The sequence below is a fragment of the Microtus pennsylvanicus genome, chromosome 12 (assembly GCF_037038515.1).
Source record: "Microtus pennsylvanicus isolate mMicPen1 chromosome 12, mMicPen1.hap1, whole genome shotgun sequence".
Lineage (NCBI taxonomy): Eukaryota > Metazoa > Chordata > Mammalia > Rodentia > Cricetidae > Microtus > Microtus pennsylvanicus.
Window position 1 is genome coordinate 14,531,219 of NC_134590.1, and position 71,558 is coordinate 14,602,776.

The 71,558-nt window shown below is 40.4% G+C and overlaps 4 protein-coding genes across 4 annotated transcripts; all 4 read right to left on the bottom strand.

Moving 5' to 3' along the window:
• Positions 1-22,606: 22,606 nt before the first annotated feature.
• On the bottom strand, positions 22,607-23,106 carry LOC142832985 (C-X-C motif chemokine 3-like). The gene is made up of 3 exons (XM_075943887.1): positions 23,028-23,106; positions 22,818-22,941; positions 22,607-22,700 (listed from the first exon to the last, which is right to left on the bottom strand). Exons 1-3 carry the CDS (start codon positions 23,104-23,106, stop codon positions 22,607-22,609), a joined length of 297 nt encoding a protein of 98 aa, XP_075800002.1.
• Positions 23,107-35,106: 12,000 nt separating this feature from the next.
• On the bottom strand, positions 35,107-36,130 carry LOC142832536 (platelet factor 4-like). The gene is made up of 3 exons (XM_075943056.1): positions 35,921-36,130; positions 35,536-35,668; positions 35,107-35,421 (listed from the first exon to the last, which is right to left on the bottom strand). Exons 1-3 carry the CDS (start codon positions 36,015-36,017, stop codon positions 35,334-35,336), a joined length of 318 nt encoding a protein of 105 aa, XP_075799171.1. The 5' UTR covers positions 36,018-36,130; the 3' UTR covers positions 35,107-35,333.
• Positions 36,131-38,446: 2,316 nt separating this feature from the next.
• On the bottom strand, positions 38,447-39,982 carry LOC142832527 (platelet basic protein-like). Its single transcript, XM_075943041.1, has 3 exons — positions 39,784-39,982; positions 39,322-39,451; positions 38,447-39,185 (listed from the first exon to the last, which is right to left on the bottom strand). Exons 1-3 carry the CDS (start codon positions 39,902-39,904, stop codon positions 39,095-39,097), a joined length of 342 nt encoding a protein of 113 aa, XP_075799156.1. The 5' UTR covers positions 39,905-39,982; the 3' UTR covers positions 38,447-39,094.
• A 7,622-nt stretch (positions 39,983-47,604) lies between these two features.
• LOC142832469 (alveolar macrophage chemotactic factor-like) lies at positions 47,605-49,736 on the bottom strand. The gene is made up of 4 exons (XM_075942908.1): positions 49,528-49,736; positions 49,268-49,406; positions 49,032-49,115; positions 47,605-48,748 (listed from the first exon to the last, which is right to left on the bottom strand). The coding sequence occupies exons 1-4, from the start codon at positions 49,634-49,636 to the stop codon at positions 48,691-48,693; spliced, it is 390 nt and encodes a 129-aa protein (XP_075799023.1). The 5' UTR covers positions 49,637-49,736; the 3' UTR covers positions 47,605-48,690.
• Between the last annotated feature and the right edge of the window lie 21,822 nt (positions 49,737-71,558).

Here is a 71,558-nt window from a genome sequence, read left to right on the forward strand (position 1 = left end):
ATGAGGCAATCAAAAACTGACCAAAGCCCCCAGGTTGGTATTCCCCCAAAGAACACATGAGAATAACATCTCGGATATGAGCAAAGTCTCGGTGTAACCGTGTAGTGAGAAAGAGAATGAGAGAAGGGACAAACCAGTAGTTACCAACGAGGATACTAATTTCTTAGACTTCTAGCAAATTATCCTGAAATGCAAGAAAATACTCAAAGCAAAGGAGTATGGACAATACACATCTATTATTTCTAAGAAATACATAGAAGATAAGACACAGTGAGAAAAAGAAATGTGTTTTTGAATCCAACATCACAGCTGGATAAACAGACCTAGAAGCCTTCAGGGATGCTGGCAGGTGGGCCCACTTGAAGCAGAAGAGATAAAGGATGCTCAAACAAGAGTCTGGGCTTCCGTGGGGTTCCTTCTCCCTGCTATCAGGTGGCTCCTGTGGAGAAACAAACAGCTCTGTTAGGTACTCCTGGCTTCTTGTCATGAACGAGGCCCTCTGAGCAGAATACAGGTATGTGCTTCCTCTCTTACTCACGTCTGACTCCAGGCCTGCATGAGCCCAGGACAGCACAAAGCCATAAACCTCAAAATGGTGATAGTCTTTGTGATTTTTTTTAAAAAAACATAGGTTAATTATGAGTTCTGTTTGTGAACATGAACTCTGTAGGTGACAAAGTCATGAGGCAAGGTTTGAAAGACTGAACATACATGTAAACTGAGATGTTTTCCTATCGGCCCTAAATTTTAACCTTGTTTTGTAAGTTTAACTTCAGCCAAAGTCAAGATCATGCCTACTGGCAAAGCACACAGAGACCTATTCAAGAATGAAGAAGATTAAGTATGCTCACAGTCACCAATATCAAATGATAGTGTGCTGGAGAATGACCAGCTTCATCCTGGGAAGAGAAGCAGATGGGCTAGAAAAGCTGGAGGCAAAAGCAAAGGTGCTTATGAGTTACAGATGTCACTGTTACATAACCAGACCGAACAACAGTCAGGTCGATTGCCGTCTGACAGCGTGTGAGCATCCAGTCAGTTGGTGGGTTTCGAGTTAGCATGCATGAACCAAGAGCTGCAACTGCATGGAAAGAAGTCCAACCTTTCTCACAAAGAAGACAGGCTCAGTGAGCTCACAGTTGTCCATTAGCAGCCTGGCAGAACTGTAGGTTAGATGCACGTTCCATCACAAGCGTGCCTGGCAACAGGCATTTTTATAGGCCAATAGAGGGAGGGTTAGCTAGGACAGGCTCTTTGGAAATGGTTGGGAAATCTTTACCAAAATCTAAAGCTCTCCTGGATTCACTGACTGGAAACTCCTGCTTGTGAAGTTAACTTATAGATACAGTTGCATATGTGTACAAATAAATTAGTGTATAAATATTCATCAAAGTCTGGAACCTCCCAAATGTCTACAGTAGTGGGGCAGCTAAGGCACAAAATGTAAAATACTGTGTCCCTATGTACCTTGCTAAGAAAATGAATGAATAAGTAAATAAAAAAAGCTGAGAAGAGCTCCCACGTATTACAGAATTTACTAGTGCACGCAAAGAACAAAAGTCATCCCCAGGGATGGGAATCTAACAGTTGAGGGCATATGGGTTGGAGAAATTTTATATTATCTTTTTAAAAAAATATGTATGGTTTAGGTCTAAAACAGACTTGTGTTTTGAATGCTTGTCACCTGACTGGTGGAGCGATTAGGGGAGGCTCAGAGCCTTCAGGACATGGGGACTTACTGGGCAAGTAGAACCCTACGTGTGGGCCTTTGAAGGCTATGGCTTGGGTCCTGGTTCTGGACCAGCCCTTCTCTTCTGGTCTGTCGCAGTGAGAATGCTTTTGCCACACACTGCTGTCTTCGCAGGCTGAACACTCTGCCCTGCCTTCCCTCCATAGTGTACCAACAGCATCTGAAACAGAAGCAGAAGACGGAGTTCCTCCCACAAGTGATTGCTTCCAACTGTTTTCATCACCAAACAATGCAAAAGAGCATAAACTCTGAAGGGAGATTTGGCTACGTTAATAATACATTTCTTTCACTGGCACTAGAAGGCCATGTGTCAGTCTGAAAGTATATTACCTGGCCTTTGTCTGCAGGAGACTGGTGAGGAGCAACAGCCGAGATGTCTCAGCCAACATGGGGATGAATGACTGGGTCACCTAGAAGAAATACACCTCACTCAGGCACACAGAGGGTCTCTTTCTGCAGGTTTTATGTCTTTGTGTCTCACAGAGGGTAGGTGTAACCAGGATCAGGCTTGCCTTGTTCACTGAAAAGGAAATAGAGCGGTACTCACAGATAAAATCAGAATCTCTGGCTCTGTGCCTTGGTTCTCTACTAGCTTCTGGGTTTATAATCTTTGGCAAGAGATTGAGACGCTGTTGATATAAAAGTTTTCTTTACACAATGAGGTTAAATATGAGGCAACTGAACTTCTCAGTTTACGTAAATGAAGTGCAGATACCTCGGACTTGAGGGGTATGGGAACGCATTCTGGAGTTGACTCACAAACTTGAGAGTCATTAAATGCAAGACAGGGGATGGGCAAAGACTCGGGGCATGGGGAAGAGATCGGAGAAGAGGTTACGGTGTGGAACGGGAAGCAAGCTTTTAGAGAGACTAAGAAAACTGATGACTTACGGAGAAAGATTTGGTGAACATTTCCTTCTGTCATAATTTCATTAACCTTCAACAAGTAGATTCTAAGGATGGCAGTTTACAGAAATCTGGGACTTGGAAGTGACCAGCCTGAAATCACTTTAAAGCTACTAGGGCTAGAACTTAGCTCTTTCAAGCCATTTTCAGTAATTATTATTCTTTTTACCATTTCTTACCATTAACTCATTAGGATCAGTTTAGTGGGTAAAATGATAAGAAAGATGGGTTTTCCTCAACATGTTCAGCAGGTTACTGCTTGGGGAAAGAAAGGAGTCTGAATCTTGAGAGGAAAAAGTCCCATAAAATGTGTCATTCTGTTCAGGGTCCACACTAAAGGTACAGGGGCCGGGATGGTTGCTCAGTGAGTGAGTTGCTTGGAGTGTATAAGTTTGACCTCCATCACCAATGTGAGAAGCTGGGTGTGCTGGCATTTGTCTATAACCGCAGTGCTGGGGTCGGGGGAGCCAGACCCCCAGAGCTTGCTGGCCTTATCGGGGTGAAGTGGTAAGATGCAGGCTGAGGGAGAGCTTCTACCTTTTAATGGTAAGGTGCAGGACAACAGATGGAGACAGACAGAGGTGACCCTTGACCTTCACAAAGACACACATGGAACACATGTAGAGATGTTTAATCCTTCTGGGGTCTTTTCCTGGGTGGTTGTTCATGACCTTGTAGTGGGGTATAAATTTAATTTTTATATTGTTCCAAATCTACTCTCACTTTGCAAGCTAAAGACCTGAGTTCAGTCCTCAGAACCCACACTATAAAGAGCTTGTCTAGGAGCAACTTCAACACAGGGAAATGCCAGCCAGGCAGATGGATCTCTGGGTTTTCCATGCCTACCAATCTAACCACTACTTGGTGAGTTCTAGAACAATGAAAGACTCTGTCCCCATCCCCCAAAAAGACAGTACTGATTAAGAAACAAGACTGACCCCTGGTTCCATATGTACCTGCACCCAGACACATGCACAACCACACACATGTCTACATCCACATATAAACAATATAATAACGTTTCTTCTGAGGAAGTATATTTTTTCTTCCTATTAATATTTGTCTTTGATATTTTCCCCTTATATATGGTGCAGACCACAATGAAAATACCCTGTGTCGTTAGAATCTGAAGACCATTTCTTTGCTCTGCAAATGAGACCACAAATGGCTTCATTTGAACCATGGGACCACAGGCGCTAGGCCACAGGTAGTTGGATGGATGCAAACACACGAGCCAACAAATTATGTCTTCTAAGAATTGAAAATGGAATTTTAGAGAAAGTAAGTGAGTCACTGTGCATGGATTTCCACTCAAAATAGAAAAAAAAACCAGAAAGACTGTAGAGGAAAAGAAGAGGCTTCAAGTTGGCAGACAAGGGCAAACATCAAGAGTTGTGGAGACCTCTCTTGACACAGTGTTCCTGCTTTGGCTCCAAGATAATGTCATTCATCTGTTAACACACTCCTTCATCCAAAAGGCAAGCAGAAAGTGGATGTTTGTTTGTTTAATATTTATTAGTATTAAATGCACAGAATTTCTACCAGGAAGAAGTTAAGTGGTCAGGGCACAGCTATAGCTGTTTCCCAGCCCTCGTTTGTCTCCTGTGGCATTCTTGTCATCTTAAGTGTGGCAAGTCTGTCATTTCCTACTGTTGTTCCTCCTCACAGGGCTCGAATTTAGTTTGCCTCTCGTCTTCCCCAACGTTATCTAGAAGGTTTGCTTAAGTTAAAAACAAATTCTTGGTGTGGGCAGGTGACTCAGTGAGCCATTGCGCTTGTCATTCAGGCATGAAGACCTCAGCTTGGGCTCCCAGAATCCACATGACACTAAACATCTGTAGCTCCAGAACTCCCTGGGTGCCAGATCAATCGCTGGGACGTCATGGGCCAGCTAGCCTGGCATCCACAGTGGAAAACAACAGAGACTCTTCCTCAAACAAGACGGAAATCTAGGACTGACACCTAAGGTTTTTGCACCCATATTCACACACACCAACAGACACACACATAGAAAAACTAAAAATTTAAAAGTAATTTTTTTAATTTTAGAATATTTATATTATATAGTTAAAGCTGCTTTGTTACCTTCCCACGTGTGTGTGTTTGTGTGTGTGTGTATGTGTGTGTGTGTGTGTGTGTGTGTGTGTGTGTGTGTGTGTGTGAGAGAGAGAGAGAGAGAGAGAGAGAGAGAGAGAGAGAGAGAGAGAGAGAGAAAGTCTTCCTAGAAACCAGGCTAGTCATGAATTCATGATCTTCTTACCTTAACTTCCCAAGTGCTGATATTGCATGCATGTCCCACCAAGCCTGACTTAACACATATTTTTATTTCAGATTTTTCTGGTGAATGAAAATCTTTGAAAGAAGAAGTGTTTGAATCTGGGTCACTGGAGACGAAGAGCCATGCTTTACCCTGGTTTGCAGCGTGGTGGCATCCTAGACTAGAGGGAAATAAGCCTTTGGAGCACAAAAGGTTCAGCAATATGTGGATAGTTTGTCAGTCAACATAAAGGGCATCTGGTGCCATTAGATGGAATGTCAAAATGTGTGGAGGGAAGAAAAACAGTCAGCTGTGAGCTTCCCCCAGAAAATCATGTAAACTGAAAGACAGAGTGGCCAGCAGTAGAAGAGGCAGAATCTAGAAAGGTACTGAGCCTGACAGAGAAACGACCCACACACTATGTGAGACTCAAGGTTTATTTTTTCTACATAATCATCACTCTTTTCATAAGCAAGTCAGAAAAGCAGGAAGAGGCCCCAGAATGAATGGAAAGAGGACTTCATTCCAGGCCTCAACCCACACAATGTGTGTGAACTTCAAGAAAAATTTAGGTAATGTGCATTCTCAAAATGATGGTGTAGAACGAACTTGTTCCTCAGTAGATATTCAGTCTCTTGTGCGGGCCTTAGATGTGGGCTGAAATCAAAGCAAAGCACATGTAACTACACAGCTACACAGTATTATCCACTCCTGCCTAGAAAACACACATTAAAAAATAAAAAAAGCTAAAAAAATAAAATAAAACCCGTTTGGTTGGTCAGTTGAAAGTTAACAACAGTCATAATTAACTATTTTACATGCATACTTATGCCTCCCTGATAGATCCAATTAGGGACAAACTAAAGCATTCTGATGCTAACTGAATTATCCAGAACACCTCAAGGGACAGCTGGCAAATCTAGACCACCAAACCACACTTTCACAGCTGAATCTGGTCTCCCCTCCAGCAGGCTTGTGGCTAGCAAGGTGGCCATGTTGGATAGTTTCTGTCAGCTTGACTCAAACTGAGTCACCTAGGAAGAGAGAGCCTCGCTTGAGGACTTGCCTCCATCAGTCTGTTCTGTGGGCATGTGTGCAGGGATGCTTTCTTGGTTAACAATGGATCTGGAAGGACCCAGTTTACTGGGGACTGTGCCATTCCTGGGCAGTGGCCCTGACATTCGTAAGAAAGCAGGCTGTGCAAGCCATGCGGAGGAAGCCAGTAACAGCTTTCCTTTGGCCTCTGCTTCAGCTCCTGCCTCCAGGTTCCTGTCTCGAGTTCCTGCCCTGACTTCCCTCAATGATGGGATGTAACCTGTAAGCCAGAAAAACCCCTTTCGTCCCCAGATTGACTTGGGCAGTACTATCACAGCAACAAAGGCGTAACCAGCACATAGCCCCTTGGTGCCCTGAAAGCTCTGATGTTCTGGTTGGGAAATAATGGAGAACTAGTTTCCGAGTGGCCATCTCTCCCCATTTAGGCTACAGTAGCTTTAAAATACTCCTTTTATTTTCTTTCTCAGGAGTCAATTTAAATATTTTCCTGCTGTCTGCTTCATGCTCTTTATTCCTTTTCAAGTCATTGATTTGAAAATCTTATTTGGACCTTAACATAAGAAATGGTTATATTTTTCCCCTTAAAATTTCTTTCAACGAATGGACCATTAACCTACTTACTTGGCTTGCATGAGGCACTTTATAAATATTTTATATCATCTTTATATCAATCAGGACATTCGTAACACAGGTCAAGTTGCTGTCACCTTCAATATAAAGTGTAGACTAGTGATGCCCAAGCAACCACAGAGTTGCTCAGAGATGCTAACATAGCTTTGGGGGTCTGTCCTTGTCATTGCTGAGTCAGTAGGGCTGAGGGGAGACAGAGATGCTGGTCTGGGGATGCTTTCGGAGCCTCTAGATGACACAGTCTGATCTCATTGTGGATGTGTTGTCTTCTATGATGTATCTGTGAGTATTTCTAAACATACCTGTCACTAAAATAAAAATGAGAGAACATGAATATGAAGATTCTTGGCCTTAATTTTACCTCTGCATAATATTTCCAGTAAGAAGTTTCACCCATACAGCATCAGGATCCAAGCAAATTAATGTCCCATTTTTCAGCATGGCACTGCAAAAATAAAGTATTTTGGTTAAATCGTAACTGTGCTTATTTCACAATATGCTACGCACACTCCCAATACTATCTGCAACGTGAAGTGCATACACTTAAAAATGAACACATGGGTTTTTCAGACTATATTGATTGTATTGGTAGAATGGAACTTTTAATCCCATCAGTATGCCTAGCTATTTTTTTTTAAATGCAGTTTGGTTATTGATTTGTTCATGTGCACGTGCATGTCACAGGGTGGTTTCCTGGGATCAAACTCAGACTGGCAGGCTCGTCAGTCATGCATTTACATATTCTTTATTGCTGTGCATCTGCTGATTCCGTTAGATTTTAGGGCCCCGTTTAAGAGTCTTTCATTGTCCAGCTGGGAGAGCATGACTTCTTAGTTCTGTACTCCACAGAATTACAAAGTTCCACCAATGTACCAAGGCTCATTTTGTAATTAATTTTATAAGGCTGGATCATCTTACTGCATTCTGAGCCAAGGTACATATCCTAGGGGTTTAAAAGATAACACAGCTTAAAATTTTCTAATAATGAAAAATAATATAATCAAATTCTTAGCAATTAACCAACACAAGAAAAGTCAGCCACAAAGCACTATGCTTAAAGGTCCAAACTGGAAAATAATTCTCTTTAAATCCAGAAACAAGCCGTCTCAACAAAGCTAGTAAGACAAGTAAAAGTCCTAAGGCCCTCAAAGGAGGAAATGAAACTGCCTTTATTCCCAGAGAGCACGGCAGCCAAGTGGAAGGATGGTTCCAATGAACAGCTGCTAGGTCTGAGCACCAAAAACTGAAATGTGAAATGATATTATCATATCCTTCCATTAGCATCATATTAGTACAGTGGTTAGGATAGCTTTTGTGATTTAAAGAGAGCTGATGCAATGATAAGCCTTCAACGACATCTATGTTATCAAGTGTGGTAGTGTACAGCTATAATCGCAGCAACCAGGATGGTGAATTCAAGACCATTATCTCTCTCATGGTCCCTTGGAATGAGCACACAGAGACATAGAGAGAGCCCCTGTCCCAAATTTAAAGTAAGAGAATGCAAACATTCTCAGTAAATCAGGAACAAATTGATGGGGGAGAGTCTTCTGTTTTGTGTTAATTTCATTGGTTAAATAAAGAGACTGCCTTGGCCCTTTAATAGGACATAAAATTAGGTAGGCAGAGTAAACAGAACAGAATGCTGGGAGAAAGAAGCTGAGTCAAGGAGTCACCATGATTCTCCCACTCCAGACAGACGCAGGTTAAGATCTTCCCTGGTAAGTCACCTCGTGGGCTACACAGATTATTAGAAATGGGTTAGATCAATATGTAAGAGCTAGCCAATAAGAGGCTGGAACTAATGGGCCAGGCAGCGTTCAAAAGAATACAGTTTCTGTGTAATTATTTCTGGTAAAGCTAGCCGGGTGGCGGGAAGCAGCCCCTCTGCTCTTATTTCTACAGCAAATCCACATTCTTGAAAGAAAACACTTGCTATTATAGACTATAACTCCAAAGAATTATATTTGAAAGCATCCTTAGAACACAGCAAAAATGCAAACTGCTTCTAAGTTTTTATCAAAGATCCAAAATTCTGAAACAAGACACATCTGAAAAAAAAATGGAGCTGCCCACTCCAGTTATGTATAAAAGGCTAATAATCAAATCTATACACTGGTAAAGATGAAACTGTACAATCAGCAAACGCCCTAAGAAATTTTGATATGAATGAAGTAAGAGATATATAAAGAATGTGTGTGGTTACAAAAACCTAGGCAGAACCCAGTGTGTTTATTCAACAGTGCATTAATGAAATGAATTCTATTCGTGGTTATTATTATTGCTGTTGTTGCTATGAAATACTACCTCTTCAATTGAATAAATGAGTTAAACACAGCAAAATAAATGGATTACAAAATATGATGTTATTTAATAGAAGCGAGCTACAAAAAGATACATGTATTCAGGTAATTCCACTAACTTCAAGTTCAAAAGCAGACAAAATAAACAATATTTTTTTAGTTATATCTAGATGACAAAGAAAAAGACTGTAGAAAGTAAGAAACAACAGAATTCACACTCACCTCAGTTCTTACAGAGATATATTATTTTGGAACCACGGAATTTGGTGTGGCTGTCATAATATACCACAGATAGAGTGAGTCAAATAAAAGAAATGTATTTTCTTCAAATTCTGAAGACAGGTATAGTCAAAACCAAGGCATTTGCAAGCTTGCTTTTCCTAAAGTCTCTCTACTTGGCTTCCAGATGGCCACCTTCCTCACACTTTCCTCATATTCCAAGTGTTAACTGTCTACAGTAGGGGCTGGAGAGGTGACTCAGTGCTTGTAGTCCGGACCGGAGAGACAGCTCTGTGGTTAAGAGCACTGGCTGTTCTTCCCGAGGGTCAGGGTTTGATTCCCAGCAACCACATTGTTGCTCACTACTGTCTAAAACTTCAATTCTGAGCTATCCAATACCCTCCTCTGGCCTCTGCAGGCACTGCTCGCATGTGGTACACAAATAATATCCTTGCAGACAAAGCACTCATACACCAGTCATGCTGAATTTGCGCTCATCCTAATGACCTTACTTTAGCTCGCTTCTGTAAATACTTAACCTGCAAAATCATAGACTGTGGGGCTGGAGGTTCCAGCTTCAAGAGCTGAATAGTAAAGCAGATGGGGGTGGGGGCGCAGGTACAGGACACAAATCAGCAGGTAAAAGCCAGTCAGATCTGGAAGCTCCTGTTCTAGTTCCTTTCTAAATTAAATTTTACCCTAGGTAACCAAACTGTGGGAACTTATGAGCATTCCTTGGCTGTACTTGTGTGCACACATATACGCTTATATTTGTGGCAGGCAGAAACCCATCCTGTTTCCCAGCATTCCATGAAGAGGCATGACGCTCTCTGTTATGTTAAGTGACAAAAGGAATCTTGCAGCTACAATCACAGTCACTAAACAGCTAAATAAAGCCATATTTTCAAATGAATCTCGTGTAGTAGCCAAAGCAATTTTCTCTGGCTGATCGCAGAAGAGAAAGTCTGACTGGGAGAGGGAGATCGATGTGGTGTGAGGCTGGTTTTTCCATTGCTTAAATCCGAATAGCCGGGTGGGAACAACCTAGAGAGAGCCTCCCAGAATTGAAAACCTCCACAGGCCAACAGCCTACAGCTGTGGTTCTCAAGCTGGGGATTGAATGACTCTTCCACAGTGGTTGCACATCAGATATCCCGCATATCAGATATTTACATTATGAATCACAGCAGTAGCAAAATTACAGTTATGAAGTAGAAACAAAATTTTATGGCTGGGCGTCACCACAACATGAGGAATTGTATTAAAGGGTTGCAGAATTGAGGAGGTTGAGAACAACCAGCCTAGAAGGGTGTAGGGCTATCAGCAAAGAGCTGAACTCTTCCAGCAGCCTGAGTTGAAAGCTGAGCCCTTCTGAGAACCTCCAGGTGAGCCTTTGGTCGATCTGCCATCCTTCATAAAACAGCAAGCAGTCATTGTCTGTCTGTGGTTTGACTCTGGTCTGGATGGTAAATCAGTACTGCACAGTGCATTTTATATGCTCCCTGTAGCCCTGTGGATTTTCTCTCCTCTTCTTCCACTCACTCTTCCCAGTGAGCAGAGAAGCCACCCCAGCCACCTAGCATGCTGAACTACAGAATGTGCAGTAATAACCACATTTATTTTATACTCTAGTATGGTAATGCTACCTAGAAATTAATAACTAAAGCATGCACATTCAGATAGATAGACAGATAGATAGATGATAGATGATAGGTAGATAGATAGATAATAGATAGATAGATAGATAGATAGATAGATAGATAGATAGATAGATAGATAGATAGACAGATAGGACAGAGAAATAGAGAAGGATAAATAAATAGATGATAGATAGACAGAAGATAGATAAATAGACACATAAATGATAGATAGATAGATGATAGATAGATAGATAGATAGATAGATAGATAGATAGATAGATAGATAGATGATAGGTAGATAGATAGATGATAGGTAGACAGATAGATGATAGATAGATGATAGATAGATAGATAGATAGATAGATAGATAGATAGATAGATAGATGATAGGTAGATAGATAGATGATAGGTAGACAGATAGATGATAGATGATTGATAGATAGATAGATAGATAGATAGATAGATAGATAGATAGATAGATGATAGATAGATGATAGGTAGACAGATAGATGATAGATAGATGATAGATAGATAGATAGATAGATAGATAGATAGATAGATGATAGATAGATAGATAGATAGATGATAGATAGATAGATGATAGATAGATAGATAGATAGATAGATAGATAGATAGATAGATAGATAGATAGATAAAATGTTATAACTAATGAGTGAAGGAATTTCCTACAGTCTGCAAGGTTGATTCCCCAAGGATAGTTATCACTAGAGTCATTAGACCATATTGGTACATCCAAGCGTATAATCCAGAGATTTCCTGAAGGTCCCTTATTTGTACCCCTTGCCCATGGCTGTGTATCTTTACTTTTTGAGTATTCATTGACTTCAAAGTTAATTCTACTCAGCAGAGTTTATGAAATCAGTTATCTTCTCCATTTAAGAGCTGCCTTCTGATTTTGTGTTTTGTTTTGTTTTTCTGGAAAGAATGAATGTCATTTTTAGAAATGAGAGCACAGTATTGGGTAATAGTTTTCCCATTGTGTTGGGAACGATACTGCCCAGAACTGCAGTCTTCAGTGTCTTCATTGTGTTGGGAATGATACTGCCCAGAACTGCAGTCTTCAGTGTCTTCATCTAGTACAGTGGTCTCAGTCGTCCTAATGCTGTGGCCCCCAAGGGGTCACGACCCACAGTTTGAGAAGCACATTTTGAAAAGAGACACCAGCTAGAAAACACCCAGGAAGGGGCTTCCACCCTCCTCCTCATCTTTACTACTTACATGACTTCCATCCTGTCGCAGTAGATATTCTCGGGAATCACCCAGACATACTTAATTAAACTACGAGGAATAAAATCAGAACATAGCTGAATGCACAGACATCTTAACGTCTCAGTATTGCAGGGATGATCTGTGGGGAAAAGAGTAGAAAATTTCTCAGCAAGAACAAATAAGTCTATAGTGCTTGGGTTTTTGCTTTAAATTAGGGGCCAAGGCACCTGGGCACACAAGGCAAGCACACAAGGCTGAGTGTATGATCTTATTATGGCAAGGAAATGCTTGTTCAGTACCTACAATGTTTGAGAAAGCCAAAAATGAACTAGGCGACTAATAGATTGCTTCAAGGTAGATACAGTCAGTAACCATGGAAAAAACAACTCAAGTCTCAATGTATAAATTTTATCAAATGAACAGTGACAATTCCTATCATATAACTAAAGTAAATATACTAAATCTATTTGTAGCAAGTCTTCTATTATCAACTCTGGAAAGAAAAGCATTGATTCCTGCAGCCAGCTATTTCCAGCAAGTCAAATGCATGCTTTCACTTAACTCAATATGAAATTCTGTAGACTTCACAATCTAAATGCATACTTGCTTAGGGTCTAATTTACCCATTGTTTTAATTAAACAATTTCCACAGTTTGTTTAATGGCCAAAATTACCTCGTTATATTTGAAATGTCTTCGGATTCCCCCCAGTAACTAGATGGGGATAAAAAAAAAAAGGCCTCCTTAGCTTACCGAAGATGCCTAGGTAGAGAGCAACCAGCAGAAACGGCAGCCAGCCCTTGGCAGCCATGTCTGTCTGTGGCTTGACTCTGATCTAGATGGTAAGATCGGTACTGCTCCGGTGTTTTTTATATGCTGCCTGCAGCCCTCCTCTTCTACCCTCTGGCAGAAGAAGGAAATGTGGCAGGCTCGCCATTTCTCAAGCCAAGACGGAGGCTGGGCTTGCTTAGGCTTTATTTAATTGAGAGGTTGGGAGCCAATTGAGACGAACTTGACACATACAGATACAAACCTCTCATTATTTGGAGTTGAATGGAGTTGAAAATGTGTAGATGTAAGGAGATCGACGTCATTGTAGTCAATGAATGGAGCTATGGGAATGCGGATAATTTACTTTTCTTTTTTCCCCCCCACAAAATCCACCTTTGTGCAAAGAAGGGAATAAGGATACTTTCTTCTTTCCCACAGCAAACATTTGCCTTTGCTTCTTGTATATATTTGCATGGTTCTATTTGAGGTTTAATAGAATTTACCATGGTGAAATCATACTTATACTATCAACTACAAAGGAAATAGAGTCCAAACTAAAATTACCTAATACATTTTATTTTATCAAGAACAGTAAACTATATTTGGCGGGGGGGGGGGGTGTGGCGAGCTTAGGACACATAAGTGTCCTTGGGCTTGAAGATGAATTAAGGAAAGGACCATGAGTTTCACTCCTCTCCCTCTTAAGCAGTTTTAAGATTGCTCTTAATATGGACTGCTCTTTCTATTGGCATATACAAATCAAACAGCAATGTATCTGCTCTAACAGGAGCAACCATAGCCAAAGACTAGGTGGCCTAAATGGCAACAGTGTTTTACTTTACGGTCCTGGAGACTGCAAGTTCAAGCTTAATGTGTGGACAAGGTTGGTCCTTTTATGGCACAAGGAGGGAAGAAACTGCTCTAGGCATCTTTACCTGGTGTGCCCGTGGTTGCAGTCCTGTTTATCACAGTGTTTTCTCTATATGAGTGTCTATCTCCAAATTCTCCTTTCCTAAAGAACACTAATATATTGGATGAGGGCTCAACCTGTTAACTAACTTTAACTCCATTGCTTCTTTTTTAGTGAAAAAAACTTTCATACAATGTATTTTTATCATGTTTTCCACTCCCCAATTCTTCACAGATCCTCCTCCACCTCCCTAACAAAGCAACTTTATGTTCTTTTTTTCCTTTTTACCTTGAAAAACAAGCAAAACCAAGAAACAAGATACACACACACACACACACACACACACACACATACACACACACAAATCCCCACACAAACAGAAATTAAAATAAACAAAAAAAAGACTAATAAAACAAAAAAAATGTCAAAATAAAGAAAAATGAGACAAAAAGTCTACAAAAATACTATTGAGTTTGTTTTGTGTTGCCTAACTGCTTCAGGCGTAGAGCCTACGGTAAAGAAAGGTTAAAGTGCCCACTAAGACTCTGTTAGAGAAAAATGATTTTTCTGTTGCCATTTTGTATCAACTACAGATAGCTTCTAGGTTAGGGGTGTGAGCCCCATCCCTTCTCAGTGCTGGGACCCTCATCCGGCTTGAACCTCTGAAGGCCCTATAATGCTGTCACATTCTCTGTGGGCTCATCTGTGCACCAATCCTGTTTTGTCTAGAAGACACTGTTTCCTTGGAGTCATCCACCACCTCTAGCTAAAATCTTATGCCTCCATTTCTGCATAGAACCCCGAGCCATGAGGGGAAAGCTTTCATGAAAATGTCTCATTTAAGATGGAGTTCTCCAAAGTTTCTCACTCTCTGCCCATTGTCCAGTTGTAGGTCTCGATGGTAGTTCCCATCCACTGCAGGAAGAAGCTTCTCCAATGAGGATTAAGCAAGGAACTATATGACTATAGCAATATGTCATTAGGAATTAGTTTATTGTTTTGTTCCCTTAGCAGAATAATAGTAGTAGGCTTTTGCCTAGATTTATGATTTATCTAGTCTTAGATTCTTGGTCATCTTAGTAGTACCACGATTGGGTTCTATCTCATGGAGTGGGCTGTAATTCTAATCAGAAAGTGGTTTATTCTTCCCATAATATTTTTTTCACTATTGCACCAGTATACCTTACATGCAGGTTGATAGGATAAAAAGATAGATTATTAAATCTACTTTCAAAAAGCAGCTACTAGTTTTAAAGGTTTTACATTGGATTGGACTTTTGAATATTGTATACAAATTTTCATATTGATATAAATTTGAAATTAATTTTGTTAAAACATACTGTGCATACATTTCTAATCTTGTTCAAGGTATTTTACCTATACAGCTCATTTAACAATGTAATGCCAATTTCTAGTCCTTGAAATTTATTATTACCAACTGTTTAGGATAATAAGGAAATGCAGGTTTGTAGTTAATCACCTAGTATAATCACACTTGTAGTCACATTACATATGTTTTCAAGGTCAAACAAACATATATTTTAGATAGACAGGTCATTTTTCAAACACTTCAGAGATCTATAGAATACGGGATTTAAGATGTTTTAATAACCTAGATTTTTTATGACAATGAGACATGTCTGCTCTTGGCAACACCAATCTACTTCAGAGAAGATAATGAGCATCAAAGAAACTCCACATGAAGTTTACTTTCTTTGTGACAAAAGTAAGCCACTGGGCAAGAAAATGCCCTTGCCTTGACTGCTGACAGTATGCTGTCCTAATTGGACAAGCAGGGTACAAAAGAAAGTGACTGCCAAACATTGTTAAGACAAGGAGGAACAGCCCTTCAGAATGTCCTACTTCACAAAAATTCTCTTAGATATGCTAGGCCTGTAGGCCAAAAACTGATTCCACAATATTACAGAGGAACTTTGGGTGACTGTCCAGACACCCAGCTGTTTTTGACATTACTAAATTTTTTGAAAGTTCCTTGCTTACACTTCCTGCTTACTCAGTCAATATTATTTCCTTCGCGGGTCTCTGAGGTAATTGAGATTAGATTTTTAGAGTTAGAGCTTCCCTTATTTATGAGACTCAGAAAAAAATTCACTAAAGAAATGTAAAGTATATAATGTTGAGAAATATCAAAAGATAGATTTTCTCTGTTTTGAAAAACCAAAAAAAAAAAGATAGTTTTGAATAGTAATGTAAGTTGTGGTAGAAAGTAAAGTAGGTACAAAACTTTGAACATACCAAGACAGGATAGATATGGAGTATTTTTTCTGAATTTGTCAAATGAAAATGAACTAGACATTGTTGATGCATTTATTGCCTGTATATATTGTATATAGTTGCCCTCTTCTGGCCTGCAGGGACACATGCAGGCAGAACACTATATAATAAACAAATAAATCTTTAAAAAAATAACAGAACAAGAGAGATATCCTGGTAATCACAAGCTCACTGTCAAGGAGGATGTAGTGTGAAACAAACAGAAAAAGTGAATTTCTCAGTGTGTTGTTCAACTCCTAGGGGCAATCAAGAGTGGCTGCTAACTACCGTCAGCATACTGGCTCTCACCTCAGCCTCAGACTAATGGCGATCCTGCCTCCAGGAATCTCAGAATGAGACTGTGACTGAGAGCTGTCTCCTCCCATCTTATAATTCTCTCTGGGGCTGAGATTAAAGGTGTGTACCACCTGGTATCTATGGCAAGTAGTGTGGCTACTGGGATTAAAGGTGTGTGTTTCCCCAGCCTTGCCAGTGGGGTTATTTTACTCTCTGATCTTCAGGTAAGCTTTTTATTTATTAAAATACAACTGAAACATCAGTACAGCAGGTAGTATCAGTAGTAGGTTTCTATATTGTTTTTCAAATGACTGCTAGTGTTAACATCCCTCCCCTTATTCCGCCTTTACTTTCCTGTCCATGCCCCTCCCTATTCCATCCTCCTATTCTAATTTGTCTTTCCATTACAATAGTTACCACTCAATCACTTCAGTTGCTTGTTAAAAGACTGAATCTCCAAATAAACTGAAGTATTATGGCTTAGGACCTCTCGAGGCATATGAATTTTAGGGGACACAATTTAACACAATTTAGTTATAGCATTTGACTAAATATGTGAACACTATAAAGCTGATATAGTCCAAAGACAAACTTGGCTTAAATTTAAAAAAAAATATTTCTCATTTTTATTGAACATTCATTATGTATCAGGACCTTTTGTAGACACTATGTCTTAAAAGAGAATTAAAACTGAGTTAATTTATTTTAATATCACTATATAACATCCTGCTTTAGAGGGGCAGACAAAAATATGTTAAACCCCAAGATGATCTGTGTTTACTATAATTCACATCTGAAATTTCTCTCAAAGGCCCATATATTAGAGGCTTCATTCCTAGTTTGATGTTATAAAGAAATAGTGGAAAAGTTTAAAAAGTGAGATTAAATGAGAGTTCTATGTTATTGAACCAAAACTCTTACCTGGCTGCCAAAATATTGGGTTTTTATTTTTTTTTTCTTCTGTAAGCTGTCTGATTTCCCATTCTAATGATTACTGAAGTCAATGAAAGGGATTTTTTAACTATCTCTCACTTTCAAAGGCAAACAATGAACGGTTTTATAAAGAAAGACAAACATCAGTAATATGCCAGCCAACTGGAGAAAGGGAACCTGGCTGTGGCCTAGTAAACATGTTTTCCTCTATTTTAGGGAATAAGTATCTGGTCCAGGTTTCAGCTTTAAATGCAGCCAAAAAATAAGAAAGAAGAAAAGAAAGGAAGAGGGAGTGAAAGAAGAAAGGAAGAAAGGAAGGAAGGAGGGAGGGAGGGAGGGAGGCAAAAAGAAGGAAAGAAAGAAGCCAAAGACTAATATCTGGCTCCTTAGAGAACTTATGAACTTAATGTAGATTGCAGCACCTTTTATTTCTTGGTTTAAGTGTGCTTCATAGTTATTGCAGGATAAGACTGCAACACCCCAAGAGACCTATGGCTCCGCTGAAACCTACCGTGGACGGCTGTTTCACCCTCATGATGTTGGTCATACTACAATATGCATCTCCTGCCAGATTTCGTAGATCCCCTGACTCACCTCACGTTCGCTCCCCAGCTCCCACCCCCAATTCTTGGTAGTTGACTCATTAATAAAACAACAATGCACAAGTCTTTGCCTTGAAGTTTAATTTCCGGGAAGTCCAAGTATTCAAATTATGTGCCTTTGGAAGCAGAATTGGATACAAATATTTATCTCACTGGGTGAACAAGGGAGAGAAAGCAGCCCTGGAGGGAGAGAAGAGCGAAAGGCAGTAAACATCATAATGAAGAGGTGGTAGGATGACAACTAAGCCTCTTGTTTGTGTACACAGAAAACTTGTAAAATATTCTCCACAAGGGTCCCTCCAGTCAAGTTATTTAGGACTAAAAGTAACAATCAAATCTTTCAGTAAACTATACACACCATAAGGCTAGAAAGAACGCAGTCTTGATGTACTAACTACCACCTGCCCCTGGAGGTTGAAGGATGCTCTTGAAGGCCTTGTATCCCAGATTTTCTGGTTCAGTAAACCATCTGTCCTGTCCACTTTTCCTTCCGATGAAGAAGCATCAGGCAGGAGGGCAGAGGCATTAAGCTGAGAAGTTGGTGAGTGAAGGAACGTGGATGATGCTTACTAGGCAGGTTCTTTGTCTTTCTTATTCTTTGTATGATTAGAGAAATGGCATCATTTATTCTACTGGATTGTATCTTGTACTGTTGTGATCTTTCACCTCTACCATCCCTAGTGTTCTTTGGTTACTTCTCGGAGTCCCAGAATGATGCTTCTGAATCACTCACAAAACAGAGCTCCTAAGGACAGGGTAATGTCATCATCTTTCTTCCTCTCACTATCTCTCTTAGAGGCCTGATCAGGAGCCCCAACCATGTGATCATTGGTGTTTCTAGTAGCCAGGCTCGTGAAATTGTGTTGTTACATCATTTCCATTTCCTGTCACCTTCAACCAGTGACTACCACCTCACATGTCCTATGTCCCACTTCTTAATCATCACAGCATTCCTGAAGGGAGAGTATGGCACTTTCTAAGTCTCAGGGTAACTGGATTGGGAAACTGCATTTTTCATATCCATTTCATTGGAAACTGAAACATATCCTTAAAACTGGGCTTATGAACAATAGCAAATATTCATAATTCTGAGACAATAATACTTAATCTCCTCCTTACTTCAGAAGACACATTCTTGTTCTCTTTGAATACTATTTAGGAAGAGAAGTTAAACTGAGTGAAGTCAAGAAAGTTGCCCAAGATTATGATAAAACTGTAACTGACTCCAAAGCCCAATCTACTACTTTGAAACACAGTGTTAACTACCATAAGGATGTCCTCTGTCCTTCTTGTGTCCTGTGTTTACTACTGATAAGGACTTTGAAGCCTAAAGAGCAAGGTCCAATGTTGGAGGGCCTTAGGTATGAATTATAGCTTGACTGAACCCTGGGTTGCCTCCTCTAGACATTTTCCAGGGCCCAGTCAGTTGGAGTTAGGGAGGGAATGCTAACACTGTAGAGCTTTTAGACAGGTGCCAATGCCTTTATTTCTGTGTAGTTTACAAACTTTCTTCCTTCCTGAATCACTTCTAACTAGTAACCCCGAAGATAAAGAGATTATTATAACTTTCAACCTTTAGGTATGCAGCAAGGATGAACCCACAGAACTTATTTCCTGCTACTCACAGACTTATTTGTTCAGGCTGCCAGTGCTAACTTCTTGCCTCTGTGAGAGATATTCACCCAAATTTTGGATTTCTTAATGAGTTCTAAATCTCTAACTAGGAAATGATCATGTACTTCACAGTTGCATACACAAAAGACTCTCATTTCTAGTCTTGGAGTTTCCCTTTAGATTTCTGAGCTGTTTTCTTTTTTACACAATTTTACCCATAAAAATTGGAGTGCAGTTCCCATCCTGGGCAGCATTATACATAAGTTATTCAAGGGCTTTCTTTCAAGGTCTATGAAAATGTCACTAAGAAGGGTGAGAACCAATGCAGTCCAACCCAGTATATATATATGATAAGGTGGAGTGTTGACCCAAATCTCAGATTCTTTTGAAAAGTGAATTCCTCAGCTTATGTGTGATTTCCCCTCTGTATGCTGTGAGTTTGTTTTATCACCACTGGTTAATACAGAAGCTGCTTTTATCCTACAGCAGGGCAGAATAGAACAAGGCAGAAATTCCCAGCAGAGACAGAGGAGATAAAAGGCAGAGTCAAGGAGCCGCCAGCCAGAATCTTACTGGTAAACCACAAGTCTTATGGTAAAATATAAAATAATAGAAACAGGCTAGTTTAAGATATAAGAGTTAGTTAATAAGAAACCCAAGATAATAGGCTAAGCAATGATGTAATTAATATAGTTTCTGTGTGATTATTTTGGGTCTGGGTGGCCAGGGAAATGAACAGACAGCTTCCATCTACACTCAGCCACTTATTATTTTGGCTTCTGGTGAAACAACTGAGTTTCAAAGGGAAAAATAACAAGTTTGCCACCATTTCACTGTCAACTTCATTAAACTGTCAACAGTTGTGAGAAGCATTACCTAGCACCCCTGGCAGTAGCAGATGCAGAGCCTGAACTGGCTATCGCTTGTCACCAGCTTGGTGACAACCATGATTGTCGTTGGAGAGCCTTTGTCCAGTGACTGATGGGGGCAGATTCAAAGACCCAAGGCCAAATATTGGACTGAGCTCAGGGAATTCTACTGACAAGGGCATTTAAACCTTTAAGAGAGAGAGGAAGAGTTATAAGAGCCGGGGGGACCAGGAACATCACAGCAAAACCTACAGAAATGGCTAGCCTGGCTCCTGGAAACTCACAGAGTCTGAAACAACAACCAGGGAGCCCACATGGGACCAACTTTGGCCCTACGCAAATATCTGACAGTTCTGTAACTTGGTCTATTTGTGGTACGCCTGGCAATAGGAGCAGAGACTGTTTCTGGTGCTCGGGTTGGCTCTGAGAAATCTGTTCTTAATGCTGGATTGCCTTGCCCAGCCTGAATACAAAACGAGAAGCTTGGTCTTATGGCATCTTGGCATGCCATGCTTTGCTGATGCCCATAGGAGGCCTGCCCCTTTCTGAGCAGATATAGAGGAAGAGGAAGGGTGGGTTGAGAGGGGGATGGAGTGCGGGGAGGCTTCAGTCTGGGTGTAAAATAAATCAGTCAATAAATAAATAAAATAAAGTTTAAAAAAGAAAGGAAAGTTACTTGCCAAAAACAATGGAATTAGGTCCTTTATCTGACTACAGTCATGTACATATTTTAGGAGACAAACTTGGTGGCAAGGTAGTAAAGAACTATCTTTTCTTTTTTTAAAAAATGTATTTTATTTGGATTAAGTTTAGCTTGCATATATGCTTGTGTACCATATGAGTTCCTAGTGCCTTCGGTGGCCAGAAGAGAGCATCCCGTGCCCTGAAACTAGAATTGAGGACGAAGGGTGTCTCCTAGGAGTCAGTACTGGGGAAAGTACATTCTTGGGCGGAATGAGAGCCACCAGCGAGTGAACAGAGCCATGACTTATGGAGTGATTTATTTTTGTAGCCAACTGAGTGCTTGGGAAGCAGGAAAAAACTTGAGAAACGCTGATGTAAGCCATTGGGTTAACCTTTAGCAATAGCCCTCCAAGAAACAAAACAAACATTATTTTTAAATACTTTATTTTCTTTGTAAAAATACCAATAAATATTTAAACTTCTCAGTTCTAAGACATAGAAGCATTAAATAGGCATTATGACTTACAGAAATCACTTAAAATGTCTAAGGAATATATAGAATATTACAAATTCTTTAAGCTTCAACACAAAGTTGATCATTCATTGTAACACTGTGAAACCATTTCAATAAATAACAACTGATAAGCCTTTATCGGTACAAAAGCAGATTGCACATGCATTCCCTACATTGGAATGACTTCCTTTGCCTGTTGACTACCCCAGCTACCATCACAATGGTCAGCAGGGAATGGTTGCCTCGGAATATTAATGTAAAAGTGAAAATCTTCAAATTAAGAATGGGGACTGATTAAATTTAGACTTCATATTAAATAAACAGTAAATACTATGGCATCTTGCAAGTAGATCCAACTATACCCTTAGTTATTTTATATGTAAAATATCAGCATAGAATTCGGGGAAAAAATCAATAAATATGGACTTTCAGGAGTTGTTCAAAGCCAGCAGGAGAAGCCTCATCTCGATGGCCACGGGCAGAGTCGTTCCTTTCCTCTTTGCTCTGCAGGCAGGTCCTCCATCCTTTCCTGGCTCAGCTGGAGCTGGCGCTGTCAGGAGAAAACGGATGTCTTTATTAGGTGCACAGCTGTCTTCTTTCTCCTGGGTTTTCTGAGTACGCCTGGCCCCAGTGGTCTCTGCCTGTGGCGCTGTGCCATAGTGCACACACCTCAGCCCTGGTAGATGCATTCCTTCAGGATGGAGGGGAGCGGGACCTCTGGTCTCAAAAAGCTAAGGCTGTGGCAGTTTGTCTGTCACACCAGGTCTCAGCTCTTTTATTAAGTATCAAGCTAAATTTTACTGAAGTAGATGGATAACAGGTTTGGGCATATCTATATCTTTATCTATCTATCATCTATCTATCTATCTATCTACATACATAGTTACATACATATTGGGAAATGTAAATGAAAAATTTAAAAAGCTGTGTTACCTACTCTTATTCAACGGAGATAAGCTACAGGTAGGGATACAAGCTCCTGGAAAAACCCTTCCAGCACCACGATACACTAATTAATTATCAGAAAGATTATTAGAATTGTAAAGATAATCATCACATTCGTAGCTCAGTGGCTTTCCCTAAGGTAGTTTTCAGGAGTCAGAGGCCAGTACTAGGATGAGGCCCTGAGAGCGCAAACAAAGCATCACTCACGTCTTCTTCTTCAGGATCTTTTGGATGATCTTCTTAAGCCTAGGGCCTTCGGGATCCAGACAAACTTCTTTACCATTCTTGAGAGTGGCTCTGCAGAGAGAAAGGGGGACCCTTCTAAGCTGTGAGGTCCCACTGGAGTGAGCATGGGGCAGCAGGAGGATCTGAGCGGCTCTGGCAGTGGCAGAGACGGCCTGGGGAGACACTCACATGACTTCTGTCTGGGTGCAGTGGGGTCCTGAGGGCGTCACCTTCAAGCTCTGGATTTCCTCCAAAGCAATACTTGGTATGGTGTTCCGGCACTTACAGCGCAGTTCACTGGCCATAATTGTTCCTGTGAGAAAAGACACTGGGTCAGTAGGGCTGTGGGAAGCTGTGCCCACCCGAGGCTCCTCCAGGGATGGCAGCCGCGGGTCCCACCTGTAGCTTGGTGGCTGGTGGCCAACAGCAGCAGCAACAGCAGCGCTGCACTCAGGAGAGAACGTGTGGCTGGGGCCATGGCGCTGAGTAGGAGTGTGGCTGGAGTCTGGAGCACAGGAGCGGGCTGGAGGCACTGTGGTGCGATCTGGAGCTCCAGGGCCCTGCAAGCCCCTTTTATGCATGGTGGCAGGAAAAGCCCCAGCCCAGGGCTGGGGAAATTCCTGGAGCTTTAGGTCTCTGTGTCAGAACAAAGATAGGGCCACACCCCTGAGCTCGTGGGATGAGTGTGTTGGGGACACGCGCGTGCTACTATACTAACTTCTCCCTCAGGTCCTGGATCCTGCTTGCCCACTGAGCAGCATGGGATGTTCGAGTTCTGCCTCACCCCAGCCCCAACCCCCAGCAAAGGACAGTATGGCCGGAGCTGGAGTGACCCCCTGCGATGTGACCTTTGTGTAGGGACAGAAGCCTTGGAGGTGGAGGGAGGGAAGAGATGAGGTTGAAGGTAGAGAAATAAATCCGCCACTGGGTGGCGAGAGGCCAATAGCGGAAAACAGCTACGTGAGAGTTTGGGGTATGAAGCATTTGCTGTTCAGGAAGAACTGGGAGAACCGAGCTTTTTACCAGTTTGTCTTGTGCATACATCCCTTCTGTCTCTGTCCTTAGCTGTTTTTAAGGTGAAGTTCTAAAGTCAAACCTTAGTTGGACCCCCAGTGATTTGCTTTATTTTGACGTTTTTACACCTACACACACACACACACACACACACACACACACACACACACACACACACCATTGGATTCCCTCACAGTCACCACCTCACTGCCCTCTGCTCTTGCTGCTCCCTACCCCCGCTTCCAGTTGGTCCCTTATTTCCCCTCTGTATGTCATATATGCATACACACAGAAATCTAGATTCTTATATGGGAAAAAAACGTTCGATATTTGTCTTCCTGAAACTGGCTGTCTTCCTTTGGCATGTTCTGTGGCATTCCATTCTTTGGGTCAGAATAGAACCCCACTGTGCACACATACCACGTTTTCCGTAGCTACTCCTTTGTTCATAGGCACCGAGCTGTTTCCAGATCTTACCTATTGTGAATTAAACTGCAACTTGCAGGGAGACACAGGACTCTATGATATCTTGCCTTTCCATATTTTTTTGATTGTGCAAACTTCATATACTTCCGAAATCAGTTCTATTAAAAACTCAGCCAGCCCTGCAAACTTCAGAGGACACTTTCTTGGCTCCACCGTTTCATCTTTTCAAATATATATTTATATTTTTTTCTATTATTCGTCATGTTTATTTATTTTACATTCCAATCTCAATTTCCCCTCTCTCCTCTTCACTGTTCCCTCCCCCACCTCCCTTCTGCTCCCCTCCCCCATCCCCTCCTACTCTGTCTCCATTCAGATGGGGTAAAGCCTCCCATGGGAATCAGCAATGCTAGCATATCAAGTCGCGGCAGGACCAAACTCCTCCCCCCTGCACCAAGGCTGAACAAGGCATCCCAACACAGGAAATAAAATACATTTGCAGTACCTTTTCAACTCAGTGGAAACAGATCAGCATCCACAGTTGAACTTGTGTTCACTTCAGTGAAGGGGGGCGGGGCTGTATCACGACCTCTTCTTCATTATGAATCCTGCATAATTTCCTCCTTCCCTCTGTGGGGTTAGAACTTCTGAAATTGAAATTGCCCAAAGATCTGCTTTTCCTAACACAAGGGCTTCAGATGAGATCCTAGTGTTTGGGACTACTGCCCAAGCTCAGGCTTTGGAGGGGCAGGGGAGATAGCTGCACTGTGGTGCTCACCTCCTCGGCCTCTTTGGAAAACTGAACCCATAGACACAGTGGGGAGTGGGTACTCAGCATGCAGCACCTAGCGGGTACTCAGCTGCAGCACCTATGGGTACTCAGCTGCAGCACCTATAGGTACTCAGCATGCAGTACCTAGCAGGTACTCAGCATGCAAGCCCTCTATCCTTGGAGCAGAAAAACCTGATGGCGGGTGGCATAGAAAACAAATCGCACCTAAATTCCAATTCCCTTTGCTTCAGGTCTCTTGGGTGTTGGCTCATATTTCCTGGAAATACTGACATGTCTTTCACATGATGGAGAATTTCATAATCTTTCAGTTTAACACCTGCATCATTTTCGGCCACAGGTTTTAGAAAACTTAGATTCAGATCAGGGTACAGAGGTTTTAAGAGTAACGTTGGCTTAAACCTCTCCCACAAAGACATAATAAGAGTGGGAAAAGGGAAAATGAATTCCCTGTTTTAGAGGCTCACCTCTCCAGGACAGTGTTCCACACAACCCAGGGAACCAAAACAGACCAGAGCCAGAGCCCTCCACTCCCCACAGGGCGCAGAGCTCTGCCTGGACTGGGTTCCCTCAGACCATTTGCATCTAACAAGCCTCCGCAGGCCTGTCTCAGTGTGGGCGTGAGACCGAGATAGAATTCTCCAGCATGGTGCTCTACAGATGTTTGCTAAATAAGTAAAACAGGTACAAGTGTGTCCAATATCGCCTAAACACAGCCCCAACATGTAGCTCTTTCCAGGAAAGAAGACTAAAATCTAACAGAAAAGAGCCTTCCCCAAGTTTAACTTTCAGTCTCCCACAGAGCATCCTAGGATGCAGCATCCATACGCTGCTGAACATGGAGATGCTGAGGCAGACCCTAGTATAGATTGTTCGTATAGTGGCCACAGCATCAGGACCTGAAACTGCTGGTCATAACCGGTGCTTAGAGTGGAAACACCAGCAGACCGAAGCCTTGGTCAAGGTGTGCGGGCGAGGTATTGGGCAGCACACTCAGCAGAGCTGTGTTCTCCAGGACTTTCCACATCTCCTTTCCTACTCTTCCCGTCACTCCAGTTCCTCGTAGAAAAAGCACCTACACAGCACCAAGCGCTAATGGAGGCGGGAACATGAAGGTTCTCTAGTTATAAGTGGGCAGATTTAAAAAGAAAAATGATTGATTGAGTGAGTGAATGATTGACTGATTGAGACAGGATCTCTGTTTGTAGCCCAACCTGGGTTGGCACTTTCTATGTAGTCTAGGATGTTCTTGAACTTGTGGTAGACTTCCTGAATCACCCTTCCAAATGCTGGTATTACAGGCACACAACCGCCGTACTTAAGAATGTTGAAAAAAGTTCTAAATTAAAATAATCATTCAAAGGTTTACTAAGAAAGTAAAATAAATTGTGTTTAGGGATTTCTGGAAAAAAATGGCCATGCATACTCTACTGGAGGGTGCATTTAGACGGATTCTAAATGTGTGTGTGTACATGTGTGTATGTGTGTGTGCTTATGTGTAAGTGCATGTGTGTAAGTGTGTGTGTATGTGTGTGTGCTTGTGTGTATGTGTGTGTGTGCATGTGTGTACGTGTGTGTGCATGTGTGTGCATGTGTGTGTGATGAGAGGGATAAATCATTGAATTATTTTGTCATCCTACCTTCATTTTGTCTATAAAAAGGAAGTTTGAGTAAATAACTGTCATATTTATTGGGAAGGATGCATGAGATTAATAATCTTTGTATTAATTCACTTGGTTCTTTGGTGATAAAATCCTGGTATAAGTCCATTCTGATTGTTCTTTCCCCCAGCTAACCAATCCCTGCCCCAGCTGACCAATCCCTGCCCCAGCTGCCTCTCAACAAGACCCCTCAAGGATAACTAGAAAGAGTCCAGGAGGATTAAAATTTGTGTCAGGGAAAGGGAAATGAGACAGGAAAATCTGAAACCTATGGCCTGCTGATGAATAGCACACATTTGACTGGGCCTCCTCTTCCTACCGCCACTGCTTTCCTACGGTTTAATGGGAAGTCTGCCAAAATATGGAAATAGTTCTTTGAAATCTGAAAGATACGGCACAAAAACTTCTAATTGTAGCTGTAATATGTGCTTATTTTTATAAGGTTAATAAAGCCAGAAAGGCATGGGTTTTTTTTCCTAACCGTTCTTAACTTTTTCTCTTCACATTTCTATCTAATTTGTATTAATTTTTTAATTTAGTACATTTATTATAAAATTTTGGTTATTAGTTTATTATGTAACTTATTTAAGGCATTACTATATTTAGTCCTTAGAAAATGTTGGCATCATTACATTCCATTTTTACATAAGAAAATTAAGACTTAAGGAGGTTAGGTACCTTGTCCAAGATTATGTCCCTAATTTTGTGTTTGATTCAAGTTCTTTCTTTAGACTCTTTGCTCATTTTTTTTAGCTTTTTTTTATTGTTTATGTTTTTCATTATGCTATCCACCTCTCCTGTCCATAGCTGTATCTAATGAATATCATTTCTATATCTCCTCTTTCTATATCACACATTTGTTGCCGGGCGTCCACAGGAATAGGAGCTGTGTTTGGTGATGAACAGCTGGATTTTTTTTTTTTCCTTTCTCTTCCACTACTCAGAAAGTCATTGACACCAAAGGCTAGAGGGCCGATCTCACAAGGTAGCTCTAGCAGTGCCAATCAGCAAGTTCAAACATAACCACATTCATTGAGAGAAAGATCTTATCTTTTTCTTTTTATCTGATTTAATTTATAACTATTTCCTATTATTGGAAAATAGATTTCTTCTCTCATAAAAAATATCCTGATTACAGTTTCCCCTCTGTCTCTTCCTCCCCTCTTCCCCTCTCATCAGGATCCACTGTCTTTCTGTATCTCATAGAAAACAAACAGATTTCTTGGGGATAATGATATGATGTGATATGATATGATGTGATATGACATAAAAGGTAAAACAAAACTAACACATTGAAATTGAAAAAATAAATGGAAAAAAAGGATCCCCAAAGAAGACACAGGAGACAGAGACCCACTAGTTCTCACACTCAGGAATCCCATAAAATCTCTAAACTGGAGGCCACCATATTTACCCAGATGACCTGGCACACACATCTGCAAGCCCTGGGCATGCTGTACCAGTGTCCTCTGTGAGTTCATATAAGCTTTGATCATGTTGGTTTAGAGGGTCTTGTTTTGTGGGTATCCTCCATCCTCCAGCTCTTCCACTCTTTCTGCTTCCTCTTCTGGGTTCTCTGAGCCCTGAGGTGAGGGATTGGTTGGAGACAACCTGTTCAGGGCTGTGTGTTCCGAGGTCTCTCATTCTCTACGTAATGTCTGGCGATGGGTCTCTGTATTTGTTCCCACCATTTGCTGTAGGAGGGAGGACACGTCTCTGATGATGGCCGAATAAGGCTCTGATCTACGGGTATAGCAAAAGGTACCTAAGAGACAAACTGCTGCTCCTTGATTTTGTAAAACAATAGTAACTGGTTTTACCCCATGCCCTTGCGTTCTCCAGTCTCAGTTTCTGGGTCCTCCAGCAGTGTTGGGTATGGGCTCCGTCTCCTGGAATCCTTGAGTCAAATCAGATGTGGGTTGATTGCTCCCACAAGTTTTGTGTTAGCATTGCACTTTCGGCAAGCAGGACAAGTGTGGTTCAAGGATATTCTCTCTTAACTTTTCTGTATGGAACGAGCAGGAACAGGCCTAGAGGTTTTCCACACCTTGATAAATACAATGCCTATGACAGCTTACAGGATTCTGGGTAAACATGAAACATGCTGTCTCTTTTACTGAGTTGCCACAAACGCACCCCCCCACACACCCTCACACACACGTTAGTAAACCCTTATACCCTCCCCAAGGCACACAGAATTTGTCTTAGGCTCTTCTAAGCACTTTACAAATATTGGCATAGCCAGTCTTCAAAACAACACTTTTAAAGCAAATATTATTGTTATCTTTATTGAATTTTAAAAATGAAACTAGAGCCATGAAGTGAAGTTACTTCCCTAACATGGGTCATTGAGCATGGAATTCAAAGCCAAAGACAAAAATCTCTGTGATATATAATTAGTAATTTAAGTAGAACAGCGACTTAAAAACTGTTGAGTGGGTTGAAGAGGAGGGGAGAGGCAGGGAGGGGAGCAGAAAAAATGTAGAGCTTAATAAAAACAAAAAATAAACTGTTGAGTGGTACAAACTTACTTATTCTAAAAGGAAACCCAGAGGATGGTTGCACAGTTCATAGCTGTGTTTCTGTAAGTGTGACTCTTCTCCTACAGCAATGGCACAGCTTGTTATGTTTTCTCAGGTTGCCCAAGTCTGCAGGAGCAGCAACTTTGCCACAGAGAAGCTTGAAAATACACACCTTCACCAGCTAGAGAAGTTTGTGCCGCCATCAGCAAGGTCCCTTGTACTCACTGCTCAGACTCCCTGTGGAGGGCAAGCACTGGTATTCTAAAAGCCAAATCTAATCAGAGCCAAATCTAATCCCCCCTCTCCCTCTGTGTGTCTCTCTCTGTCTCTCCCTCTCTCTTCAGATCCAATCTAAATAATACTTAAAAGCTGAGTAGTGATCTTCAAAACTGTCAAAATCATGACAAATAAGGAAAAACTGAGAAACTCTGGAGATGTAAAGAAAACTGCGATGTGTTACCTTGTCCTGACTTCTAATTTAGAAAGAAGACACTAATGATGTAACTGACAATGTCCAAATAAAGTCTAGAGTTCACATAAAAATAGTGTGTCCGTGTTCGTTTCTTTAATTTGGCCAGTAGTCCATAGTCCACACTGGGAGAACTTAGCGAAGAATTTACAGACACTGCACTGTTTTGTGACTTTCATAAAGTAAAAATTTATAAATTAATATCTATTAAAATTTATAATTTACAAAAGTTCCTAAGTCAACTTAGAGCAGCACCCGAATGAAATGAAGAAACACGCATGCTCGACCAGCCAGCATCAAGAAAGGAAATCGGATTCTTGTTGAGTACATGCTTACTCAAATATGAAAATCCAAGATATTTTCTGCCTTAGTTGGAACACTTCATCGTGTTTCACAGAATTAAACAGTTTGCTTTTGACATTAATCACGCTGTCTGAATCTTTCATGTATTTCTGGTAACTGAAGAAAAACAAAAAAAAATTATTTGCTGTAATGGTCTTCAAATCCAACTCAACACTGACGTAAATGCGTGCTCTCAGTGTCTCGTCAGAGTCTGGATCACCCACAGGAGCTGCCAGAGAATGAAGCATGTAGTGAACCCGCCAACACTTGTGGATGAAACAGGACTTGGCTCCTAGGAATAACTTCGTCTAAATCACTTGATTTTGTAAATGAAGCAAAACCCCGAAGAGGGGGTGTTGACACTGTCACTATTTTCTCATTAGCATGCCATTTGAATCAATGAAATCTCCCTAAATCAAAATCGAAACGTTTTAAACACAGGAATGCTGCAGCCTGATACAATAAACACAATCACCCTCTTGTTTAAACATGCATCTTTGAAAACATGTGCTTTGCAGGAATTGAAGGCTAGACTGTTGTGCATCCTTTAAAACCATAGAAGCAGCAGTCCTTACGTTTGTCTCCTAGCCTGGGACAGGTGGCCACTCCATACATGAGACTGTGACCTTAGAGTAGATAAAGAAGAAATAGAGGATTGGCAGTGTTACAGCAAAAAAGAAGTGAGAACATTTCTCTCGGAAAATATTACGTAAGAGATTTCTCTTAGAAATCAAAACAGCACTATTGTGATGGTGTTGTTATATAAATGAAATTTAGGAACTTGAAAGCTGAATATATAAACTTCAAATGAGAACTGCATACGTAGCATGAATGTCTAACTTCCAACTAGAAAAAGTCTGAATCACCATAAAAACTTGATTTTTAAGTGTATTTTTTTTTTTGATGTTCCGTATCTTCCAACGTCTGATCAGAAAAACCTTTGCTGTTTCTTGTTTCTGGGCACTAGGAATGGAATGTGGGGCTCAGACAGGTTTTTAATGAATGCATATTGAATCAGCAAAAGTGAAAAAGAAAGGGGAGAAATGGTGGGAGGAGTTCCAAGGGAGGTATCCTTGGGCTATTTCTGAGACTTGGTGTGTAGCTGATACTGACTTCAAAGCACCGGAGCAATGCTGATTTGCACCAAATTAGTCTTTGGATAGACATTTCTGACTAGTTAAGGACACTGAAGACCTTACGTTACATGTGTTGGGAACTGCTCTGGAACCCGGGAAACAGTGGCTTGTTTTTGATTTTTGCAAATGTGTTCAAAATGCCTGCCTTTAAAGAACGTTTGCTGAATTCACGGTAGAGTTCTGGCATGTGATTGGAGGATGTGGAGGGGCAAATGTCCTGCTCGGCAGATGCCTCAGAAAACAGGCGTGGCGTGAACGGAAGCACAAAAACAAAACCACCGGTGGTGGCGGGGAAGGGTGTCCTCACTGTCGTGAGTTACTTGGTCCACTCTCGGAACACAGGTTGACAACAGCGTCACTATGTTCGGTTGACTTTCTGCCTGCCAGGAGCTTTGTCTTCCGCCCTCAGCTGTGCCATCATGGAATCACTACTCGTGTTGCTCTCTTGGGAGCTATTATTTGGAGAATATTCACCTACCGGTACTCTGTCAGGCAGTCGTCTGTACCAAACATAAGGAGGGGGAAGACACCAGATGTCCATGGAGTGACTTAAAGTGGCCATGGATTGCAGTGCAGAATAAGAGTTACTCTGAGGGTAAAGTAATACACACACAGCTTCATATGTGCTCCTCAGAGAGGAAGATTATTCTAGTGTTGTTTGAACGTGCTGGAAACTTAATCCCCAGTGCGACAGCGCTGATAGGCCAGGGATTTAAAGCTGATTACACTGTGGGGCAGGGGCATTAGGGAGGATCAATGCTGTTATCACAGAAGGGTCCTTGTAGCTGAGTGTTTGGGGCGGGGCTCCTTGAGAAGGATAGGTCAGAGTGTTTCCCTCTCCCTCTTCTGGCCCTCACCCTACCCCTCTACCCCCTCCTCCTCTTTCCTTTTCCTTCCAGGAGGCTATGAGGTAGCAAGAAGACCCTCAACAGAAACAGCCTCTTAATCTTGGATCTCAATACCTCCAGAATGAGAAGCCAACTGAATCTCATTTCTTATAAATTACAATTCTGTGGTATTTTGTTACAGGAGCATAAGACGGCATGTATTTACTGCATTAAACGTTGGTCTTTTATTTTTTCACTAGAAAGACAGTTTAGACTCACAGTCAGTAGGGTCTCATGAATATTTTGTAAAATGGTAGAAAAACATTGTGGCTTTGTTTCTTAAGTGTTTCAGTTGTTACCAAGAATGAAAAACACCATCCTCAGGCCCAGGGATTATCTGCACCAGGATTTATGTTGAAATTCCAGGTTGAAAATGTTTCCCTCTCTTGTCTACTTTCTATGATCCATAACAAACATGAGAATACTATAGATACGTATCTTTAGAACCAGCTAACCCGTCAATGCATCCGTCATTAATAAAGGAAGTTGTCTTTAACCACAGAAGCTTGAGAAGGGAGGACAAAAAGTGAACGCTATGGAAACAAAGATCTGCGGAGAGCAGCTCATGCTTGTGTGGTTTTGTTTGGCCCATAGGGGCTATGACAGCGCAGTGAAGGCTGAGTTTGTGGATGTTTCCAGCTGATTGCCTCCAGCGCCACCTGGGTTGCAAGGATGGAGGCAGGGGATTACAGGGACAATCCAGCTCTATCGCAGCATAAATGTTTAAGAAGCAGGATGGGTTGCAAATCTTTGGGTTTTCCAGGTGGCGAAGTCCTCTTCCAATGCCCTTCTTAATAAAGGGGATTTCTTGAATGTGCTCCCAGGACCCTTAGACCAGGGTGATTCTGAAGCAAGGGTTTATGTGGCCCCAGCACCCAGCACTAGTCAACTCTGTAAAACTGGTTTGGGCCCTTTGACAAATAGATTCCTGTCTACTGAGGATGTCAGAGCCAGGAAGCAAAAGGGAAAATAAACAAAAACAAGCATTTCACTCTCATCTCACTTCCGGTGATTTCTCTCAGGTCCACTTGATTTGAAGAGTCTTCCTGTGACCATAGCCAATGCTTACGCTCTAAAGCAGCTGGAACAATGTTTTGAGAAGAACACCGATAGCAACAACATTGGGCCTCACTCATTCTCGAGAACAGACTTCATGAGGAACCACAGCAAGCGTATTGCATGTGCCACCTAATAGCCCATTTCACAGATGGGGACATTGAGGTACAAGGGCAAAATGACTTAGATGTTAAGCTAAGGGCTTTGGTTTTCTAATATTTTGTGAAGGAAAATGTCATGCTTGTGTCTGTGTTGGTAAAGATAGATTGGGTAGCAGTGCTTAAAAGTGACAGCGAAGGCTAAAATCACCAAGAACTAACTGTGTGATCACTGTTCCCCGATTTCCCCCTCGGATACTTACTTGTGCACCTTGTACACTTATAAAAACTATAATTTTATTTATTCAACATTCTAGAGTGAGTCTCTCTCTTAAAAGACTCAATTGCACATGCTCTATTTTCTCTTAGGAATTAGAGCCTCAGTTCTACACCATCATGGAAGGTTGAAGACGCATTCACTCATAAGCAAGCATCCTTAGCGTTTCCTTGAGTCAATTATATCCTGCCTTCCTGCCCACTAAGGCAACTTGAGCCACATTCTCAGCCCCAACATTTCCACACTCTGTGAATGTTATTTCACACAGCACAAAGGCTTTACAGCAGTATGGTGATATTGGGCTAAAATGTATATTCCAGATTAACCAATGGGGTTCTGAGAATATACAAAGGTCTTTATAAGAGACCAGGAGTGAGAGGGAATACACAATGCCTGACCAATATACAAACAGCACAGCATCTTCCACACTCCAGTATGTGATAGTTGTCTTCTGAAGGATGAGGGGAAAACCACCTGGTTTGGGCCATATGAGCAGGAGAGCTGCCCGTGTCCCCCACCAACTGCAACATTCAGGAGAACGGGCCCTATACCTTGCCCAGGTAGCACAACCCATCAGCAGGGGTGTGGGTAAACCAGCCCCGAAGTTGTGAGCTTGAGAGAGCTGTCCCAGTTAGTTATCTGTGACGTGACACCACGGGTGGGGAAGAGATACCCTTCCTCATCAATGCCCGAGGCAGAGCTGACCCTGAAGTCATAAGAGCGGGATAACAGTCCCTGCCACGCATCAGCTGCAGCACTCAGGAGAGTAGCCCCTATAAGCCACACCTGAGCAACTGGCCCTGAGGTGTAGGTGTTAGAGGAGTGTTCCTAAGGATGTGAAAGCGAGAGAACCGACCCCACCCCTTGCTCTTCACTGTAAGGGGTGACCCAGCCAGGGCAATGCAGGAGAGTTCACCCTGGTGATGAAAGCAAGGGAGAGCTGGTAAGCTGGCCAACCCTGCAACCACACAGGCTCAGAACCAACATCTACCCAATTTGTGATCTTCTGGAGCACGTGAAGGGACCAGTCCTCCAGACACAAACCTACAGGATCTCCACGACAGAGGGCAACAACAGGATAATCAAGAGGAGTCCAGTGAAGACCCATCATCAACAGTGTAGCAGAAACCAGATGTGAAAGAAGCAAGGAATAAAAAAAAAAGGTTTAAAAATTATCTGCTCCTTAAAAAACAAAAACAAAACACCACCTGGTATCGCTCCTGGGTTCCCATGGCTGCTTATCATATCATACTATTATTTCTGATGTCATGGGTTGTTAAGGAAAATTGGCTTACAAATAAGGTACTTCTGAAGCCAAGAATACTACAGACAGTCTACCTAGGACATCTACACACTTAGAGCAACAGCCACAGATGTTACCAGACACGGCAGAACTGTAAGTTTGCTGAGTGAAGAACCCTTCCAGGAAATAATGGGAGAACAGGAGCTGTTTTTAATATTTCAATTTTAGAAATATAAACATTCTTTAATAACCAATAAATGAAAATATAGTTTCATATAATTTCTTGGAAATATTGGCATATTAGCATTATGTATTCTTTCTCATTTTGTTTTTGTTATTTTTATGATAATAATAGAGTATAAATCTTAAGGAAGCAGAATCAAAGCTTGATTTAGGTACTTATTTTTAAAGGCAATGTAGGAATGATTTATTGACAAAGCTGACCACCACACAAAACTAACATGTAATTATGAGACAATGTAACTGGGTAAATATGCAAATATTCATCAGCCTGAATACTACCCATGATACCAATCAAATTCAGTTCTTAGGCCAAATCTTTCTTCAAAATTTATTTCTTTAAAGTCCTGGAGCTGTTTTCTTACATATAATGTGTCAACATTAATTTTAGTACAAAGAAATGATTTGACTTTATGACACTTTGGTTCAATGCATTTATTTAGTCTCAAAGGAAAATATAAACATTGGAAGGTTGTTGTTAGATTGAAAATAGCCAAAACTCCAGCATCCCACATAACACAATGCAGATTTAGGCAGTTAGAACCTAGCTCTCCAGAAGTTTCTTGATTACTTTCTTATACAGGGGTGCTTGCTTGTCCAGGCAAATTTTCCTCCCATTCTTCAGAGTGGCTCTGTCAGGGGAAAGGGAAGGAACGTAACCTTCAGGGCCTTGGTTGGAAGAAGGGAAGAGACAGAAAGGAACAGGCAGCGGAGAGCAGAGACCTAAGGGTGTGGGTAGAACTCACATGAGCTGGGGAACCGCACAGTGGTGTCCTGCCTTGATCACCTCCAGGGCCGTGATATGTTTAGGGTGGATCCCAGAGGAGAAGGTCTTCACACACACACAGTGAAGACCTCCATCGCCTTCTTCGGGACTAGCTGAGGGCATAAAGGGAGAAGGGAGAAAGGAGTAAAGGAGGTGGTGATGGGTGACCACATCATTGGCCAGTTGTACCTCTGAACCTCTTCTTCACCCTTGGCTGTAGCATCACCTCTTCCTCGAAGGCAGGTGGGCAGTGAAGCACAGTTGGCAAGCCAATACAGTATGACTGGTGTCTAGGAGTTCACCTCCCCACCCCTGGGGCTCCTGACCCATTTCCCTGGCCCTGGGATCCCTTCACCCTCTCTCACCAGTGGTGATGGCAATCGCAGCTGGCAGAAACAACAGGCCCAGAAGCAGCAGCCCAGGGTTGGGCCGGGGGCCTCGAAACACCGCAGCAGCGCTCATATCAAGAGGGTGGTACCAGATCCAAGGACTCTCACAGGGCTACTGGGGCCTGGGGCTCTAAGCACAGGCCAGTGGTTCCAGAGATCTTCCAGGCACTTTTTATCTCCACTGGCAGCCCAGCCCGGAAACCTGGGATACAGGATGAGGAACTGTCCTGCGGAAGCAAAGACACTTGGGGAACAGTAACTGGGCTCTGGCCAGCCAAGATTAAAACAAAAGCGAGCGGAATGAAAAGCTGAGTCAGCTGTCTTGACTAGTAGCTGGTAGCAGGAGCCCCCTCTCTGATGTGAACTCATATGAACAATGACAGAGTCAGAAAGAGTAGGACTTGAAGTTTGCAAACGACATGCTGCCTGTGACAGAGCTTTCTGCTGTCACCATACAGTTTACAGAGCGTGTACCTTCAGGACCAATTTGTTGCCTTCCCAACCCCCAGCTGCATTACCCCCAAACTGGCTGTTCTCTCCTGCCTTTCTTGTCTGTCACTCTTCCTGCTGATAACTGTGAATTTGACCACCGTGTGGTTAGAGCTGTGTGGTTGGAAATTTATTTTCTGCCACTAGCAAGGTTAAAGTTAGTGTCTGGGCAATGACTTCTGAATTTCATCCTTATACAGAAGCCTTCCCTGATCTCCTAACTACTGTCCCATCTACTGCAGGAAGCAAGGTCCGTTGTCCTCATTGCTCTTTTCGGAAAAATCACCAGTTATATTTGAATGCATTTTTTTGATGACATCTTTGAGTCTAGCTATTTCTCTATTCATCTCTACTCTGGATAACTTTGATAAGAGAGTTTGCTAGGACCATTGGAAGTCTCTGTATTGCATTATGCCACATACGGTTATAATTATATGGCCATTTATCTGCCTATCCTGGATCATGATATTGCCAGTCATAATTCCCTGGAACATATGTTTCTGAACACTCAGCATCGGCTACAATGGCTACTGAAAAACATGTCCTAATTTCTGTGTGTTTAGGGAACTGAAACTCAAGGCCCCTGCTATGTCAGCATCAAAAGGAATGGATAAGAGGGTTTGAACATGGACAACAAAGAAACACTCTGTGCAGCTTAGCCCCAGATTGCAGCATTTGCAGAGAGAAGGAGTTAGGGCAATACTGTCAGTCAAGGCAACCTTCCTCCACATTGAAAGAAAATAATCCAGTGTAGGTACACAGCCACAAAAGATACTTTGATCTCCAGAAAAATCAGCATAGATAAGCATTGCCGTGTTGGGACCAGCCTTGCTAACTCCCAGGGGAGGGAGACTGCCTACCATGGGCACAGGATGCTGCAGCTGTTTCTCATTGTTGGAGCAGAGCTAGTGAAAATTGTCTCCGTTTTCTGCTTCGTCACATGTTTATAGACACTTGTGTGGTTTTTACTGGATAAGTGTTTATTTTACAGGCAAAGTACCCTTAGGCACCAAGCCTCTGCTGGTGAAGAGTCGCAAAGCGGGACTCTCCAGTTACGCAGAGTTTGAGTGGCCTACATGCGTAGCATATAAGTGTTTCCCCAAAGTCCACGTGCAGATTGGAGTAGATGAAATTCTTTCTCTCTCCATGATCAGTATTAATAAGTACACAGTAGTAGAGTTCTATCACAAGTAGTATTTTGTGTGCCAGTAACATGCTGGGACATGTAATATGGACTCCTTAGGGAAGGATAAATCAACGAAAGCATTGTGCTCCTGAGGCCAAAGAGCATGATTCAAATACCAACTCTGATCATTTTATGCCCTACAGCAGGTTTCTTTTAGCCCTGCTGGGAACTGAACCCAGGGACTCTCACATCCTGGGTAAGTGCTCTACCACTGAGCTACATTTCCAACCCAAAGGAAGTCTCTGTTCCCTCCCTCCCCTAATGTGGGGAATGCTAGTAGTTCTGCTAATAGCCAATTGCTGACATTTCTAAGTGGGTTATTATGTGATATGCAGTATTTAAAGTCTTTGCATTTTCTCACACCAGCTCTATTAGACAGGCAAGAGAGCATTCACATTTTAGAGATGAAGAGACTAGTAACTAACACACATAGAATACTTAATATGCCTAGCATTTTTAAAAAATAAATTCTTGCTAGTGTATGACATTGAAAATGGCACAGATCATCAACTTAGTGAAAATATTGTGAAATACCAAATATTGGTTTTTTAAAAATAGAGGCTTAGGAATGTTGCCCAGTGGCAGAACACTTGCCTACCCTACATGATGTCCCAGGTTCAGTGTAAAAGAGAGGGAATATACTAAACCAGTTAGCAGCAGGTAAGACCTATCTAACATGTTTCAATGTTTCAGACGAGGGTGAAGTTTTAAAAAACCAGAGGGTGTTAATCCCCTTTTCGTCACACACTTTCAGTGCTGTTGGTGTTGAGCAGACTTTTTAGAAAGTAAATGACCACTGCTTATAGAACTTATGTATTTTATGACTTTATTATGTTCAGTTTGAAGGTTAAAACAAACACTAGAGAAGATTGCAGAGGTTGCTTGGAAACAAGGCATTCTTGGGCTAAGAAAATGGCAAAACTCTTGCAAACAAGTATCCACTGAACAAATATGCTCTGCTTAGATCCAGGCAGTTCCTATTATCATTGACTGTTGTGAAGTCTGTCAATAAATATGCATATACATATATGTGTATAACAGCAGTTAATGAAAAAAGAGGCATGGGTATGAAAAAGAACAGGGAAGGTACATAAAAGGGTTTTGGAGGGGGAAAGGGAAGGGAAAAGTGATCAACCTATAAACTCAAACCTAAAAGAAATAATTCAAAAAATACAGAAATAAAACTTGACATAATGCACTTGGAAAGAAAACTTCAATGAGAGAAATGCAAAACACAGCCAGTCTAGCCAAGAATTGCAGAAATAACCCATCAACTGCAAGTTCCAACTCAGCTCACTTTCATCTTCTTTGCAACAGCCTTTAATATACCTTCTCAGAACACAAGGCGAGTTCTGAGACAAAATGAAAGTGTATCCCAATTTTAAGGTGGAAAATGACTATAGAACATTCAGATTTCAAAACCCGGCCCTTCCTGCACAGTAAAATGGTTTAGCAGAAAGTCCACAGTTGGCTGGTCAATAACCTTCCAATATCTTCATAACTATTTTCTTGATGGCAGAGGCATTGGGGTCCAGGCAGACTTTTCCTCCACTTTTCAGTGTGGCTCTGCAACAGAGAACAGGATTATTATCTTCATATAAGTCAGTCTCTGTCAGAACAAATTCCTGTGAATGGAGAAGAGAGAATAGGTAAAGACGAAGGGTTCCCTAATGACAAGAAGAACAACGAACTAGGGACTTACATCACTTCCACGTTGGCACAGTGGACTCCTGGCCTGAACACGTTCACCAAGGAAATTTTATTCAGTGGGATTCCAGAGATTGTTTTCGTACATTGACAGCGCAATTCAATATACGGGTCCACATCAATTGCTACATTGGAACGCAAGACTTAATTAGTGATTAGAAATTATCTTTCTTTCTTTCCTTACCTGGAGATTGGAAGGAATTGTCTTTCTTTCACACAGACATTGTGAATATGGTCTGCAAACCTTCACTAACAAAGCTTGCAGATTGCCTTCCACACATGAAGTGCCCGTTAAGTATATCTTAGAATTCTTGGTCATCATACCCGCCACACCCAGAAGCCTCAGTACAGCCACTTTGTGCACGCCTCCAGCCTCCCACACACACATCACAAGCTGCGCGACAAAAGCTGAAGGTAAGTGGCCTTCCGCCTTCATCTTTCCCTGAATTTCTCTTACATTGTCCAGCTGTCGTGGGAACCAGGGCAGTGAGGAGCAGGGCCAGCAGCGACAATGCCTGTAGATTATGAGGTGGGCTGGTCCCGGGGCCGGAGGATGTCGGTCTGAGTCTGAAGCCCATGGTGGAGAAGACTGAGCTAGAACCTGCTTCCACAGCTAGGAGACTCGGCGTGAGGATGAGCTGTTGCCTGGAACCCTGCTGCTATGTGGTGTGATATGCCTCCACACCTCTTTTTATACTGCTGAAGAGGTGGAGAGGGAAAAGTGAGTGTAGCCCTGAAGTGACCATAAAAGGACGGTCAAGAGGTGCCCAGCCCACATTGACCAGGCAGGTTAAAATTCCTGCAGAGTTAGCTACAGGCTGTGCATCATCTCAGCCCCGCTCCTGCTGTCACTCTCGATGTCTGACTCTTAGGGATATATAAGCACCCTACTTAGAGGTAAGACGGAGGACAAACTGCTAAAAGCATTTTCTCTGTGTGAGCAGGTAGTCACGAGCCACACCCTTCCAGTGCAGTCTGGGGGGCTTAAAAGATACCAATCCTACTTTCGGTCATAGCTCCTTGAAAAGAGCTGCCTTTCCCTTACCAAATGACAAAGAAAGTTCCTGTCTTGGTTCTCGAGAAATGTCAGAATTCTTTTGGCACATAGGGAGGAGATATGAGTCACAAACTAAATGGATTCCTTCGGGTATGTGAATATGGGCTTCCTTCTGTCTTTTAAGTAAATTTTCTTTTGTAATTTCATCCAAATAAATAAACACACTCTCTTGTATATTTATACAATAAACTACGCGTTTCTACTGTATAAGTGTGTGGATGTCAAGATAAAAGTATTTGTTGACTCTTTTATTTTTAAAGAAATATTCATACACCATAGATACATGAAAATTAAGTATGTTCTTTCCTCTTCATAGTTACTCCATACTACTGTTTTTCAACGGTAGCCATCAGTAGCTACTGTTGCCAAATAGAAATTTGGCATTTTTATTCTATCTGTATGTATATATATATGTATGTATGTATATATTTATAGTGACACACATTAAATACATATGCACAGAAAGATATTTCTGCACAAGGAAATGAATGATTCTATATGGGTCATTACATAAGTTCCTCATATTCCAAAACTCTGAGTGGAATACAAAGGATTTTAACATTATTCACGATCTTTCATTTTTCTGGCCACTACAAACAATCCTATGTGTGGCTGACAATATTTATTGGCTTCACTGTGCACTTTTTATATATATTTAACACTGTTCAAACTTCTTTCCATGTTCGATTGGTAAGGTTTTTGTAATTCTTTCTTCTTGGGTGCAAGATACAGTTGCTCAATGCAGACCACATTGGCCTCACACTCGCTATATTGCAATGGTTATCAAACTGTTGGTCTCGGTCTTTTGTGGGGAGGTGGCGAATGACCCTTTCACAGGGGTCACATATCAGATACCCTGAATATCAAATAGTTATACTATGATTTATAACAGCAGCAAAATTGCACTTATGAAATAGCAATGAAATGGGTTTATGGTTAGGTGGTCACCATAACACGAATAACTACATTAAAAGGTCTCAGTACTAGGAAGGTTGAGAATGCTGTTTTATAGCCTAGGGTTGCCTTGAACTCATGGTCCTTCTTCACTTTCCCAAGTGCTAAGACTGCAGGCACACACTATGATGACCTATTTTAAGAAAATCTTATCACAAAACAGACACTGTCAATAAGGTTCTGGAGGACGTACCAACAAATCAATTGCCGTGTAAGTTTTATAAGCCTTATTAGTCTTGATATAAAACATCTGTTAACGTCTTCTTGTTTAAGAAATACTAAACACATATTATGTGTCTGACAAAATATTCTTGTGTGACTTATTCATTTAACATTTTCTATCTCACAAAAGACCTAAAATATTTGCCCAAAGCATCTGGGCTTTAAATAATGCTTTATAGTCACTACTATTACTGTCGATTGCTATGCCTGTGATTTGTATAAACCTTTTTCTCCTGTTTCAATGGTAAAAGCAAAATATGGAAAACAATGGTAATTCATTGAAAATGTGCAAAGAATATCTTATAACAGCCATCTGATTAGAAGCAGCTAGTTTATATAAAATTATAATTTTTAGAACTACTAGAAAATGAATAGATATCAGAGGTGCCTAGCTTTAAAAATAACTTAATAGCTTATTTTATTAATCTTTCACTATCACCCCCATTTTCTAAAATGTGTGGTAAGTTATTTTTGTCTATCCCCTTAAATTGCCTTATAAATAGCAATCTTTCAGGAAACAAGCTAGTTTCTAGGACCCAAAATAAAACCTATCTACTAGCTCCTTTTTTTATGGGTTCTGGGAGATCATTTATTTGTTAAAACTAACACACATATTAGCTCTGCTCAACACAGAGCGTTTTGAAGTGCTCTCTCTCTCAGATAGCTCTTCCATGTAGTGCAGGAATAAGCATATATATACCCGAAAAGCAGGTATAAAGCATTTGGCACAGAAGAGTCTAAGGTCAGTAAAAATTTCCTTTTCTTAAAGTTGAGATCATAGGCGGCCAAAAGATTTTCTGTGAGAGCTGGAAGCAATTGTTTCCTACTTAATGTTGAATTGACAGAAATTGTGCAAATGTCAACAGCGCTGACACTCGCAAGCGGAGGATTCCCCTGGCTGCCCAGGGAAGTGCAGATGAGGCGCGGCTTGTGCATGATGATACTGCTACCAGGGGAGCAGTCCTACGTTTTCTAGGCCTGAGAAAATTTACTTTTAATAACTGCATTTGCTGAGCCTCAAATGCATGAACGTGACTCAGTTTCCCTGCGCAGTCATCGTGTGAAGACATTGTAACCTAAGACATCTTCGGAACCTGAGCATCCACTGTAGTCATCGCGTGAAGACTTTGTAACCTAAGACTGCTTCAGAACCTGAGAACCCATTATTACTCAGAATCACTAGTTCTGTTTTTGCTATATGCCAAGTCCTCTTAATTTATTGGCGTGAAGTAATTCTTCTTCTTTTGAAGGTTCTGTTATTATCAAACTTGAGCTTTGGCTGTTGTCTTCTCCCCAGGCTTCCTTTAGTGGGTGTGGATCTGGTTAACCAACTACTCACACCATTGAAAATTCAAAATGACTGCCTCTGCTTGGGTGCGGGCTGGTGCTGGCTGCTGGGACTTCTCCCTACCATGATCCTCTCCCTCTCTCCTCTCTTTACTTGATGCCTCTCTCCTCTCGAGAAAGCCATTGTCTTGTGCTGGCGAGTTTGTTCTGTGGACAAAAGCACTTGCCCCAAAGTCTGATGACCCACATTTGATCCCTAGAACCCATGTGGCAGAAGGAGACACCAACTCTCCAAAGTTGTCCTCCCACACATCCACAGAATGAATAAATGTGATATTTATTTGAAAAAGAAAAACCATCGCTTTGTGGGGGAACAATGTGTTCTCTATGAAAAGACCTTAGGAGGCTGAATATCATAATCACCCCCCTAGCCAGGACGATGCACAATGTCTGGTCTGCTTCATAATGACATTTGCCTGACAGTTTTAGGAGGAGAATTGATCACACATTTGATAATGTTACTACACAACTGAGAGAAGATACTATATAGAGTATAGACTTTTCTCAAGCGTTACAACATAGATTTAGAAATAAATCCTTAGAGTACTAAAACCATTCAAACAAAGTAACATAAATTTTAAAAGTATATATGGATTTTAATACTCCGATCTAAATTTTCTCACTGTGACTAGGAATTTGATTTAGGAAACTGAGGGCAAGAGCCTTGCTTCCAAGCCAACTCTCAGAGCTTGTAAGGCAGGATTCATAGTAGTGTGTGGGGGATGTGATGTCAGTTGTCAAGGCTGCACACCTAGAAATACTCAGAACTAGACTTGAAAGGCAATGGCTCTGGCTGTGTACTATACGACAGCTATAAAGGGGAGTAGCCATATAAGGGGAGCAGCTCGTCCCTTTAGACGAGCGAACCAACGGCTTCTTTCCATCAACTAAGAGGTAGATGGGGTCAAGCATTGCAATACATGTGAGAAACGCATTCATTAAAATCATTTCCACAGTGGCCATGGGGATGGAGTGTCTTGGCAGAGTCTCTGAAACAAGATCCTGATACTGATAGAAACAAAACCTTAGGCTTAACCTGTAGGTCTCCCCATGTCATGTTTCTCTCTTCATAGTTGAGATACGAATGGCCCCTCTCGGGATACTGGAATTAATTCTACTAAGCGTGAATCAAGTGTCAGCCCAGACCAGATGCACATTCTGCCTCTCTTCCGTGGTTTAGTCACAGGGGTGACTAGAATTCCCCAGGTGCTTCTCTGTGTGGTAAATTCCTCCTTCCGCAACATCCAGGAAGGATTTTCAAGTTAAGTGTGTGAGAGTTTACTCACAAAAATTCTTTTCCTCATAGAAGCATTAAAAACCATGCTAGAAACACAAAACCACTAGTCATATTTTACCATAAGTCTGTCATACCTTTGGGAATTAAATGTGTCACACTCAGAGGCAAGCAAGAAAGTCTGGCAGATTGAATGAAAGATGCTAGAAACCGGAGAAGGAATTGCCTGAGCCAAGGCACGTATGTAGATTGACTTTTAGCCAACCACATGTTTAATTCCTAATCTGTGGGAGAGTTTCAGAGAGATAAGCGTGAAGCAGTATTTAGAGATCCGAGTGAGGAATCAAGGGGCCATATCCTTAGACGATAAATGTTAGATTAATCTCTCCCAGGAGCTTTCAGCCTTGTGTGTGTTGGTGGAAGAATCAGCTGGTATTGGACATAGTTGTTGAAAGAAAAAGAATCTGCTCAGACTCTCCCCCAAGACCAAGTTCTCAGCACAAAGGAGATTTATTTGCCCCACAGGGACAGAGGGGAGGAATAAGAGACAAAGACAAGATATAGAGGAAGAGGGAGAAGGGAGAGAGAAAGGAAGAGGGGTAAGGAATATTTGTCGCGGGGGACAAAGGACTGCCTCTGGATAGAGAGGAGATAGACCTGGCACATAGGAAAATGGTGGGTTATAAAGGAAAAATGAGAAACCCTGTTAGGATGAAGTGTTTGATTTTATTTGGTCGTCTTAATTAGGTGAGCTGAAGGGGGTTTTTGATTGCTGAACCTCAATACTTTGAGAGCTGGACCTTGATGGTCAGTCTCAGGAAGAGGTAGTGCTGTAAAAAAGGCAATAGACCTTAGTGGCTAGCTTTAGGAATGTAATTGAATGGTTTTTAGCAAGGCAGAAGAAATGTGGAGAATGGTGAGGCCAGCTTCCCACACTCTAGCTGGCCAGCGGACCTTCCCCTGTCACTGGGGCTTCTGCATAAGCTGCACCTTGGGAGTATACCGAATCCCATTTGTTCTCTACAGAATGACCAGTTGTAGAATGGCCATGACACCTAGAATCCCAAGGACAATACAAATCCCAGGGAGTCAGTGGTCTAGAAAGAAACTAAACTTACAAGTTTCACATCTGGATAAAACAACAAGAAGACCATGCAGGTGACTAAGCAAAAACTAAGCTGCTGCTTTAGCTAAGAACATAAGCGTTGCTGTTTCCATTCAAGCAGCTACAGTGCATGTGAATCAAAGCACCCACTTGGATGTAGGAGGACGAGTTTTCCCTGCCCTGGAAGCACCTTTCTTTCTGCAGATACCCTCTGGGCGGGGCTCTCCTCACCCATGCACGTGTTCTCTAAGGACACCGCTGTGTGCTTTGTTCAAAAAACTTGTATTTCCTCATCCAAGTACCTTTGCTATGTTTGTGAGATCATGCCAATGAAAGACTGCTCCAAACACTGGAATTTAGAGTTCAAGTATCCACAACAGTCTGGTTTGTTTCTTCACATTTCCAATAACTCATGAGGTAATAAAAAGTATTGTTTGAGAGATTAAAGAAGCTACCCTGCAAGTTTAATAATTTTTTTAACTTAGGAGTATGTTCTACTTTTTTATATCATTAAAAATCTTGTCAACAAATCATACTTTTTAAAACTACTCTAGGCTGTCTCATATCTTTGAGTCTTTTCTTCTGTCTTCCTCTCTATCTTTTGCACAGGCACGTGAGGATATGATACTAGAAAATACATCAGTTGAGTTGATATTTTATATGTAATGAGAGAAATTAAGTGATCAAGAAAAACCAAAGCTTTTATACAGCTAATAATATATTAGTACGTACTAATATGTGAAAGTACTCCCAGTATTAGTATATATAATAGTTTAATTGTATCAAATATATATTTGTGTATGAGTTAGATTGGTATTCTTTTGGATGTTCCTAAAAATGGGCTTTTTATACAAATTACCATCTTATTGCTAGAGAGAAAATGAGGCTTCTTGGGCCTATATCATGCCTCTATTTAACTATCTACCATGTCCTAAGCTCTCTCTTAGGAACTGTGATGAAATGATAGATACTGTCCTTACCCTCACGAAGACTACAGTGGTACCGGAACAGACAGGCACTAAATACTTTGGTATACAAAATGTTACAAAGGAAAAATGCAAAATTCTATGGCTGAGAGAGGTTGTTTTGAGGAAGTGGGAGAAAGGATGGAGGTCTACCAGGTGACTGCTGGGGCAGATGTCATGGGTCAGGAACTTTCCCATAGGTGAAGAGAAAAGAGGCAGATTAATCAACACCCACCATGAACCAGGTTGCCAGCTTTCGAACAGTATCTAATAGCTTGCGTTAGGACGTTATTAGCTCACTTAGTCTGTCCCGCACATTGGGGATACACAGATAGGTAGGATATATATATATGGTGGCTGTTTTAGGGGAGTTCTTTGCAGATTAGGATGGGGGAACCCACAAGCAAACATTAATATCTATTGTAACTCAATCATTTAGTCTCTGAAAGATGCTGAGCTGAGAAAGGTAAGGAAAAAAATGTCACAAAAAAGGTACCACTGGCGCCAGATTGTGGAGGATGAGTAATTCTGCTCCTGTGGGCAAAAAAAAGGAGCAAAGCTCTTGCAGGCAGAGCCATAGAAAATAAAACAGACTAAGCCTGACTAGAGAGCCAAATGCCCAATCACAGAGTGTGAGGGAGATGCAATGTTTGAGAAGAAAACAGCAGGCCTTACTTTTTGGGCTTTATAGTACCTTTTATTTTATTTTTGGGGGGGGGGGCTTTATAGTACTTTTTATTTTAGGTCTAGGAACTACAGAGTCGGCTAGTTAGCTCTGTGCCACTGGAACAGACATCTTCCATGGTGAACTTTAAAAGGGTTTTTAAAAAAGTTATTTTTGGCTCTGTTTTGAAGGTTTGGGGTTTGGGTTCTTAATGTTTTATCTCTGGCAGTACACTCTATCTGGCAGGAGTGTATGGTGGAGGAGGTAGACCTTTTCACCTGTGGGGGTGGGAGAAAGGCAAAGGTAAGGGTTAGGGTCCTCATGTCCCCTTGAAAGGCATGCCCATTATGATCTAAATCCCCTGTCTGGGCCCCAACTTCTTAAGGTTCCACTGCCTCCCAAAAACAGGAATCTGGGGACTCAGTCTTTCAGGCATGGGCCTCTGGGACTCGCTTGAGAACTGAGCTGGAGCAAATATGAAGACGTCTTATCATTCTTGTGTTTTCTAAGGTCCCCTGAAGCTACTGATGTCCTGCAGGACTAGCAAAAGGGGCATAAGCTTAGAGAAAGGCTGAAATAGTGCAAGGAACTAGGGAAATGTGGCCTTTGTTCAGGCCAGGGAGCTGCAGAGTTAACCGTGAGAAGAATGTAGAATTCAGGATAATGAGAGTCACCATCCCAAGAAATCAGAAACGACCTGAATGAAATTCAGAGATACTTTATTTTTTCTCCAAACAAAAGTAATACAAACAAATGAGACACTTTAAAAAGAACAATCATAAAATAATAGATACATTAATTTCCTCATAACGAAGCCATCAAATTCTCAAAAAGACACACTGTAGACATCTAAATACCTTAACAATGCACGTATGTTTGGAGAAGGCAAGGTGATATATTCATATTCAAACACGTTAAGTATGTTTTTAAAACTCTAAGAGTATAGATATTTGCTAAAGTTTCTCTTACTAAAAATAGCTGTTAAATGTGTTTTTATGAAAACTAGACAGGAATTTACCTGCTTCTTATCTTCTTCATCTACCTATAACATGCACTTAGTGACCCGAATAGTAATACTAGTAAACTAGTTAATAAATAGCACACAATAAGTTTGATGATAAGTCATGACATTATGCCATACTAAGAAGACATCAAATGTCTAAAATTGTAAGATGAGAATACATCAATCCTTCTAGAACTTACACATGTAAAAATTCTAAATAAGGAAATGTATTCTCTACAGGTTTTTGCATGGCTTGCTAATATCATAAAGTTATATACCACCCCAGGCTCAGTTGTAAGAAAGATGAACACACACAGGCAGCAACAGCAACACAGTTCCCATTTCATATGAGAAAAGATGAGGGTGTCCCCATCAACAACTTCTAAAAGAACTTCATTAATATGTTAATTCCACAGCCTTCCATGAACACTACAAGGAATACACGCATAAACAGACATATATATATATATATATATATATATATATATATATATATATATATATATATATATATATATATATTCTAGAGACAAAAATGCAATAGTCACTTTCAATTCAAAACATTGTAAAAGATTGACAACCAAAGAGTCTTGACTTACAAGCTAAAATGCCACAGTTCCCAATAGTGTAACAGACCGTAGAAAAGAATGGGGTGTGCTTTGCTAAATACGCTTGTAAACTGAACAGAAAGCTGCAGGGACAGCTTCCCTTTCCTCTTCAAAGCCAGGAGTTCACAAAGAAAATTACTAGGGAAAAAAAATCAGCCCTTCTTTCTTGTCTTCAATGGGGCCAGAGTCCTCAGAGATTTTTCTGTTAAGTCCTGGGCGGTTTTTCCAGGGCAAGTGCATTTCTCTTGGTTTTCTTATTTCCACTGTTGAGAAAATAATTCTATCAGTAACTAAAATTCCTCACTCTAGCCTAACCCTGTACACCACCACCGCCCCGCCCCCCCCCACCAGTAATGAGTTCTGGGTATTGCTCAAAGATGTGGAATTTGTAATAAAGATTTCCCCGGAACACCACAGAATAACTTTCCCTTGTCAATTCGAAGCCCAGTTTAGAATGTGGCACTGGAATTTCAAATGGTATCAGGAGAACAAAGACCTTGCCAGTCTGCAAAGACTAAAACCCCCAAAGATCAAGGTAGCAAGTACCTGTCCAGTATTTTCTGAATGATTTTCTTCATCAAAGGAGCTTCTGGGTCCAGACAGACCTCCTTCTTGTTCTTCAATTTAGCTCTGCAGAGAGAGAAGGAGAAAAAGCAAAGGGGATGAACAAGTGAGCCAAAGTGACTGAAGACCAGATCCCGGGGGTGAGGGGAGGGAGTGGGGGTCGAGGACTTCCCTCTCCCAAGGTCACCTGCACCCACCAGATCAGTGTCAGAACTTACATGACTTCCACCCTGGGGCACTGTGGACCTGCAGCAATCACCTCCATATTAGCAATCATTTTGGGATTAACTCTTGAAGTTATGGTTAAGCAAACGCAACGCAGCTCCGTTGCGGCGGTTAAGACCGCGGAAGGGCCTCCTGCGGAGGAGACAGGGTGATAGGAGGTGCTGGCAGAGCCCTTTCCCAGCTCCTGGGGCCCCGTGACCAGCCGGCGGGGGTGTGTCAGGCACCGAGCACCCGGCAGGTTCTTTGCTCTCACCTTCTGCTAGATGCTGCCGCAGTGTGAGCAGCAGCAGAAACGACAGCACCGTGAACAGCGAGTGGGAACCGCCAGGGATGTGGGCAGCACGGCAAGGCAGGAGGCTCATTGTGGACAAGATCCTGGACTAGGGAGCGCCGGTTCTAGAGATGCTGGAGGTGGCTCTAGAGCACTGTGTTGCTCTCAAACCCGCTGTACCCCCTTTTTATCTGCGCTTGTTTCTTCCTCCAGGCAGGAAACTCAAGCTTGGAGATGCTGGGGAAATTCCCTGGACTTGGAGTTGGGGGGTGGGAGGGTGGCAGGGGGCGGTTCAGAGGGGCTGGGCAACAGCATTAGGAAGGAGGGTGGCTAAAGGAGTGGCCCCTTGCCAAATCAGAGGAGAATGCTGAAGTCCCGCCCCAGGAGAAGATTGCTGCGCCTGCCAGACACCCCTTGGGGACTTCTCCCCCTCCTGTGTCAGGGCTGCTTAAGCCCAGCTTGCACAGGGAAGACACACCCCTGCGGATGTCCTTCCTTGCCATGTAGGAAGGCTGCAGCCAAAGGAATGAGGTTTGGCTTTAGAAAACCCTCTGTTTCGTCTTTAGCCATTATTACTACAAACAGGACTGTTGGGCCTGGGGGGGGGGGGGTTCAGCAGTTAAGAGCACTGGTTGCTTCTGAAGAGGACTCAGGACCACGAACTGGCTCCCTTGCTCCTCTAGCTCCAGTTCCAGGGAATCCCACATCCTCTTGTGGCCTCTGTGGGGCACCTGCATACATTTGGTGCGCATACAGACAAGCAGAGATACACGCATACTCATAAATAAAAGTAAATTTAAATTGTGTGCTTAAAAATGAAGACTTTTTTGTTCACGAAATGCAATCATGCAATCCCTGACTAGAATGGAACTCAATCAAAAAAACAAAAGAAAAACCAGACTTTCCCATTTCCCTCTCCTTGAACATGGGTCATTGTACGTTTCCTTCAGTTGCTTAATGATTCTTTGGGATTCTGCCAGCTTGGAGAGCCAAACAAAGATGATGAAAGTGTCTTTACTTCCACTTGAAACCAGGGATAGGAATGGCCTTCAAAATAAAAGTTGGTTACTGGATGGCCTATGCTTGTAATTCAGCAAGTGCCTGTGTGTTTCTAGCTGGCCTACTAAACAACATGTTCAAAACTCACCCAGGAAATTGCCTTGGAAAGATGATGAATGCTTTGTGTTTGGCAGGTGCTTTTGCTATTCAACTCGGAGAGTATTTGCTCTCCATATGAGTAAGGTGACTGTAGCCTGAAGCAATACCAGGGACTCCTTATTGTGCCTTCTGCCATGGCTCCTCTACCAGGTGGGGGTTTAACACAGTTCCTAGAAGCTAGAGGAGGCTGTGGCAATTGGGAGACCTGTCTGTGAGGTTGGCGCATGGGTTGGAGTCCATCGCCAACAAAAGAACATCCAATCTGAATGCCTCCAAAAAACTTCTTGGGATACAGAGGGATATTTTCCCATTGACTTGTGAGAATTTTCAGCAGATCAGACGAAATTAGGGATGCTCTAGAGCCTGGCAAGACCTCCTGAAGATAAAGGATGAGGCAACTTCTGATAACTAAAGGTCTCACCCTACGGCAGTCATGGTTGTAACACTAAGTTGTATATTAGCTTTCTTTTATAGAGATCTAACCAGATCTCCTCTGGATAGTTCTCAGAACCTTTGGCCTCCTAGTAGTCTCGCAGAGAAAGTCTGTAAACATGATAACTGTAAGAATATAGACTTGGAAGGAAATTATTTTCTTTGTCCCCTGTAACCATGGGACGTCCATCAGCTCCATCACTCATCTTTTTGTGGAATAATGACACTTCAATTGCTGAGCAGGAAGGTGTCCCCTGTAACCATGGGAACCTCCATCAGCTCCATCACTCATCTTTTTGTAGAATAATGACACTTCCATTGCTGAGCAGGAAGGTGTCTTAGACCTTTGAACATGCATTCTGGGAGGAAACTTGGTCTGGTTGAAGGAAGTTGGGAGAAGCTGGTGGGAAGTCTTGAGTCCAGCAGCTTCCTGATACCATCAGCATCATATCTGACTCAATGAAAGTAATCCTTCATTCTTCTGGGGAGTGGCAATCTATAGCAAGCAGCCTGTAGATGTATTAAACTGGCCGTCTAGAGATTAGAATATATCTACAGACAAAAGATACACTTCATTTCAAAACTTTTTTTTTAACTGACTAAAAGGCATTGAGCAATTAAACTCAACCACAGAAAATAAACCACATTCTACTAAGGTTTCATGAAAAATATAGTTTAATGACACTAGCTATTGAGTATTTAAATGTGTGTATACATATGTATACACACAAGCACACCTGGGTTAGTTCTAAGTAAGCTATTTTAAATGTAACCAAGCATACAGATTAGTTTTGTCACAAACTGGTAAGACTGTGTAAAAGGCCACAAAATGAGAGTGTCAGTTTCCCTTAACACCATTAGAGATGTGCTCCCCCCACCTGCTTTGCACTCTGAATCCATTTGCCATGATTACTTATAGAACAGAGTTAAGAAAAAAAGGTAATCATAGCTGGCACTCTGGTAACAAAAAGTCCACTCTGTAAGTAGACTGCTGATTCGCCCAACCTAATCAGGAAGCAGCATGCAACCAAACCTGGCCCTACCTTCAAATTGGTCTGGCTCACTGCCATGCCTGGCTCCTGTGTAGCCACCTCTGACGTTGGCTTATGCAAAGGCAAGAATTCAGGTGGTCCAAAGACTCTGAGTTCGAGAAGGACAGCATTAACACTCAGAGGGTACAGGGCACTTTAAAATAATTACTTTCCTCTTGTCAATTTAAAGTGAAGCCATTTGTCTTACGTGCACTGAGTCCAAGTAATAGAAGAAACTATGCCAGTTATTCACGACAATAATCAAACAATCAATAAATCTACAGTCCCCCTTATTATAGCCACAAATGTTTCCTGTTATAAGCTAATCTTAGTGATGATGTCATAGTTTTTTAATAGGAGTGAAAACATCTGGAACGGCTTGCGGCAACCAGACCACTTTCATGGTCATTGTTTCCCGAGCCTCTTTGAGACGACTGAGAGATACTTTCTTCACCCTTCATTGGCCACAGAAATCAAGGCCAGCAAAAGAATGAAATGCAGAGTTGGGAGCTGAGCCACTTACAACTTTTTTCACAGTTGCTGGCACACATCCCCCAGGGGCTCTCCAGAGTCTAGTTAACCACGTTATTGCATTGCACAATGGTATGTTCAAAGTCATCGACTTCCTTACTCTGCCTATGCTTGTCTTTGAAGGCCTCAGTAATATCAAAGATCCCAAAGCCATTTGAGGCCAATCAAAAGTGCTATGTATAATAGCATTAAAAGGCTTCTCTGACAAAGCCATTTGAATATCTCCCTTTCATCTTTGGTCTTTAACCATCTAATATTCTTACTGTAACTGCTGCATGAAATGGAGTTGATAATCCATCATTAATGCTGCTTTTGCCTTCCTTAAGTCCACTGCATTCTACAATCAAGGGTGATACTTTCTATTCCTCCAATAACCTTTCATAAGTTTCACTGCTGAGTGGTCCATGACAATCTGATGATGTGAAATGAAGGTCACTTTGTTTGTTTGGGTTTTTTGTTTTTGTTTTTTGTTTCTTGTTTTGTTTTTGAGTCAAGGTTTCTCTGTGTGGCTCTGGAACCTGTCCAGGCACTAGCTCTGTAGACCAGGCTGGCCTTGAACTCGCATTGATCCACCTACCTCTGCCTCCTGAGTGCTGGGATTAAGGTATGCACCACCAAAGCCTGGCGAAGGTCACTTTTTACTTTTTAGAGTTCTGTACTCCTAATGTAGATCATAAAACTAAAGCAAAAAGGCTGGATAGTCATGTGTTACTAACTCCTCTGCTTTTAGAACTCTACTTCTTTTGCTGGCTTTCCTTCATGTTGGAAATTATTTCTTGCTTCTTTCTAAAGAAAATTCAAATGATAAATTCCATTCTTTAGATCTCACACTTTTCTGCTCAGACCACTGAGAACCCAGAAATAAAACCTTGATATCAAAGAAAGGAAAATTGTACAGTTAAAATATTGTCCATGTTACCTATTTACTGTGACCTTAAAGTTGCCTGAGAAAAGCAATAAGGATGAAAAACGAAGTAAGTTACAGTGTGCTGGTTGTCAACAGTGTGACAGAGTTACTCTCAAGCTTGTTCTCCCAGCAATCGGTGTGGCCTTCAATATTTGACTGAAGATACCGAAAAAGGCCTATTAGGTACTTCATTAAATTTCTATTTTCCTAATATCTGCCAGCCTTTATATGGTGTTTAAGAGATATTATGTTAGTGTAGTAATTAAGTATGCTGATATATCAATATAAGGAAGGAAGGAAGTGGCTATGGAAGAGTTTATGCAAGGAAAAGCCAGTGACCCTTGGGTCAACTTTGCAATGTCAGTAAATCTGTCTCCCTCCCTCCATATTGGATTTGACCGCCCAGTAAAAAGGTGGTATTATTCAGGGAATACATTTGCTTAAAAATTTCTTCACCATTAAGGTAAATGTCACAAATATTTTCTTTATCTTTTTGGTTTTTGTCCATTATCCATTATTTTCCTGCTATCCATTTCTGATTAATTCTACTGGAGGAAGGAGTGGTAAATCAATGAACCCTGACTACACCCATAAGATATGGGGTTTGCTATAACCTTGCAAATTTCTAGATAGATGGAGTCTCTAGCATGCTGTCTCTTTTTGTGGAGCTGTCTAAGCCTAAGTGCTTTTGGTGAACAATAACAAGCATTAAATATGGGGGAAGAGGATAATTAAATTTTTAGACATTTCTGAAAAACTTGGGCTTCTCAGAAGAAGAATCTTCTTCAAAATTTTTGTTTGTGCCCAGCAAAAAGTAAATCAATAATAGAAAGAAAATATTTTAGTGGTAGCTGTTCTAACTGATTCTCAGGAGCAAAGAATTTTTGCTGCTATTTCAGAGGACCCAAGTTCAATTCCTAGAACCCATATTAGGCAATTCACGATTTTCTATAACTCCAATTCCAGGTAATCAAGTGTCTTCCTCTGGCCTGCAAGGGCAATTATATGCCCTGTGTGCACATACATACACATAAAATCATTTTTAAAATGAGAAAACCTTAACTAGTTTGAGAATGAGTTTTACGATGCTGTAAAAGTCCTGCATAAGGAAGTCAGACTTTTAGCACTGTACTCTTTGTTGTGAGATGTAACATCCAATTTTCTATTTGTTTTAGTTTGAATAGTCTCCGGACCAGTAACGGTTGTTGGCTGTGTTTTTAAGCACCACTACCATGACCTTTTGGCTAAACCCAAGTGCAGCACCTGACAGCCACTACCTTCATGCCCATATTTTTTTTCTTTTCTTTTTTAGCATGGCGTTCACCTCTGCAGAGTCTCACAGTATAAATCAACATATGCCCCCCACTTAATGCATAGTAAAACTTCATTACTTCCCCAACAAAGAGGTTGAGGTTTATTATGTTATGCATATTATACATGTATATATTTATGCATGTTATATATACTAATGCACGTTATGTACTTATGTATAATTTATGTATTTCCTCTATAGTCATGAGTCTGTTTTCCTTATTACTGAAAAAAAATAGCAAAGACTTGTACTTGACAAGTGTCCAAGATAGTAAATTATCAGCCTTAAACTTGCTTTATGGACACGTCATGACCACTAATCTTTTGTTAATCTAGTTATGAATCCCTACTTCCATTTACATTCAAACATTATTTTATGAGAACCTGAAATTAGGAAATTGCTCTCACTGACATAAAACGTGTTGCAATACCAAGCCCAAAGTCACAAAATCCTAGAAACTCTGGCTCATGTCAAATCATGAATACCTTGTTAGCCACTAGAACTTTAGAGCATGGGTCTCTCTAAGGAATAAATTGACCAATTTGCTTTGATAGTTGACTTTGAGTCATTTGGCTTCCAAAAAGCTCTCTGTTAGTAAATCAGACTTTTAAGTCATTTGCTTTGAAACAGAATGTGCTTTGGGGAAAAATTTTCAGTTGTTGCCTAATTTAAAGTTGAGAGTGGACAAATAAAAGTTAGGACAAGGTATTACGTCATAGAAAAGAGAAATACATTAGTGGTTGGTGTATTGGAATGAAGCAAAAAGGCTGGCATCTGTCTGTCACAGTGTGGCTATAGATAGTTTTTAGTAATAATATTTAAATAGATAGGTAAAAGAAAATTGTATGTCAAAGCACAGAGTCAATTTTCTGTGGTGATTTGAAAATAAAATAATTACTTAAGTTGAGGTTCTATATAGAAAATAATCCCCCTCTACCATAAATACTTACTTGCTTTGCCAAGTTTTAGCCATTCATATGACTTTCAGTATAATCTCAAGAAATTTATCACCCTAATAAATGAAAATATTAATACTAGCACTGGTCCCTATAAAACTATTGAGAGGAACAGACAGGACAGCTATGAATACTTTAAAAATAATTATATGGTACAGCTAAATTAATGTAAGGTTTTCATAATGAAATGCAAACATCTTTGGGGTACCGTGTAATGAGTTTTAAAAACTGTCAATATTTACTCAAGAAAGAACATTTTCATTCTCTAGTAAATTAATCATTATTTCCACGAAATCTCTCCTCTGAAGAAGAAAGCACTGTTTTTGATTAGTTTTGGCCATTCCCAATGTTCACACAGCCTGTTGTACAAAGCTCCTTTTGTTCAACTTAATGTCCTTGAGATTCATTCATGTCATTGAGAATGCTAGCAGCTTATCTCTTTTTTCTCCTAAATACTCACTGGACAATCCAATGAAGCATTCAATTATATACGTGTCAATATATATTTAGTTATTCATCTATGAATATAGATTTGAGTTATTTTCCCCTTTAGAGTAAAAATGTTGGCTATTACTGAGCTACTAAGATGTCTCAGTGCATAGAGGTGTCTGTGGCTAAGCCTGACAACCTGAATTCAAGCCTGAGACCCACATGGTAGAAGGAGAGGTCTGAATCCCCATGTGGTTTGTTCCCTGATTTCCGCTGGTGTGCACTCTATGCTCACAATCATAAAATTTCTTTGGTGTATTGCACAAAAAAAATATCAGTATAAGTTTATCACCACTCTTCATTGTGAGTTGTGACATCTAATTTTTATATTTGTTTGCGCTTGACTAGTCCCTGTGGACCAATATAATTCACAGAAATGCTACTGTGTGATCCTAGAGAGGATCCACAATTCACGTCTCTGTGCTTTAGAACATGTACTTTTGGAGTCCACCTACTGTGTTATGAAACATTCAAATTGCACACAGCTCCCCTCCTAGAAAAGAAGCAGACCGCTCTAGCTACACGCTCTAGTTGAACGCCCAGTCTTTCATTGCCAACAGACACAGTTTCACATGACCCTAACACAAGCCCTACAGAGCAAGTCTATTCTCCAGTAAACCCAGACAAACACCAGCACAATACAGCTGTACTAATGAATCAATATTGTTTTAAGCCACTGAGCTTAGGCGCAGATGCTCACACCCAGTATTTCCATTTCAATGGCAAGTGTATAGTAGAAGAACCACTATAGCATAGAGTGTGTATGTATTTAACGGAGTATGTCTGTAAGTGTTTTTAAAAGTAGCCTACCTTGCCATTGCTGCATTTAAAGCTTCAGCAGCTGATAGACAGCTAGTGCTAACTCACTGGCTTTCCGTTAGTACTTTGTGTTCACTGATGATGTTCAACACATTTTCATGCACCCATTTACCATGTATAAATCTTTTGTAAAGTATATTTTTAATCTTGTCTGTTTTGTTTTAGTTTTTATTAACTTAGCATTTATTTGTTTCCATCCATTGTTTTTAAAGAAAATTCTGATTGATAGATAAATATAGTGTAACTCTATCTCAGGGTGCAGACTGAATTCAAATTTCAATTTTTTTTAATGAGTCAGTGTTTCACTATACAACTCAAGCTGGTCCTGGACAAATAATTCTCTAGTCTGAACTTTCTGAGCGCTGGGTTTGCAGTTATGTGCCATCATACTTTGCTTGAATTTTCATTTCCAAATGGCATCTTTTTATGTTATGATTAATCATATCTCTGAATGTACCATGTAAGGAACCAGTATCTATCCCAAGATTCTTTTTACCCTCAACTTTATTGTTTATATATACTATAAACAATAGTTATATATATATATATATGTGTGTGTGTGTGTATATATATATATATATATATATCACCACATTTAATTAAATTTTAATGAGTGGTTCAATTACTGGTTGACTTCACTGTTCACCTTTGGTCTCCATGCAGAGACCCAGTTATTACAGTGAGAATATTTTGGAACTCTTCCCCATTGAATTTTCTTGGGATCATAAATCAAAACCCAAGAGGTTCATACATATGGATCTGTTTCTAGGCTTTGTAGCTTCAAGAGTCTATTTGCCTTTCTTTATACTGGTGTCCCTACTATTTTAGTTCTATAATAAGTCTTAAAATCACGGACGTGCTTTTTAACATTGAATTATTAAGATTTATTCATATCCAAAGAAACAGTATAAATAATGAGTCAATTTAAAAAATAATTTTACCTCACTGTAATTCTGGGTTATATCCATTAAACACCCCAGCAATTTTGGATGATTTATCAACTTATTGATATCAAACTTCCTAATCTATGAACATGGTATCTAGTTCTGTTCATTTCTTCATAACCTTTTATTTTCTTCTAAAGTGTTTTGTAACTGACAGGGCCAAATTATTTTTCATATTTTTGGAAAGTCATTAAGCATAACATGATTTTAATGCTATGATAAATGGCAAATTTTTAAGTTTTCCCTTCCAATTACTTGACATTATATCTAGTAATAAATTCTAATATATCAATTTTATTCTTGAAATTTGTCTAAATTCATCCTTTAGTTAACTTTGTACTTTTGATTTTTTCTGCATAAAGGATTGTTTACTATTAAAATAAGTATATTTATCCATACATCTTCCTTCCTGATACTTATTTATTTTTGCCTCACTGTCCTGACAGCAGTCTATGGCATAATATGGGATTTAAATAGTGAAGTGGAAGCAACTGACTCATTCTCCTTGTAGTAAGCAACGCTGTTTGATAATTCCCTTGAAGTCAGCTGTGTATTAATTAACACCTTTGTCAAATATTAATTACTGAGATAAAAATTTCTGACAGTGATTGAAGTTATGCCTGCTGTCAGCTTTGCCAGTTTTTTTAATAACCTAAAGCATAATTAATAGGCATATATGCATATATATGATTGTTATTTTCTCATGAATTGATCTTTTGTAACTATGAAACATCCTTCACTACCTCTTAAAATGCTCCATTCCATGAAGTCCACTTTACCTAATGTTTACAAGGTATATGAGACTTCATACATTTACATGATAATAAGGTAATTTTCCACATCATTTAACATTCAGTTCCCATGTTCCTTTATATTTAAAGTATATTTAATATGTAATATAATTATGTTTTGTTCATCTGCTTTGATAGTGTTGGAGGAGGGGGGCCTCTTGTTTTTTGTTTTTTTTTCAGCCACTGGCTCCTTAGCCTTAAAATAATCACACAGAAACCATATTATTTAAATCACTGTTTGGCCCATTAACTCTAGTTTCTTATTGGCTAACTCTTATGTATCAATTTAACCCATCTTCATTAATCTGTGTATTGCCACGTGGCAGTGGCTTACCAGCAAAGTTTCAACATGTATGACTCTGGTGGAAGCTCCATAGCATCTCTCTCTTCACCTTCCTTCTCCCAGCATTTTTCCCACCTACCTAAGTTCTGCCTTATCAACAGGACAAGGCAATTTCGTTATTCATTAACCAATAAGAGTAACAAATAGAAGGACCTCCCACACCATGACAATCTCTCGTCTTTTACTGTAGTTTTATATGATATACATAATATAAATGTTGACTTTAAGTTGACATTACTTTTTTCTATTTGTAATATAAATTAATTTTGTGTTTATATTTGATACCCCTTGAATTCATAGGAAGTAGAAAAATTAGCTTCTAATTATCACATAATTATTCTGTTCGAAGCAGATGAGGGAAAACGTGTCCTGCTGTTTTCTATTTTGTTTCATCAACAAAACTATTTGAGTATAGACAGAACCTGTGTTCAATTTTGATCAACAGCAGCCTAGTGTTAAAAAGTAAGACAAACTAACATCAACTGTTCTTTCTGAGAGCAGGTATATGCAAAAAAATGTATATGCTATTAGAGACACAGAAATGCAGGAGCATGTGCAAAAATGAAAGCCCTAGGAAACGATACAGCACACTGTCCTCAGCACTGGTAACTACACAGCTGAGTCCATCAGTGAATCTGCAATGGAGCTTTCAATTTTCATGATTGTACATTTACAGTAGCGTGCTTCAGTAGCTTTAAAGATGTAAATTATCCTAATACAACAAAGGATATTTCCTTTGCATACTAATATCTCTTCAAAGAGCTCTACATCAATATCTACACTGAGCAACCTCTACAATATACACATGTAATGAGAAATACATTACAGTTAATATGCTACTACATAATCTGCTTTAGGTGATTGGATGCACACAATTTCTGGGGTCCACCTAATGAATATTTGTGAGTGATTTCTGAACATTTATTTTCTACCTTTCATCCACTCTCCACTTTTACAACATCACATGACATCTTTGCAGTTCTATTCATTACTATTCAAATGGTCCTTGATGCTGAAAATAACATATTGTACTTGGAGCTTAAGCTCAGTTCTAGTGAAGTCAGTGCTGCTACAAAGACTTTGACAAGATTTTCTTTCTCCTTTACTCCAGGAAGCTCACTTAAGAACGAATACCATTATTTTCTAAAATATCACAGAGCAATAAGGCTGTTGTCTGTGACATCACCACGGTTTATCTCTATTTCCAAGATACTTTTGAAACTTCTCAAGCTAAGTCTCTACAAAGAGCCACCTTCAATGCAATGATAGCTGCTCAGTTTCATTTTTCTTGACATGCTTTATGCCCACCATGTAAGTCACATCTGTGATATAAGAGCATTGATTAATAGAATCTTGGATCTAGCCAGAAGGTCTGCTGGAAGATTGTTAACGGTTTTTAAACCACTTCTTCTGGTCATGAGAGTGCACTTTGGCCCCACCCTGAAGTAACCACCCAGATGCTGTCCAATCAGGGCCAACATTCATAACTACTTTATTAAACAATGTATTCAACCATTTCCAGAAGTATCTAGAGTTACGTGACCTTGGGAATTTCATTAAGTTGCACAGTTGCACAAAAATTTTCTCAAACACTAACATTTGATGACAACCCAGTGTCCCTACCAGCTGCGGCTCACCAGCGGGACCCTCACCCCGTGCTTTGCACATTCCTTTCTTGTTCTGGTGATATCTTCTGCTTTTTGTTTATGTGTTCAACTTCTGGTGTTTATTCAGTGAATTCACCATTTCCAACTTACTTCTCAGCCTAAGAATTTTTATTTCCCATCTTTTTAATAATATCTTCCATACATTCACTTGTGATCTTAGTTGCATTTAAGTCTCTGAATATTTTAAGTCTTTGAATATATCTACAGATGTTACTCTAAAATCATTATCTGTCAATGTTAACATTCCATTTAATACGAGTCCAATTTTAAAAACGTTGTTCTCTTGAATTTGGGTCATGATCATCTATATCTAGCACTATTTGTTTATATAAAAAATATCACATATTAAACGTTGTCAAGAGTCTAGGTAATGTTGTGTGTTTTTATTAGGTGTGTTGACTGAGTTTGAGGCTAGTTCTATCATTCCCAGTGATACATGAACTTGGGTCTTACCATCTTGCTGATAGTCACACAGCAACCCATCTCTGAGAAACTTTGTGGTCCCAACTCACAGCCCAGACTGCACAGGTCATCCTTTGGCCATGGCATCACACTGATCCTTGCAGATTTCTAAATTTAATTTCATTCTTTTGCACCCTATAAGAAAAGGTAAGTTTTGGTCTTTATGACATTAGATTAGGCAATGTTACTTAGCTATGACTCAAAGCACATGAAATCAAAGAAAAGTTTAAAAATTTCCAAAGAGCATTGCCAACAAACAGATAAATAAAGGCTGTAGTGATGTTTCAGCAGTTAAGAGCACTGGCTATTCTTTCAGAGAGGACCTGGCTTCAAGTCCTAGCACCCATATGGTGACTCAAAACCATCTGTAATTCTAATTTCAAGAGATCCAAGGGCATTGTACGCACGTGTTTAACAGATTTACACACAAGAAAAATACCGATACATACAAATATAATAATAATTTTAAAAATTAAAAAAATAATATAGCTTAAGAGATGAGAGACCATGCTTGCAAATCTTATATATTAAAAAGATCTAATATCCTGAATATTGAAAAAAACTCTTACAATGCAATAAGAGCATACATTCCTAAAAGAAGACCGGTAGTTAGGGGTATAACTTAGTGAGGGGGCACATATGTAGCACATGAAATCACCTACGAGAGAGCTCATGTCTTATTCTACTTGCAACAGAAAGCCATCCAAGAGTTTATGTTTCAGAAACAGTTCTTTCTATATTTTTAGATTCCTCTGTTGAGAGTTCTCTGTTTAGGTCTGAATCCCATTTTTTAATTGGATTATTTGTTCTTTTGATGACCAATTTCTTGAGTTCTTTGTACATTTGGAGATCAAACCTCTGTCTGATGTGGGGTTAGTGAAGATCTTTTCCCATTTTGTAGGCTGTCGTTTTGTCTTGTTAACCATGTCCTTTGCTTTACAGAAGCTTCTCGGTGAGGAGGTCACATTTATTAATTGTTTCTCTCAGTGTCTGTGCTGCTGGGGTTGTATTTAGGAAGTGGTCTCCTATGCTAGTGCGTTTAAGTGTACTTCCAACTTCCTTGTCTATGAAGTTCATTGTGGTTGGTGTTTGATCCATTTGGACTTGGGTTTTGTTCATGGTGATAGATATGAATCTATTTGAATTATTCTACTTGTTATATCCAGTTATGCTAGCACCGTTTTTTAAAGATGCTTTCTTTTTTCCATTTTATATTTTTAGCTTCTTCGTCAAAGATCAGGTGTTCATAGGTGTGTGTACTGATATTTGCATCCTTGATTTGATTCCTTTGGCCCTCCTGTCTTTTTCTATGCCAATACCAGGCTGTCTTCCTTACTGTAGCTCTAGAGAAGTTTGAAGTCAGGGATGGTGACACTTCCAGAAGTTCCTTTATTGTACAGGATTTTTTTTTGGCTATACTGGGTTGTTGTTTTTTTCTTTTTCCACATGAAGTTGAGCATTGTTCTTTCGACATCTGTGAAGAATTTTACTGGGATTTTGATGGGCATTGCATTGGATCGGTAGATTGCTCTTAGTAAGACTGCCATTTTTACTATACAAATTCTACCTACCCATGAGCATGGCATATCTTTCCATTTTCTGGTGTCTTTTTCTTCAAAAAATTTCTTTCTTCAAAGATTTAATGTTCTTTTCATACAGGTCTTTCACTTGTTTTGTAGAGTTATCCCAAGATATTTTATGTTATTTGTGGCTACTGTGAAGAGTGATGTTTCTTTGATTTCTTTCTCAGCCCATTTATCATCTATATAAAGGAGGGTTACTAATTTTTTTGAATTAATCTTGTATCCTGCTATATTAATGAAGGTGTTTATGAATTGTAGGAGTTACCTGGCAGAAATTTTGGGGTCACATGTATACTATCATCTCATCAGCAAATAGTGAGAGTTTGACTTCTTCTTTTCCAATTTTTAGCCCCTTGATCTCCTTTATTGTCTTATTGCTTCAAGTACTATATTGAATAGATAAGGAGAGAGTGAACAAACTTGTCTTGTTCCTGATTTCAGTGGGATCACTGGGAGTTTCTCTCCATTTAGTTTGATGTTGGCTGTTGGCTTTCTGTATATTGCCTTTATTATGTTTATGTATGTTACTTGTTATCTCTGCTCTCTCCGAGACTTTTATCTTGAAGGTGTGTTGAGTTTTGCTAAATGCTTTTTCAGCATCTAATGAGATGATTTTGGTTTTTTTTTCTTTCAGTTTGTTTATATGGTGGATTACAATGACAGATTTCCGTATACTGAACCATTCTTGCATTTCTGGGAAGAAGCCTACTTGGTTATGGTGGATGATTTTTCTGCTGTGTTCATGGATTCTAGGAGGACTAGATGACAGGAAGTATTCAAATTTAGAGCTTAAATCAACAAAATAGAAGCAAAAAAAACAATACAAAGAATTAATGAGACAAAGAATTGGTTCTTCGAGAAAATCAACAAAATCGACAAACCTTTATCCAAACTAACCAAAAGGCAAAGCAAGAATATACGAATTAACAAAATCAGAAATGAAAAGGAGGACATAACAACAGACATGGAGGGAAACCAGAGAACCAATCATCATACCATATTTCAAAAACCTGTACTCCACAAAATTGTAAAACTTAAAGGAAATGGACAATTTTCTGGATAAGTATTACTTACCAAAATAAATCAAGATAAGCAAGTTAAATAGACCTATAATCACTAAGGAAATAGAAATCAAAATAAGAAATAGTCATCAAAAGTCTCCCAAGCAAAAAATCCCAAGACAAGCAGGTTTCAGTGCAGAAGTCTATCAGATTTTCAAAGAAGAACTAATACCAGTACTCAAATTATTCCACAAAATAGAAACAAAAGGAACATGGCCAAACTCTTTTTACAAGGCTACAGTTACCCTGATACCCAAACCACACAAAGATACAACTAAAAAAGAGAATTAGAGAGCAATCTCCCTCATAACATTGATGTAAAAATAGTCAATAAAATACTGTCAAACAAACTCTTAAGCAATTCAACCACTTAGATCAAAAAACTTTATGATTCTCGGTTTCTTTCTGCTGACTAAATGTCATATAAAATCTTTTATTTGGCACTTCTCAGTTCTTCCTCTCGTTCCCTTCAGCAATAAATTTAATTTTTCCTAAAGGTAATCTCCCTTTCTTCCCGTCCCCTCCCAGAAATCTTTTCAGTTTATTCTCCATGTCTTCAGTTCATCCTATAATGGCTTTAACAGATTCCGTGTAACTTGCAAAGCAAAATTTTGCTACTGTTATGAATTATAATGTAAATACCTGATATGCATGGTATCTGATATGCGTCCTCAAAGGGGTCACAACCCACAGGTTGAGAACCACTGATATAGATGCATCTTTAGAGATGTTAGAAGATTGTATATTTCATAGATTTAGCCTTTAGGACATGACAATAGGTTGGATACAGACAGAAATACTAAAAGCCATTCCTATTGATTTGATGAGTATAATTGAATGCATATCTATACCAGCCACTAAAATGTGAGCGACTAAAGAGAGATGTGCTTACATTTAGTGGAGTTAAGAATTATTAGACATAGAAGTATGAAATGTCTATGTAATAGCAGAGTTTGATGTCATAGGAGTTATTTGTAAGATCCTGGACTCAGGGAAGATACTGTCTGTAAATATACATATGAGCTACATTATATAGGCTCTTCATTTTGAGACAGTTAGAAAAAGGCCACAGTTGGACAGATTGAGGATTCAAACAGAGTTTTCCATTATAAGACACTTCCTCTTTATTGTGTTATTCAGCGTTTTTCATCTTCTCTAGGAAGATGGATTGCTATTTCACAAGCATTTCTTATAAACCTTATTCCCTGCAAAACAAGGGCCCAGTTTGGTGAACATGTGCAAGAGAATGAAAGGTCCAAGGAGGTCAGATGTTTGGTTACAGATCTTTCAAGGGAGACTTTTGAATTTAATGCCCATTTTTGTGTTTTCTCTCTGCCAATTTTCTTTCCCCTAAAGTGTCTTCAGACCAGTTACTGATGGGACATCAGGTGTTGTTTCTACTCCACTGTCTACCATCTGCTGGGTGGAATCTTCTCCATACTGTGCACAAAAGCCACAAAACTAGCCCTCTACTGAGAGATTGCCAAATGAATGGCTAAAAGACTATGTAACCCTAATATTTTGCTAAGGACAATGATGTTTTGGTGACAAAAAGCTGTATATTTTAAGCAGAGCAAAAGTGAACTTAAAAGATATTGGGTGACTCACAGAATTTCATAGGAGAATCAGAGTCACTCTCAACACTGCCCGAACCCACACAGGCTAGAGAGAGCAACGTGTTTCTCCATGGTTGTATCACTGTGGTCTGTGCTTGGTTCTTTTGCTTGAAACTCTATAGTTGCTGTTAAAGGATCTTCTATCACACCAGGTGGTGGCGCACGCCTTTAATCCCAGCACTTGGGAGGCAGAGGAAGTCGGATCTCTGTGAGTTCGAGGCCAGCCTGGTCTACAAGAGTTAGTTCTAGGACAGGATCCAGAGCTACAGAGAAACCTTGTCTCAAAAAAAAAAATCTGCTATCACTACAGTAGTTAGCCCCTGTTCAAGTTACTCCATCCCTTCTTCACTAAGAGTTGGAACAACATGGGACCCCTCATAAGTCTCTAGTGACGTTTATTTATGTGTGGAAGAGAGACAAATATGTATGTTGCCTGTTTTTCATTATCTGTTGGTACTTGCTAAGGTCTTAATTATGAAACAGCAATTTTAGAACAAGACATGCAATAACTCTAGCCAGTGTTGGTTCACAGTTGTAGAACAGATGTGTTTTGAGTTGCCAGTCTCTAACAGAGCAAGCTCGTGGTGACACTACCACAAGCCATTTAGCATCTTCATAGATTGCCCTGTAAGTGGCCGGCTCTTGTTGAACGTAAGAATTACAGTAACTCTAGCCGTGAACTATGCTTGCATATATATATAGTCTACCAGAAAATTTGAAATGATAAAAACGGAGGAAGCATGCTTGAAGCATGAAGTATTCTAAATTTCTCAAGACAATGAGTTTCATGAATATCCTAATTTTTCTTACTTTTAGCTTCTGGTAATTCAGGAGACTGGATTTGATTAGGGTACTGTTGGGATAATGTACCAGAATTTTAGAGCGGACAGGGATCATCCTATGGGTGTTATTGCCACAATCGTCTAAGCTGAATCCTAGACCACCATCGTGTCTATCTGTTCTTTAGCACCACAATTTTATAATTTCTTTAAGAAATTTCACCCTGGTTACTGGCACTGATCTTCAGAGGCTGCTTCTGTTAAGTAATGCATTGCCGTGTTTGCTACACAGACATCATTATCATCAACTGAACGAGTAGCAAGATGATTCTCTTACAATGTAAGCTGTAATAGACACAGTCAAGAACCAGAAAAACTGTTGAGGGGGCTTTAAAATCGTCTTCCTTTTGTTCATTAACAATGGTGAATCACTTAGAAACGATCTTTAGTAAATTCTGAGCCTGGCTTGTGACTAAGAGCCTGAATCTAGGTGCATTTATTTCCCTGTGACCCCTCTCTGACTAATTTTTTGTGGTCATTTTCTTGGTTTCAAACAGTAGTTTCTCTGGTGGGTGACCAGTTTGGTGGTAGCAGAAACCAAAGCAAGCCACTTCATCTTCACTTTACATGAGTTGAGGTTATGCAAACTTTACTTAGGAACTCTGGCTTCCCACAACCCCAAAACTTCTAATAAGAGATCATGACCTCAGTGTGCTATCATGACCACGTCAGTTTCTATAACCAAGGTGTGAGCTGAGGCTCCAGAACTGATGGGATGGTTCTTTTATTTTCCCAGTTTAAGCCTATAGTACTGCAGTCCTCTCTAGATATTGTTGGGTTCCAATTATTACCACAAATGATGGGAGTGATATGGTCACTCAGCATCACTCAGCCCTTCACAGAAGCATCGAACTGCAGTGATCACTGTCTCTCGTGTTTTTTAAGTGAACCTAACCTGCCAGAATCTGCCCCATTGTCTCTCCCCTCACCATCCCTTCTCTTGTCATCAGAAAACACATTTTTAGAATCACTACAATAATGTTTTTAATCACACTAGCCTTTTGATGAATATTATTTGATGAATATTTAGGGCTTTTCCATTCACTTTCCCTCTTGTTCCCTTCTCTTTTCCATGCTTGAAAAAATGCACGCTACAGCCTGTAGTAGTAAGGCACTAGGAGTAAATCTTGGAGATAGTAAGGATCATGGAACAAACTCCTGTGTCAGATTTTGTCCAGAGATTTTTATCACTTCTTTTCTTCCAAATGATTGTTTCCGCTCGATTTTTCCATTTTCCTCAGAAGCGTGTAGTCCTGGAGTAAAAAGGAATCATACATTTGATAAATTAGGGACACATTTACAATCATTAAGACCTCCCCAATTACCACTCTTTCAGCCGAAGAACAACCTTCAAAAAAAAAAAGAAAAGAAAAGAAAAAGTCAGCCTAGGGAGCTAAGAGAACTGAGTTTGAAGGAAATTTTTGCTTTAGGTGGGTATTTAAAACTAGAGGCCATTGACACTGATTTGTTGATGAGTTCCTGAGTCTCTGCCAACCTCACCCCTTTGGAGAATTCTCACAAACCTTTTGAATCTCGCCACTATTATCCATTCATTGGAGTGCTCTAGGTAGGCAGCAAGGAGGCTTCATAACCCTGCATCATCTCTAGGTGGTGCCATCAATATTAGCAGGCAGAAGTAGGTTCATTGTTTAGCAGCTCTGAGAAGGATGCCCCATCAATTCTATCTGAGCACAGCAGTGACTGAGAATTTTGGACTCCCTTCTTCTCCATTCAAGCACTCTAATACAGACCTCAAAATCTTCAACAGTGTAACGGCATGCAAGCCTATATTTAGATTTACTAACCTCCTACATGTATATAATGTTTTGAGATTTTTCATTGTGCAAAGAAAGTAGAAAGAGTAGCAATTGTAATAAAAACACACTTCAGCAGTATCTGTGATTTCTTCACTCCGATTACCGTGACTGAGTGTGCAAAACAATGGCATGCAATAATCCATTTATTATGTCGGCACAGCCGGGATTGTGGTGTTTTCTCCATCGTTTGATACTTGATGGCCAGATTGCATAAATCAGGAGTTGTTTGCCTCTGACAACCATTGCTGATATCAAGTAAAGTTGATTTGAACAATCCTCGTGTTGCTGGAACAGGGGACACTGGGCAATGGCCTAAAAGGAAAACAGGATGTGGTGTAACGTGACGCACTAAATCCCCTGCTGAATCAGGTTTTTCTCAGCTGTCTTCCTCTTTTCATCTGGCACATGATCTGGTGGAGCCTTATCTCCATTCTTGAAATTAAAAAGGCCAACTCTGTCAACACTAGAAGACAGTGCTTGTTACTATTCACTTAACACTTACTCTATATATATGTTTTACCAGATTAAAAAGCAGAGTAATACCAATGTCTTGACTCCACTAATCCTCTTCTTGCTTCTCTCTTTCCTTATCCCATCACTAGTCAATCCTAGGCCAACTGATAATAACCACAATAGCCAATCACAAGTATTGCGGGGAGAGCCACTGTTGGTTCCAGGCCACCAGGTAGCTTAGACCAGAAATAATCACACAGAAACTGTATTAATTAAATTAGCGCTTGGCCCATTAGCTCTCACTTCTTATTAGCTAACTCTTACATGTTAATTTAACCCATCTCCATTGATCTGTGTATCACCACAAGATCATGGCCTACCAGCAAAGTTTCAGCATGTCTATCTCAGGCGGCTCTATGGTGTCTCTCCCAGCTTTCCTTCTCCCAGCATTCAGTCCAGTTTTCCCCACCTACCTAAGTTCTGCCCTATCAAAAGGTGAAGGAAGTTTCTTTATTTATTAGCCAAAAAGAACAACACATAGACAGAGGGACCTCCCACACCAGACAAGGATTTTGTGTCCAGCGTATTTTATGAATTATCCCAATTTAATTATCCCGAAATTTATTTCATTTCAAGTTTGGATAAGTGTTTAGGATTTAGACATTGATTTGATCGAGGCTGCATCAGATGGTGTACTTGGAATTCAAACCCAGACCAAATCAACACAGGTTACCAATGCCTAGCATCTCCTAAGACCCACTTTTCCTATGTGCAGCTTTTCCTCATTAAAAAGAGAGATGACGTCTGACTTTTCCAGGGGCAAAGGAGTATGCCAATGATGATGCCACTGTATATCTTACATGATCCCATCACTCAGTCTGCCTTCTTCACCAGGCATGGGCCACTGTCTTCTTTATTCTCGTATGTCAGTCCTTCATTCATTATTTTATTTTCTAATTAAAAATCAACATTAAAATAACTGAAGATAAAACACTAAACCTAGCAATGCTTCCTTCAAGAAATAGCCACGTTATTTGAAGGATGAGGTTATGGTTGAAAATGTATGGAAGGTGGTGTGTGTGTAGCACTCTGAGAGGGACTCCAATACAATGTTCCTTGAATAAAAACTGAAGAGATGTAAAGAAACAAATCATGGAGCTCTAGAAAAATTGCTCCAGTGAAAAGAGCAGTTGGCTTGAATATCCCAGAGCAGGAGTTTGCTCTGTATAATTTAAAAAGCAGTGTGGCTGAGCAGTGCTACGGTAGTCAGAGATGATGTCAACTGATGCCTTACAGGGTAGAATGAAAAATTTGGATTCTCCCATATGTAGAATCTTTGAATGGAAGAGCAAAATGATCTTTTTTTAGGCTTTCACATGTTGTATAAGAAATACAATTTAAAAGACAATGAAAGATAAAGATCCAGGTTAAGCCTGTCTTAGCTGTTCAAGTCCTAGATGACCATTCCTTAGTGTCCACCATCTGTGGGGCTGGTTCCCAGATCACTACTCCTTGATCTCCATCATCTGTAGAGCTGGTGAGAAGATATGGGAGCATGAAATGTCTTAATGAAGTAGCCGACAGGATTTCCTGATGAGTTAGGTGTGAGGCATAACATACATGATGCAGTTTGGGTGACTCTAAGATTAGCCAGGATAAGCACAAACATGAAGTTACCATCACTGAGACAAGGAAGCCCAAGAAGACAATGGCTGAGAAACATGGGGGATTTTGATCCTACCTATGGTAGGAATCCACATTAGGATACCCAAACAAAGACATGCAGCAAATATTTTGATCCAGGACTGTGTAACTCAGCAGAGAATTCTGGCGAGTCATCTTTTTTTTTCTTTCTTTGGTAAAATTTAATTGGTTATATGGACAGTTTTATATTCTAAGAACTGAAGTGGGCCACTTCTAAGAGTGAGTGAGTATAGAAGAAGAAAAAAACATGGAAACTTAATGTTCTCCTAGTCTGGCTGAACACCAGAAGCCCCGTGGAGATTAAAAATATGTGTGCATACCAGAGCTCAACAACAAACTCAATGGCTAAAAATATTTTAGAAAAGGGTCCAGGAGTCAATGTAATTGGCTTTCCTAGGCAACTGACTATTTAGAAACTGAAATATGTTTGGGTCAGTCTTTGTAGTAGAAAGTTGGTTTAAAGTTGAGGAAATACTCCCCCCCCCCATTTACCTCCATATAAACAAACCCAAGATACGGTTTTCCTTTCCAAGATCACTTCATTGCTCTCTCTAGGCTCTGATTTCATCCCCCCTTACCTGCAAGTTTTACACCATTAGCTCACATTCGCTTTTTAAAAGTTAAATATGATTATATAATCTTTCTCCTTGTTTCTTCCTTTAGCTTTTCTCATGTAGCCCCCTACTTGGTTTCTCTCAAATATATACTCTCTATTTCTTTGTTGGGGTGTGAGTCTGTGTGTGTTCCTAAAAATAAAAATACAACCTGCCCAGTCTGTTTCACATTACTTAGATTTGTAGTTGGGGTTGACCACCTGATGTCGGATAACCACTTTAGGATTCTTCCCCAGAGATGACTCTTTCTCCTGCTCTCGGCATTCCTTATTAGTCTGTAGCTCTTTATCTAGGGCTGAGGCCCCATGAGATGTCCTCCCATGTTAGAGCTTCAATTAGGGTCATCTGTAACCAGCCTCAGCTCGCATACACTATCCCAGGTAATGCTGACTTACACCTGTAGCCAGGATTCTCCTTTGCTCTGCAGCTGATAGGAAATCTGTTCTCTGTGACCTTTCACCTAGTTATCTCTTACTCATCCTGA

Bases quoted from the DNA above. Each gene is read 5' to 3' on its own strand.
- LOC142832985 (XM_075943887.1), bottom strand. From the start codon at position 23,106: ATGGCCCCAGCCACACGTTCTCTCCTGAGTGCAGCGCTGCTGTTGCTG. The intron at 22,942-23,027 runs GTGGGACCCGCG...CTTTTCTCACAG, and splicing joins CACCAGCCACCAAGCTACAG to GAACAATTATGGCCAGTGAA. The intron at 22,701-22,817 runs GTGAGTGTCTCC...TTCTCTCTGCAG, and splicing joins TGCACCCAGACAGAAGTCAT to AGCCACTCTCAAGAATGGTA.
- LOC142832536 (XM_075943056.1), bottom strand. From the start codon at position 36,017: ATGAGCGCTGCTGCGGTGTTTCGAGGCCCCCGGCCCAACCCTGGGCTG. The intron at 35,669-35,920 runs GTGAGAGAGGGT...TTATGCCCTCAG, and splicing joins TGCGATTGCCATCACCACTG to CTAGTCCCGAAGAAGGCGAT. The intron at 35,422-35,535 runs GTGAGTTCTACC...TTCCCCTGACAG, and splicing joins TGTGCGGTTCCCCAGCTCAT to AGCCACTCTGAAGAATGGGA.
- LOC142832527 (XM_075943041.1), bottom strand. From the start codon at position 39,904: ATGGGCTTCAGACTCAGACCGACATCCTCCGGCCCCGGGACCAGCCCA. The intron at 39,452-39,783 runs GTAAGAGAAATT...GTTCCAATGTAG, and splicing joins TCCCACGACAGCTGGACAAT to CAATTGATGTGGACCCGTAT. The intron at 39,186-39,321 runs GTAAGTCCCTAG...TCTCTGTTGCAG, and splicing joins TGTGCCAACGTGGAAGTGAT to AGCCACACTGAAAAGTGGAG.
- LOC142832469 (XM_075942908.1), bottom strand. From the start codon at position 49,636: ATGAGCCTCCTGCCTTGCCGTGCTGCCCACATCCCTGGCGGTTCCCAC. The intron at 49,116-49,267 runs GTAAGTTCTGAC...CTCTCTCTGCAG, and splicing joins TGCCCCAGGGTGGAAGTCAT to AGCTAAATTGAAGAACAAGA. The intron at 48,749-49,031 runs GTACTTGCTACC...TTTTCTCAACAG, and splicing joins ATTCAGAAAATACTGGACAG to TGGAAATAAGAAAACCAAGA.